General features: G+C 53.2%; 2 protein-coding genes across 3 annotated transcripts in view; one reads left to right on the top strand and one right to left on the bottom strand.

The window, feature by feature from the left end:
* Positions 1 to 7,512, top strand: part of TMPRSS2 (transmembrane serine protease 2) — a 35,028-nt gene extending 27,516 nt beyond the window's left edge. For both annotated transcript variants that reach the window (XM_039228826.1, XM_039228819.1), the window contains exons 9-14: positions 421 to 592; positions 1,724 to 1,899; positions 2,940 to 3,035; positions 4,964 to 5,106; positions 5,574 to 5,726; positions 6,144 to 7,512. In XM_039228826.1, coding sequence (XP_039084757.1) covers positions 421 to 592; positions 1,724 to 1,899; positions 2,940 to 3,035; positions 4,964 to 5,106; positions 5,574 to 5,726; positions 6,144 to 6,155 — 752 coding nt within the window. In that variant the 3' untranslated portion in view covers positions 6,156 to 7,512. The remainder of the gene's footprint in view (positions 1 to 420; positions 593 to 1,723; positions 1,900 to 2,939; positions 3,036 to 4,963; positions 5,107 to 5,573; positions 5,727 to 6,143) is intronic.
* Positions 7,513 to 11,887: 4,375 nt separating this feature from the next.
* MX1 (MX dynamin like GTPase 1) lies at positions 11,888 to 34,871 on the bottom strand. Its single transcript, XM_039229496.1, has 15 exons — positions 34,821 to 34,871; positions 31,429 to 31,526; positions 30,391 to 30,510; positions 27,862 to 28,054; positions 26,419 to 26,556; positions 24,056 to 24,210; positions 23,301 to 23,439; positions 22,580 to 22,778; positions 21,092 to 21,170; positions 19,500 to 19,622; positions 19,005 to 19,146; positions 18,522 to 18,680; positions 17,389 to 17,465; positions 15,757 to 16,005; positions 11,888 to 12,551 (listed from the first exon to the last, which is right to left on the bottom strand). Exons 3-15 carry the CDS (start codon positions 30,487 to 30,489, stop codon positions 12,321 to 12,323), a joined length of 1,983 nt encoding a protein of 660 aa, XP_039085427.1. The 5' UTR covers positions 30,490 to 30,510; positions 31,429 to 31,526; positions 34,821 to 34,871; the 3' UTR covers positions 11,888 to 12,320.
* Between the last annotated feature and the right edge of the window lie 32,703 nt (positions 34,872 to 67,574).

Raw genomic sequence — 67,574 nt, 5'->3', positions numbered from 1 at the left:
CCCCTCCCCCTCCTCCCTTCCCCTCCCCCTCCTCCCTTCTTCCCTCTCCTTCCTCCTCCCTTTTCCTCGTCCTTCTCCCTCTTCCCTCCCTATCCCCCCTCCTCCCTCTTCCCCCCTTTCCCTCCTCCCTTCCCCTCATCCCTCCCTCTTTTTCCTCCCCCTCCTCCCTCCTCCCTCCTTCCCGCAATGTTCAGGAATCTTGGGGCCCCTGAGCATCGTCCCCCCACCCCGAGGGGGCTGGGGGCTGGGGGGCGTCCTGCCCCCCGGAAACAGACCAGGGTGCACTGTCTCGGATTCAGGCCCCAGATGAACGGGGTGGTCCCCAGCCTGGCGGACTCCGGGTGGAGGGGCCGGGCCCACCCCGCGGGGGCATCAGGGGCAGCCCACCCGCGCTCACCCGCGCCCGCTGGTGGCTTTCAGAGTGCGGGGTCAGCGCCAGGACGCGCCGCCAGAGCCGCATCGTGGGCGGGGCGGGCGCCGCCCCCGGGGACTGGCCGTGGCAGGTCAGTCTGCACGTCCAGGGCGTCCACGTCTGCGGCGGCTCCATCATCACCCCGGAGTGGATCGTGACAGCCGCCCACTGCGTGGAGGAGTGAGTCCGGGGGGGGGGGGGCTCGGGGGCGCGGGTTTGGAGGTGGCTCTGGGGCCGGGCGACCCGCAGGGCGGCGTTCCGTGGGGTCCCACGGGCCGGAGCAGGGGAAGCGGGAAGCCCAGTGCAGCCCTCAGCAGCCAGCTGGGCGCCGGCTGAGAGCGGGACCCCTTCCAGAAGCTCTGGAGGAAACGCCCCTCGGCACAACTGCCTCTCCGGCTTAGCGTGGCCTTGCACCTGGCCCTGCCCTCCCTGGCCGCGTGGCCTCGGACCGCTGGCGCCAGGGGCCTGCCCGCAGCGCGCCCCCTGTGCACCTTAGGACAGGTGCACCCGCTCCTCCCAAAGGCCGTCGGGGGGGTAGAAGGAGCGGTATTTATGAGTGGTGCTCCCTTCCTTCCTCCCTCCTTCCCTTCCTCCCTCCCTTCTTCTTCCTTCCTTCCTTCCTTCCTTCCTTCCACCGGCTTCTGATAGCTCCTGGGGTCTGGGATTCTCCTAAAAGGGAAACATTTAGATAAAGCTAATGCCCTAATGGCTACTAGATCTGCAATCTAGTCATCCGTATGCACTTATTAAGCACATATTGAATGTCAGGAGATGCCCTCAGGCATGAATAAGTAAGTAAGACCCGGTCCTGCGAGAAATGAGGTTTGACACTTTGGGAGGCGTTCAGGCCAAGAAAAAGCGCTCTTGAATTTCCTGAGGGTTTACAGGCTGGTGCAGAAGTACTGAAAGGGGGCGCCAGTTAGATGTCCCGCTCTTGGTTTCGGCTCAGGTTACGATCTCACGGTCTGTGAGTTCGAGCCCCACATCGGGCTCTGCACTGACAGTGCAGAACTTGCTTGGGATTCTCTCTCTGCTGCCGCCCCCCACCCCCGCTCGCTCCCTCTCTCTCTCTCTCAAAATAAATAAAAACATTTAAAAGAGAGGGAGAGAGAAGCCCAGGGGGAATGGGACTCATTGGCGAGGTGGGGGGGTGGGGGGGGCCACGGCACGGCACGGAGGCACGGAGGGACCAGAGCCCAAGACATCCGCGCCTCGCCTCGTCCCCTCTGGGTCGTCCGCCTCGGCCTGTGACTCCTGACTGTCCCCGAAGGAGCATGTCACGTTCATGCTGTCTTCGGCTTGATCTTGCAGACCGCTGAACAACCCGCGGCACTGGACGGTCTTCGCGGGGATTTTGAGACAGGCTTTCATGTTCTACGGGCTCGGGCGCCGAGTGGACAAGGTGATTTCCCACCCACACTATGACTCCAAGACCAAGAACAACGACATCGCTCTCATGAAGCTGCAGACGCCTCTGACTTTCAACGGTGTGTGGCCGTGGCCGTGGCCGTGGGGCTCGGGGCGCGGACGACTTTGACCACATCTTCGGAAGGACGGAGCCAGAGGGAGGGGCTTGCATTGGGTGTGGGGGCCATGCCCCCACAGTCGTGCCCCCCTCATGGGGGGGGTGGGTGGGCGTAAGCAGCTTTGTCTCCATGGCCAGAGTCAGGATTAAATCAACACACATGGACGTCGGGACTGGCTTTCCAACCGCAGCGTTGCTGATGGTCGGGGTCGGTCGGCTTCTCGGGCATCCTGGCCCGGCCTCCACCCACTAGATGCCATCAGCGCCCTTCATTTGTGACACGGGTGTGTCCAGATGCCGAGAGACCTCCCCCAGGGGTGAAATCGCCTCTAAAATTTGTCAGGACTCTACTTTTTCACATAAATCCTGCAAATAAGAAACTTGAGTTTCCAACAATGGAAAACAAACGTGGGTTCCCCTAGCTTCGCCCCTCATTCTAGTCCATCCAAGGGTCCGTCCGGAATGTTCCAGCCCACATGGGTAGAGACAGAGCAGAGCCTTATCCCCTGGGTCAAGGTGTTTGCATTCAAGGTGGGACACAATTTGGACCTAAAAGAACCGGTCCGTGGGGCGGGTTCCAGCAGGCCCCCGGGCACAGGCCGGGAGCGTCCGCCAGCCTCTCGTACCACACGTGTGTCTGCCTCCGTCACCTGCAGACAGTCTACGTTTTTACATTTCTGTTCCTTGAAGATTTCAGTTTGAACAAAGCTTCGTAGTTCTGTTTCTTGAAGGTTTCATCATGAAGTTTTAGAAGCAGAGCTCGCCAACAATTCTATGTCTAAGCAGCGTGACTTCCAGAGAGGGGAGCACCTTGCCTGTGAGCAGGAGGGGCCCGACAGGGCCAGAACGTGGGAGGGCCAGGACACGGCAGAGTCTGGAATCTTCCTTGGTGGCGGTAGCGGCCCCTGCAGCGTACAGATGGGGCCGGTCCAGGGGGAGACGGTCCCTGAAAGCCTTCAGTTAGACCAGACGGGCTCACACTGTTTTCTCTTCTTGGAACAGACAAGGTGAAAGCGGTGTGTCTGCCCAACCCAGGCATGATGCTCGAGCCGGAGCAGCCGTGTTGGATTTCCGGGTGGGGGGCCACCCACGAGAAAGGTGAGGGGCTCCTGGGCATGCAGGTCCCACAGACCCAGCACTGGGCTTGGAAGTGGGAGGTCTGGGGGGTGGGGGTTAATCCCACACGATTAGATCACTCGGGGCAGTTTGCTCCGTCTCCGTGCCTCGGTTTCCCCATCTGCTAAATGGGACAAGAACTGCACCTGCCCTACCTGGCACAGTGTCCTTATCGTGTGTGGACACTGCTTTTTGAAGTGTAAAGGCCACAGCAGCGTGACAGGTGTACAAGCTGTGTGGTCTCATCCCAGTGTAGCTAACTGCTTGTCCCGGGAACCGGCCGTGCCCTCCAAGGGCTGAGTGACAGCGGGCTCGGTGAGGATGGGCTTGCGTGACCCGTGACGGCCAGCCACGGGCTGCTGGACCTGCGCCCTTCTGCCCTGACACCCCGGAGGGGGGGGGCGGGGGGACACTGCACTGTCCTGGTGCAGACCCGCTCAGCTGGGCTTTGTGTGATCTACTTTCACCTCCGAGGATACTTCTCAGATGAGGGAAGCTTAGCGGTTTCACTTTGACGAAGTGTGAGAAGTGCTTAGTGGCGCAAAGAAGCCTTACGCACCGTCTGCGTCCTTCTGAAAAGAGTTTAAGGCAGCACATGACAAACCCTTTAGAACAAGGTGAAAAGTTCAAGGGCAGCTGGGTGACGTGGGGGGCGGATCAGGGCGACGGCGGCCTTGCCGGACGTCCAGGCATCTGGTCTAAAGAAAGTTCCCGCAGTTGAGCCTTACAGTTTCAGGGCAGCCAAAGCAAGTGGGGAAATCAACACGTGCTTGCGGCGCGCCTCCTATGGGCTGGAAATGCGTCACTGCACAAAATAAGACGAGAAACATCTGTCCTCAGGAATGTCGCATTTCCTCGTGGATGTGGGGGCTGGGGGGACATGATCAACCAGGAAACAGAGAACTGAAGTCGGTGCTTTCAAACACCAGAAAGTTGTGACAGCAGGGGCCTGGCTGCTTTGAAGGGGTAGTCAGGGAAGGCTTCTTGTAAGAGGTGACATTTGAGATCCGAATGACAAGGCTGTTTAAGGAACAGAAGGGTCAGTGTGGCTGGGGAGTGTCGAGCCAGGGGTGAGGCTGTAGGCTCACAGGCTTTGGGGGGCGGATGCTGGCTTGTATCCTGCGTGAGACAGGGAGCCATCGGGAGGTTCGAAGGAGAATGATGTGAGCTGGCGGCCTTTGGGGGAGACACAGAAAGGATGCAGGCAGGAGGGGGCTGAACCCAAGTGTCAGGGAATCATCTCTGTGACGGGTTGGCGGCTCGGCTGTGGGTGCTGGGCCTGGAGGTGGGGACATCAAGCATGTCAGAGCCGCCACCACCTTGCAGATGGAGTGAACGCCAGCAGGGGGCGCCGTGAGAGATCCAGGGACAGCATCTTCTTGCTTCAGGACCTGAGCCCCCGAGCGGGGGGCTGGAGGGGGGGACGGGGCGGTGAGGACTGGGGGAGGAGGGGTGCGGTGAGGGGCTCTGTTTCGGCACGTGAAGCCCGCAGCTCCTGGAAGACACTCGTGTGGTGGCAGCGAGATGGGAGGGAAGAGGTAGACAGCACACGGGTCTACACTGCTTTGGAGAAGGTTTCACAGGCAGGGGGGCCGAGAAGTGGGACCGCAGGTGGGGCCCCGTGGGGTTGTTCCAGGTGGATACATGGGAGCCTCCAGCGAGGAGAAGCAGGGCGCTGGGTGGGGAGAGAGGATGATTCTAGAACACAGTGTTCCATAGCTCCAGGTCCGGGAAGGCCTCCCTGATTGGGAAGAGCTGCCTCCAGGAGGAGGAGGAGGAGGGGGAGGAGGGGGAGGGCAGGGAGGGGCGTGGCCATCGGTCTCGCGTCTGCAGCGCGTCTCCAGGAGGGAGGCCACCGATCCCCGGGAGCCGCCGGCCACTTGGCAGCTTGATGGTGTCCTCTGTCTCAGGGAAAACCTCGGACGAGCTGAACGCCGTCATGGTGCCCCTCATCGAGCCGTCGCGCTGTAACAGCAAGTATGTCTATAACAACCTGATCACGCCGGCCATGATCTGCGCGGGCTACCTGCAGGGGACCATCGACTCCTGCCAGGTGACTGCAGGCTGTCCCCGTGGCCCCACCGACATGGGGTCCCTGTCCCTGGCTCTCGGGGCCAGCTCCGGGGTGGCCGTGGCCAGCCGCCGTGGCCCTGGCGATGTAAAAGTGCACACGTGGCCACCAACATGGCGCCTCTGCTCCCCCCCCAACCCCCCAAGGGTTTCATTTTGCAGGCTTGTGAGTGGAACCGGAATAAGTTTTGTAACTGGATGAAAATCCGGCCAACAATTTACTTAGTAACTAACTCCTACCTGATGCAGACTAAAAGTCATCACTGATACTGTCTCTTTGGGGGATTATATTTCTGTCCCTCATGGGGGGGGGACACGAAACCCGCACACTGGGCCCTAACTGCCACCGGGACGCCCACTCCAACCTCCGCCCTGACCCCATCCCTCCGGGCATGGCCAGTTGCGTGTGCGGGATGTGGTTGAAGCTTCTGCTCTTGCTGTGTCCCCCAGGGAGACAGCGGAGGCCCCCTGGTCACTCTGAAGAGCCACATCTGGTGGCTGATTGGGGACACGAGCTGGGGATCCGGCTGTGCCAAGGCAAACAGACCAGGGGTGTACGGAAACGTGACAGTGTTTACGGACTGGATTTATCGACAGATGAGGGTAACTTTCCTGTCCCCTCCTCCCCGGGTCTTTCACTCTTGTCCCAAAGCCCAGAAGTCTGCGAGGTGTGGTGTGGCTGCCTGAGGCTCAGCCTGGCCAGGGCGCGGAGGGACAGGGCCCGGGGGCAGGGCAGACGCCGTGGGAAGCCGGCACTGAATAAGCACTTGCACTTGCACTTCAGGGGCTGAGGTCGACCTTGAGCTTCCCAGGTGAGGCCACTGTCCACCCGGAGCCTCTTGCTGACTTTGTCGGCCCAAGTCCTTGACCTTCGCGCTGTAGGAATAAAGTCTTCGGCCCCACTCACTGAGCTTGCTGCTTGGGTTATTGGTCAACCTAGGAGACAAGACTAATTTGCTACATTTTCATGTTTTGAGAAAATAAAGTCGTTTCTTTTTTTTTTTTTTCCTTTTTGAACAGGCCAACAGCTAATCCGTGTGCCCTCTGTCTTTGACGCCATTCCACAAGAAAACGAAGGGGCTGATTTTTAATTCCCTGTGCGTCATGTACTTTTAGAAATGATTCAAAGGTCCTTTCTTTGTTATTAAATAGTGTATTTTTCTGTCTTTGGCACTCTCCACAGTTCTGTGCAGGCCACAGGCCCGTGCTCCCGGACCCCTGGTCTGAAAGGGGTGCCCAGGCCCAGTGGGGGGTGGGCGCCCAGAGCCAATTCGGGGCAGAGAGATGGACATTGCCCAGTGGGGTCTTCTTCTAAGCCCACTCCGGGGGGCCGCTTTTGGACGTGCCTGGGGCTGGTGACTTCTCAGCTGCTGGACGGCTTGAGATAGAAAGGGAAGACAGCCGCGTGGGAACTTCAGGGCCAGCCTTGTGGTCACTGCTAGGGAGGGTACCCCGGGGCCAGTCTCCCCACGGGGGTCTTCGCTGATCATTTTTAGTGCCTTCTTAGCAGCCCTGGATGGTGGCTGGAAATAAAGGGACCAGCCCTTCTTGGGTCAGGATGTTAAAGGCATCAAGAACTTTCTCTCCTGCTCGACAGGGTGAGAGTGTAGACAGAGCCGTCGGGGCAAGGCAAGTCATTGCAAACCCACCCCCTACCTGCGCACCGCTGGGCCGGCACCACTGGGCTGGGCGCCCCCGGGGAGACCCAGCCTCACTCCCGCACCCTCTTCCCTGGAGATTGTGGGATGCGGCCGAGTGGGGTGCCGTGCTGACCCTCCTGGGGCCTGCTGATCACATGGAAATTGAGGTCACCCCCCCAACCTGGGTGGGGGGGAATCAGGGATGTGTGATTCAAGAGACACTGTTTCCATGCAAAGTTTCTACCTGTTACTACCTCAGTGCTCACGGAATCTTGGCTGTGATGTCTCTACGTAGTTGCTACATTTGGCTCTTTGAAACTAACGCCCTTGCCAAGTGGGACAGGCGGGCGACCAGAAGCGCTTTCCAAAGTGTTCCGTACTGCTCACGGCAGCCCTGCGCTCCAACAGAGAAGAGAGAGGCGTGTTTTGGATTCCCCGCGGCCCCTTCCAGCCCCTCAGGCTTCCCCTGGAGGGAAGGGCCGGGGTTGAATTGCCAACTCCCAGGGGCGCTGCCTCCTCTCCGGCACTGGTTTCCAAGAAGGAAACGATCCATTCTACCACTTAGGACCTAACTCCGAAGGGCTAGGGCTTAACCTTGAAATGGGGGGCGGCGGAGGCCCCACTGGCCACCCCTAGGGGCCTTACAGAGATGCCGCGCCCCGGGGTGCCCACTCCCCGAGCCAGATTTTAAAAAGCATCGTCGTGGCGAGAACTCGTTCCCTCCTTGGCTTCTTTTCATGTGACCACTGTTTGTCCTCTGTTTTGTATCTTTTTTAAACTGTAAAATTCAATTGTGAAATATTGTACAAATAAATTATACTTTTTTTTTTTTTTTTCCAAATATTGATTGAGCCTCTGCGGACGGGCATGGTGAGAACCAGTGTGCGTCTCCTCGAGGGGCGGCTGCGAGGCAGGGCAGGGGCGAGGGGGCTGGGCTGAGGACTGAGGTGAGGCGCAGGGGGGCGGGGGGCTGGCAGATGCGGTCCCGTCCGAGGTGACCCGCGGTAACTCCTGCATGGCCGTCACCCGTGGCTCCCACTTTCCCTGACTCAGACCTCGAGACCCAAGTGTCTTGCAGATTTCTGCCCACTAAGTATCCACACATCCTGAATGGTCCCAAACGCCCAGCATCTCGTCCCTGAAGTGTCTTCCCCAAATCCCTGTTGTTTCTTGGTGACAGAGCCGCCGTCTCGGCTCTCATGGGGGCCAGTCCCAGGGAGCCGGGGCTGTGGGCAGGAGAGAAACTAGATGGGATTTTTCTCTGCCCGAGAACAGAAATCCACTGGGACCCTTTGCATCCCCCAAATCCTGCATATGCGACAGATGATGGTCTTCATTATGTGTTGAAATGATGGAAAGGTACGTGGGACGCCTGGGTGGCTCAGTCGGTTAAGCCTCCAATTCTTGATTGCGGTTCAGGTCATGATCTCAAGATTCGTGAGGTCGAGCCCCGAGTCGAGCTCAGAGCTGGCAGTGCTGAGGCTGCGTGGGGTTCTCTCTCTCCTTCTCTCTCCCTGCTTCCTCCCCCCCCCCTCCCCCCCCCCCCCCCCCCCCCGCAATTCACACTTTCTCCCTCAAAATAAATAAGCTTTGAAAAATTCATGGAAAGATATGTTAAAATGATGGAAAAGAGTCCATAAAAACAGGTTAAGCATACATTTTTGTTAGACTATACCCTTAAATACAGTGGGTTCTCACTCATGGTAATTATGGTCCACAAATCCGTCATGAACACTGAATTAGTGAATGGTGGGTGAATCGCTGCTTCTAGGGGACAGTAAAGGTCAGGTGTCCACGAGCCTCCGGTCCTGGCCAACCAATCGATTCATGACCTTGTTTTGTGGGTGTTTCTGCTAAAAGGCACCTAATTGGATGTACAGTTGATGCACCAACACTGAGCCCGTGCTGACAGCACCATCACTCCTGAACTTGCTTATCTGCCGCGTGTTTTCTCGGTGAGGCACTTCACAGAGGAGACACTTCTCCATTCCACCTGGGGCCGCGTCAAACCCCGAGGTCCCCTGCAAAAAGTACAAAAATACTGGAAACCTGGCACCAGCCAGAACACAAGAGCACCCTGTTCACAGTGAGAGCTGAAACGAGAAGGTGGGCTTCACCTTGTGGGTGCTTGGCGAGGCTCGTGCGCGGGGCACCTCCCTTTTTTTGCCGCCCCACACACCTGTCCGCTATAGCTATAGAGCTCGTTGTGGGATTAGAAATAAACGTTAGCAAGTAGGGAGACTCAGGAATAAAGGCTCTGCAAAGAGCAGCGAACCGCGTGCCCATCAACCCACGTGGGCAAGGCAGTTGACAACCTTCAGTTGTGTTTTTCATGCTAGGGTTGCCTCGTGGGTTGTTGTACTTTTGGGTGAGGCTGGTTGCCTTCAAAGATCCAGCCAGGATGCTGGAGCTGGGGAAATACTGATATTTTTGTGTTAAAACCTTTATAAAAGACGTAAGTTAATTTGCTTGATGTAAAGGAACCCAAGATACTCATAATTAAAGGGAAAACACAAGTATTAATAAAAGTGAATAATTTGTGCCGATGTGTGTTGTTTCTTGCCGCTGGATCAGTGGGTGGGTTTCCAGCAGTGAAATGTGGGCCCACCAGGGGCGCCTGGGTGGCTCAGTCAGTTAAGCATCTGACTTCAGCTCAGGCCATGATCTCACAGTTTGTGAGTTCAAGCCCTGTGTCGGGCTCCACGCTGACAGCTCAGAGCCTGGAGCTGCTTCAGATTCTGTGTCTCCCTCTCTCTCTGCTGCTCCTGACTCGTGCTCTGACTCTCTCTCTCAAAAATAAATGAACATTAAAATAAATTTTAGAAACATGTACCCACCTCGATTTGCATCTGGCTGAGTTGTTAATGGGGGACAGTCCTGCCTTGAACCCAAGCTCTGGGTCTGGTCCCAGCTCTTCCTCTCTGTTCTTCAACTCCGATTTCAGGGCCTCTTCCCCTTCTGATCAAGGCCCCCCGTTGAGCCTGGCTTTGTAAAGAGCCCCACACACCCCTGGCTGGAGTCAAACCCCATGGCCCCGTCCTTTGCCGCACTGGACCCAGGGAAGAGATGCGGGGTGAGAAACACACCAGAGTCCCTTCTCCCAGTAAACGCAGTGTTTTAAGAAAAGTGCTAGAATAAAGTGACTTTTAAAAATTCACTAATGTACCAGCTGCTCCATTTTTTACGAACCAACCCAATAAATGCTGTTTGTTAGACGCTTGCTCTGACTACAGAGACCGAACTTAAAACCCACCGAAACCCTGCGAACCGCCTGGACCTTTCTTCCCGGGAGAAAAAGAAGTCTGATGGGAAGGGTGCCATGTGCCGTGTTCACTGCTACCTGGTGGAAGGTTTGCTCCCTGGATTCCTTTCCTCTGAAACAAAAACTGACATTTGGGGGAATCCTCTGGGTGCCGGACGGTTTTGTCTGCCTTTCCCCGAGAAGGGTAGTTCGGTTGGTTAAGCGTCTGACTCTTGATTTCGGCCTGGGTCGTGATCTTGAGTGGGGAAGCGTCAACATTAGGCAGGGAGAGACAACGGGGAGGCTCAGGCAGCAGCGGGGGGTTGGAGAAGGAAGAAAAACAAAGGATAAAGGTATTCCAGGCCCGCTGGAGCCTCACAGACTTTCTGATGAGGTCCCCGTAAAAAGTCAGGGACAGAAATCCTCGGTGGCTCCCCAGTCGGGACCCTTGAGAGCTTTATACTTTCTCTCAATAAACTCTGTCGCTCTGCTCACTCTCTGTTGTCCGTGAGGTCATTCTTCGACTCCGTGAGGCCAGGACTGGGGCCTCCCACATCCCACAACGACCTCACAGCTCTGGAGTTTGGGGCCCTGCGCTGGGCTCTGTGCCGACAGCGGGGAGCCTGCTGGGGATCCTCTCTCCTCTCTCTATCCCTCCCCCGCTTAGGAGCCCACACGCGGGTGCTCGCTCTCTCCCTTTCTCTCTCAAAATAAGTAAACTTAAAATCAAACAAGCAGATGCTCTGAAGCATCTTAGAAGACACTCACGGATCCAGAAAGTCATGTGAACAAATGGCCAGTGTGTCCCATGCCCCACCCCCTCTCGCAGCATTTATGAAGCGCCTACGGCCTGTCAGACCCTGCGTTCTGGAAAACCGAAGCTCTCCTCTGTTCTCTCTGTGCCGTTCTCTGTGCCCCCCTCCCCTTGCTGGGCCCCAGACCCAGTTCCAACCTGTGGGCTCAGCGGGGCCCAGACTTACTGAACACAAGGTCTTCACGAGTGGGCATCATGGATATTCTAGCATATTCTTCACAAAGAGATGGGCCTTCCTGCTGGTGGTATCGGGTGGGCAGCGGAACCTGGAGACGTGGGCTCTGACCCTGGCGGTGTCCCTCATGGGTGGGGGCAGGGATGGTGGATGGGCGCGGGGGGGGCACTTGAACCCCTTGTGAGAGCCTGGCTGCCCCTGAGCGAACAAGTCACCCAAAGCAGACCCCAGGGCGCTCTCTCCCCGAGGCCTGAACACACGGGAGAAGGGACCCTGCCCTCCCCCTTATGGGTGGTGGCTCAGGACAAGCCTGGGGGAGCCCTGGACACCTGCTGCTTGGGGCCGAGTGAAAGTGATTGCAAGCACCTTGTCAGCCCCCAGCAGGTGGGCTCCCCGGGCAAGTCCCATTCCTTGGAGCACAGACTCAGCCTTCTTCCTCTGCCCTCTCCTTCAGCCTCCAGGAAGACTGGAACCACAGCAAAGAAGACCCCTTTGCAACTCGGACACCTGTGGCCGTCCCCAGTCCCGGCAGAATCTTCCTGTGGGAGGCGGGGCCGCCTGGTGCTGGAGAAGTCACCCAGGCCAGGCCTGCGGGGGTGCCGGCCCCAGCCGGGGATTGCTCCGGGGGCACCCAGCACCCCGGTGAGAAGCCAGCCTGCATCTAATCTGCTAAAGGGGCACATGGCTCGTACTGGGGTAGGGGGGCCCGTACCACGCACCTGCCTTTGCTTACAAACGCCTGCGCGTATGGCTATAGCGTCTCCGCTCGGCACCAGTGAAACTGACCCCGGCAAGTGCTGGGAGGGACCCCGCTGAATGCCCGTCATTCTCCCGACGTCCCCTCTTGTATGCAGATTCCTAGACGGTCCCAAAAAATACGGGCTCAGAGCCATGTCCGGTAGAAACGAGTTTATTACAAATCAGGGAAATACAGCGTCTCAGCACACCCACGCGGGGCGCCAGCGCGCCAGAGACGGCAGGTGCATGATGGAAGCTGCACTAAGCGGGAGCTAAGCCTACGGTGTTTCACATGCACTGATCTCCGGGGGGAGGCGGAGAGGGCTCCGGAGGAACAGTCCCGAGGTGGAAAATCGTTTCTCCTACCCAGGGAGGCGGAGGCGTCCATCCGGCTTAAGTCTCATTCTCCTTAATCCCGACCGAAGTCTCCGCACTCGGTCCCTGCCCTTGAGGGACTAGCACAGATGGCGACTAGAAAGACTGGCGACTAATCCCTCGAGCATCTGTGAAATGGGTTGGAGGGGACAGGGCGGGTCCCGCTCCCCGCAGACGCGCCCAGGAGAGGCGGGCGGGACAGGCGGCCGCGGGCTTAACCGGGGAACTTGGCCAGGCGGCGCCGAGCCTGGGCCAGCCGCGAGAGCCGCTCCTTCAGGAACTTGCGCTTGTCGCTGGTGTCGCTGCGCTCCTTGAGGAGCCAGCCGTACGCCTCCTTGTCCTGCAGCAGCTGCAGCATGCCCTTCTGCAGGCTCTGGCCGTACGTTTGCAGGATGAAGTACTGGATGATCAGCGGGATGTGGCTGGAGATGCGGTTGGTGGCCTCCTGGCGGGAAGGACAGTGCGCAGAGTTGAGGAGCACGCGGGGCTGGGGCGGGGGCAGGGCTGGCGGGTGCACGTCCCCGCCTGGGTCCCGAGCCCAGCAGTGACCTCCGGGCCAGAGGCAGCGAGGAAGCCGCCGGGCAGCCTGACCCCACCTCCCCACAGGGACACTCGGGTACCTTCTGATCGGAGAGGGTTAAATGGCCTTTAAAAAGGCAAATGGACAGACGGAGTACACAAACTCCACTTTCAAATTATTTACAACTTTGCAGGAAAGATTTTACGGCCTTTTTTTTTTTTTTAATCCATGCTAAATATTTCGCAGGAAAGAGGCGAGGCCATCGAAAGCCACAGAGCGGAGGGAGCCCTCTGCGGTGTGTGCGAGGCCGGGGTTAGTTCCAAGCCTCTCTTCGCCCTCCCCGGGCCCTGCCTGCTCCTCAAGAGCTCCTTCCTGAGACAGGCTGGTCCCTGTCCATAAAATCGGGATAACATTAGCACCTGGCCTCGTGAGATGGCTGAAAAGATCAAACAAGCTGAAAGATAAAACGTGTAAAAAAGATGCAAGTGTCTGGGGGCGCCTGGGTGCCTCTGTCGGTTGAGCGTCCAACTTCAACTCAGGTCATGATCTCACGGTTTGTGAGTTCGAGCCCCCCATCGGGCTCTGTGCTGACAGCTCAGAGCCCGGAGCCTGTTTCAGATTCTGTGTCTCCCTCTCTCTCTGCCCCTCCCCTGCTCACACTCTATCCCTCTTTCTCTCAAAATAAACATTAAAAACTTTTTTAAAAAGAATAAACGTTAAAAAAATTAAAAATGAAAGAAAAATAGGGGCACCTGAGTGGCTCAGTCAGTTAAGCATCCAACTCTTGATTTCAGCTCAGGTCATGATCTCATGGTTTATGAGATTGAGCCCTGCATCGGACTCCGCACTGACAGCACAGAGCCTGCTTGGAATTCCCTCTCTCTTTCTCTCTCTCTCTCTCAAAATAAATAAACATTTTTTACAAAAAGGAAAATGTCAGGTCATAAAGGCGTTAACGCTCCCTGTGCAGACTGACAGATGCATAGAATCGCAGCAAGAATGCCCACAGCTCTTTTTGCATTACCGCTGGGACAGGCTGATTCTAAACTCACAGGGAAACCAAAGTAAGACAAGGTGGAAAATTCTGCACGACAAAGAAGGGGGGCACAGGCAGAGGCATAACCGTGTCCACGGCAGTGTCAGAGAGTGGCCAAACGGTGCAAATACCCCAGACGCACAAAGAGGAGCGTATGAACGGAATGTGGTCTCTCTGTACCACGAAGCATCACGCTGCTTTTAGAGGGAAGGGCAGCCCAACACAGGTCTCGGCCAAGGTGAATCTAGAGGACATTATGCTAAGTGAAGTCAGCTTCCCTACGTGAGCTCCTGGGAATCAGAAAGTCCACAGGTTCAGAAGATAGAAGGCAGGGGGGCGCCAGGGCCGGGGACAGGGCTGGGGAGGCTGTGTTTCAGGGTGGCTGAGTGTGTTTGGGAGATGAAGGGCGGGGACGGCTGAGCCACCATGTGAATGTGCTTCATGCCACTGAGCTGTGCACTTAGGGATGGTTAAGGTGGTACCTTTAATGTGATACGTATTTTACCACAATGTAGAAAAGAAAAAACAGAAGAGCAGTGGGGAGCATGACGGGGCAGTTCTGGCTGCACTAGGCACTTAAACCTTGTGTAAAAATCTGCTACTGTAAAACAAGATGACGTAATCACGTTGATGCTGACATCTAAAAAGTGAACCAAAAGAAACAGCACCCAGTTTCTCCCGGGCCCCGGTTTAGAGGCTTGCTCTCCCAAGGAGGGTCTCTGTCCGGTGGTGCGGGCACGTCCTCGGAGCCCGTTAGAAATGCAAGATCGTGGCCCCACCTCACACCTGCAATCCACGTCTGCCCTGCCACCGGATCCCAGGAGACCTGTGTGCGGGGCCGAGTTCTAGAAGCGCTGCCTTACAACAGGCGTTGGCGAGGATGCGGGTGGGAACGCAAGCTGGGACGGCCGCTCCGGAAAACAGTGTGGAGGGTCCGCAAAAAGCTAAAAACAGAACTACCGTTCGACCCAGCAACTGCGCTACTAGGTATTTATCGAAGGGACACAGGTGGGCTGTTTCAAAGGCTCACACGCACCCCGATGCTTATAGCAGCGCTATCGACAACAGCCTAAGTATGGAGAGCGCCCAAATGTGCATCGACGGATGAATGGATAAAGAAGATGTGGTACAAACGTACAATGGAGTACTACTCAGCGATCAAAAAGAATGAAATCTTGCCATTTGCAGCTACGTGGATGGAACTAGAGAGTATTATGTTAAGTGAAATTAGTCAGAGAAAGACAAATATATAATTCCACTCATATGAGAAATTTAAAATACAAAACAGATGAACATAAGGGAAGGGAAGCAAAAAGAATATGAAAACAGAGAGGGAGATAAACCCTAAGAGACTCTTAAATACAGAGAACAAACTGAGGGTTGCTGGAGGGAAGGTGGTCGGGGGTTGGGCTAAATGGGTGAGGGGCGCTAAGGAGGGCACTTGTTGGGATGAGCCCTGGGTGCTCTATGTAAGTGGTGAATCATGAAATTCTATTCCTGCGATCATTATTACACGACATGTTAACTTGGATTTAAATTTAAAAAAGAAAAAGAAAAAAAAAAACCACTGCCTTAAAGCATCCAAACAGTGACCTGATGGAGGCACCTGATAAACCAGGAGCTGCCTATTGGCTTTATCTGTACAGATTTTGACCTGGAAGCTTCCCCAGCATGAATCAGACCGCTTGTCACGTGCTGGGAAACGTACAGTAGCCATGAAAGCATGTGCCTCTGGGGGCAGCTCGTCGCTGCGTCCCAACCCTGAGGCGAGGGCTGCACCCACAGTGGTTCCCCTGAGTATTCACAAGAAGCCGGTGAGGAGATACTGCTCTCCAGAGAACACAAAGCTGAGGCTCAGAGAGGTCAAATAACTTGGCCAGGGCCACACAGCCCGTCAAAAGCAGACATGAGTGGCTCTCTGAGTCATAGCCTCTGCTCATCTATCCGGGGCTCGAGGCTTCCACAGAGGCTCACAGAGGCCAGGCACACGGAGCTGGCTGGTGGTCACCCCCAGACACCCGGAGACTTTAGAGAGAGAGTCACTGACAAGAAAAAGGAACGAAAGCCGCCTTTCTGAGGCACCTGCAGACTTACCTGGCGGTAAGCCAGCAGATGCTCAAAGATTTCGGACAAGGAGATGTTCAGCGGAGAAGCTTCTTCAGGGGACCTGCTGTGCGTATTTTTGCTGTTCTTCTCGTCTCCCGCATCCTTCTGTCTGACCCTCTGCAGCGCACTCTGGTAGATCTGGTCCTGACAGTACACAATCTGCTCCATTTGGAAGTGAAGCCGGATCGACTTCTCCGCTTCCTTTTCGAGTTCAAACTTAATGTCTTCGATTTTGGACTACGGCAAAAGAGAAGTGTAACGAAGTTCGCTCAGGAATGGATCGCCGGGCTGAGGAAGGGGAGGTCCCTCCCTGAAGCCTGCAGCCAGCCGGCCCCTACTGGAATGAAGACCACATCTTCCTCCCACACCCCACGCTGCCTTATCTAGGACGGGGCTCCCTCCTTGGCAGGGGGTGGGGGTGGAGCGGTCAGCCTGCCCAGACCCCCACCCCCCTGCCCTGAGCCTGGGCTCCCGCACGGGCTCTGCTTGGGGGCCCGATGTCTCAGGTTCTTCCTCTTTTGTGGACTTTCTCGTCTCATCAGGAGTATATATGCCCATTACCAAGATCGTGGGGGTAAAGATGGGGCCAATTGGATATCTGTTCAATTCCGCAGGGTTCACATTCTTACAATTTAGAGAAACTGGCTTCCAGAAGGCCAGGGAATAGATCTCTCACACAGAAAATGCCTGCACTTCCCAGAGCCCGATGGGAGCCAGCGAGTGGGATGCATCCCAAACATTTTCTTCCGCATTCATGAACACCTTCCACGCGAGACATTCTTAGAGGTATTTTGTGGGTGCAGAGCCCGAGGTCCAGGCAGCTGAAGGCCCCTCTGGTCTGTGAAAGGCCAAGCCAGTCTTCCCAGCGGTGCTGGGTGCCAGGGACCCAATGTGTGTGTCTCCTCAAATTCAAAAGTTGAAAGCTTAATCCCCAAAGCAGTGGTGCTGGGGTGGGGGCCTGGGGGGTCCAGGCCATGAGAGGGATGGTGTCAGACCCCTTGTAAGAAGAGACACTAGAGTGCTTTCCCCCTCCTTCTGCCTCTCTCTCTCTGTCTTGTGAGGATCTGAAGAGAAGGCAGCGACCACACAAGCCAGGCATTGGGCCCTCGGCAGAAGCCAGGTCCGCCAGCATCTTGATCTGGGATTTCTAGCCTCTGGAAGGTGGGAAATAAGGGGCTGTCATGTAAGCCACCCGGCCGCGCTCTGTGTTATGGCGGCCTGAGCTGACCAAGCGCACGGAGCCCCTCACTGTGTCTCTCAGCTGCTGAAGTTGGGGGGGTCTTACTTCCTCCTGACTCTTCACTCTTGGAAGACGCCACTTGTATATTGGCTTATCCTCAGTGAGTTTCAGGGCTCGGGCCATTTGCTTCAGATGAGGCAATTCAACACTAACCCTGGCTCTCTTTTGTGATTTTAAATGTTTTATTTCTAGAGTCTGTCACCCTCCCTCCCTCTGCTTACTGCTTCTCACTCGACGTCATCACTAAAGTTCACCAATGAGCCTCACTATCTGCTTCTCTACATGCACAATCAAGCTGAGATGGTTTTCACACAAGAAATCTACCTTCTGGCATCAGGCTGACTTTTTTTTTTTTTTTAATCGCACGTGGTCAGTTTTACCTTTGTTGTTCTGTAGAGGTTGAAAAATTCAGTAAAATTTTCTTTCGAAATATCTGCAAAGGCAAGCTGGACCATATCTGAAGAAAGAAAAGCAAGATTCATTCAAAATCATAGATTGATGGGGCGCCTGGGGGCTCAGTCGGTTGAGCGTACGACTTCGGCTCAAGTCATGATCTCAGTGTTCGTGGGTTTGAGCCCCGCACTGGGCTCTGTGCTGACAGCTCAGAGCCTGGAGCCTGTTTCGGATTCTGTGTCTCCCTCTCTCTCTGACCCTCCCTCACTCACCCTCTGTCTGTCTCTCTCTCTCTCCCTCAAAATAAATAAACATTTAAAAAAAAGATTCAAATAAATGGAGTATTTTGAAACTGAAAATACACAGCTGTGGAGCCGGCCGGAGGTGTGGACAATGAGAAAGGTGTATTTGGTGTGTCCTCCCGGCTCCTGACACCAAGTTCCTAAATCCCTTAGAACCTCCCGGGTGACGGCAGCATCTCTGGTTCTAAGGAGAGGACCCCTGGTGGGCGCCGGACAGCTTCAGGGTGAGGGCTGGTCCCCAGAACGATCAAGCCTGGATTAGAAGCCTGGAGCCTTCCGCCCCACCTTCACCTCGCCACCTCTGCGTAGACTGAGTCAGGAACTAATGATGTCGTGTGCCGCGCCCCCCACCCCCAACTCCGTGAGACAGAAGCAGTAGCGACCCACCCAATCCTCACTCTCCATACGTTCATTCACGTCCTTTATCATAACCTGGCAAAGGGAAGTACCTCCTTTAAAATAAACCAGCAGAGGTAAGCAAAGTGCCCCTGAGCTCTGGGAGCTGTTCTCGCAAAGTATAGAATCTCGTCAGGAGGAGGTTGTGGGGAGTCCTGAGAGACCGTCTGTCATTAGCACAGTCTGACGTGAAGGGCCATCCCTAAGGGCTGAGCCTTTCCCATCAGTGCTAACCCAGTTAGTGGCAGAGCTGAGTCCAAATGCTGAACACCCAGCTGGTGTCCTGGAGAATCAGAGGATTCATTGGGTCCTTGGATACTGGAAACACCCCAGGAGTCGTCTCTGGGATTTAGCACTGGTTTTGGTTCAAGCCTTTCCCGGCCCTAGAAATAAAACGTCTAAAAGCAAAACCAAGAACTCACCAGTTACCGTGTGTAACATATCGACGGCTGGCTCTTCAAGCTCTTTGATTTGCTGTTTTATAATAATCTCAAACGTCTTGTAATTTACAAATCCTGGCAGCTCTCTGCCACGATACCGATTTTCAAACTTCTCCATTTGTTTATAAATAGTTTTGTAACCTGGAAACGAACGGTTCGGAATTATTTTACAGAAATAACCTCGTGGGCTTGTCTTCTCCTTTTTCCAATTTATTTGGAGAGAGAGCGAAAACAGAGAGAGAGAGAGAGGGAAGAGACAGAATCCCAAGCAGACAGATTCCCCTGCATGCTCGCTCTAGGGCCCCCCGGAGTCGCCGGCCAGAGTTCAGTGATTTGGGGCGCAGCAAAGGTGGCCTCCACATCACACAGCCCCTCCCCCTCCTGGCCATCCTCGCCTCCACCGCCTGCCTCCCCGGCCTCGACTCGACCCCCCTCGCCAGGCCCACGGCAGAGCCTGGCGCTCACCTCTCTGGAACTTCTTTTCGATCACGGTACTCCATTTGTGGAACTCGTTCCTGATTTTGGTGAACAGCCGACTCTCATCCTCCCCCACAGACTCCTCCCCTTGTATTAAAGAGCTGATGTCGTGATTAAATGCATTGATTTTCTGTCAAGGAGGAAAACACCAGTATAAGAGGAGGTGGGGGGGTGAGGTGGTCTGGGGGCCGTGCGTAGGCCGAGGGTGGGCAAGTCGCCCCTCACCACCTGACGGGGTAACAGACCCTCCCACCCCCTAGCTGCCCTCGGGGTCTCGGGCGAGCACGCGTGATAAGCGATCCACGCAGCAAACATGGCCATCCGTCCCTCCCCACCGCCCCCCCCGGCCCCGGTTTGGTGTGAAGTGGGCACCGTGAGCCTGGGTTGGCTTCCGGGGAATAAGAGAAAAGTGCGCGAGGCACACAGTCCCTTTCCGGACACTGACGTGTGAATCTCCGACTCGATGCCACGGCCAGTACTCACATCTATGAGAAAAAGCATTTTTTCGTGTTCGTCTTCCGGTACATCTGAGCCGTACTTTTGTAATTCCTCTGTTATTTTCTCATGATTCTCCTTTATTTGATTCTCTAACAGGGGCAGAGATTTCTGAGGAAAACAGAAAATAACAGAAAATAATGCCTGCGCGGCACACCTGACCCCCTGGCTTCCTCTAGAGCGAAGATGGAGAGGGGGGCACGTTAGCGGGTACGGCCTCCACCCAGGCCTCCCCACTTCCCACTCCCGGGGGGCGGGGCACAGCCTCAGGGATGCCCCGAGGCGGCCACTCCGCATGGCTCTTGCATCCTGTCCAAGCAACGCCAGGGACAGTCCCTTCTGTGACTTGTGGGGACGTTAGAAAAGGCCACTTGTCTCGTGGGTTCTGAAGAAGCTGCCGTTGGGACAGTTTAAGATGCAACAACTTTCATGCCGTTAACAGATTACAAGTTTTCAGGGACTTCCGTCTCCGTGGCGCAGTTGACGGCGTGTGCTAGCGCCCTCTTCCACCACACACGGAAAAATGCTGGCCGGCACCTCAAAAGCATCCCTTAGACTGCATCCACGGGCTGGAAGGTACTCAGGGGCACGGCCAGGTGACCTGAGCGCCCAGGGGCGGATGGGGAGAGCAGGAATAGAGCCAAATTTGGCCTCATGGGGCATTTATAGGAAAGAAAAATTGAGCTGACGTTTCAGAGCCTCACTTGGTGCTGGGGCAAAGGCTAAATCCCGGTGGGCTTGCTGGATGCAGGGAATCTAATGAGCGAGCATCTTCTTACTATACGGTGGGACTCGAAAGAGCTAGGAACAACCGTGCCCTCTCTCCCCATTCCTGGGGACTGAACTCGGTGCTGAGTGGAGGGACATAAAATCTCTGCCGAAAACCTGTAACCACAAGCCAGCCCCCAGACAGGTCTGCTGCTCAAATTCAGACTCCCTGAGGGGGGCCCCCAAACCTCAGGCTGAGAATCTAAGATGATTCAGGCCGGAGGCTGCCCCTCCCCAGAGAAGCTGATTTTGAGCCTGGGCTTTCATGAATCCCCACAGATCAAGTTCCGGAAAAGACAGGCCCAGAGTCAAAACCCTAATGCAGGTCACGGTGGGTGACGGCTGGCACACCCAGACTCCAGGCACCAGACTCCTCGAGCGCAACATACAACAGAAATACGTGCAACGGAATCTTTCTAAGGGATCGCAAATGTGAAAAAGCGAGGGATTCTGTCCAGACAAACTTGACAAGGAACCACAGAGAGATTTAAAATATGAAATCTCTGATGGTGAGCATCGCGGAGACATCACGGTAGCGGCCGGCAGCGAGAAAGGGAAAAGTTGGGGCGGGGCTCGTAAGATTTTAGGCCCAGTGGCTACAGTCATCCAGGCCCAGTGGCTACACGCCATCCAGGAGCATGAGCTGGAAACGGAGAATCCCAAGATGGGCTCCGGACCCGCCGCCCCCCAGCCTGCACCCCAATGAGATCCCCACAGATCGGTGCACGCGTGCGGATGGTTAGCGAGCCCACGCGGGTTAGCTCTGGGCTTGTGGATGGAGTCAGAAAACGGACGGCTCTGTGCGTGCTTACACAGATGTGCGTGATGAGTTCGGTGGTCAGTTTGTCCGCCAGGCAGGGGACGGTGGCCCTTCCCTCCTCCAGAAGAACCCTGCAGACAGAAAAGAGAACATGACATATGACCACCCTGGCATGGCCAGAAAATGCAAGTGCGCTTTCTGCTGCAGGGACAGTGAAGGCAAATCCAGTTACCCTCCCCACCCCCGGCGGAGGGAGCGCCCTGCCACTGGTGCTCAACTGATGTGCGGAACTGCCCTGAGTGGAACGAGGGCAGAATTTTCATTATTTCAGATACTTCAGAATGGCATGGAGTTGTAGAGAATTGCCGAATCATGGTATTGTACGTCTCAAGCTAATACAACTGTATGTCACCTAGCCGGAATTAAAATAAAAAGCTTACTTTAAGGAATGGTATAGCTCATCTCTTCCAGCTGAGACATCAAATATGTCACATGACATCTGGGGCGCCTGGGGGGCTCAGTCGATTAAGCATCTGACTTCAGCTCAGGTAGTGATCTCCTGGTTTGTGGGTTCAAGCATCCTGTGGGGCTCTGTGCTGACAGCCCAGAGCCTGGAGCCTGTTCCAGATTCTGTGTCTCCCCCCTCTCTGCCCTTCCCCGCTCATGCTCTGTCTCTCTCTCTCAAAAATAAATATTAAAAAAACTTTTTTTAAAAATATGTCTCATGACATCTGACTATAGAATTGTCTTTATAAAAATACACGTGGTCACCTATGGATATGTTTTCATAACATACACACACTCTTCTTCACGTAGATAATATGCACATAAGTCTATGTAATGCAGGCATAGGGCCCCACAAAAATACCCTGACATGTACCTACATAGGTGTATGGGTGACACTGAACTACGGTATTCACCCATCCCCAAGAGAAGAACTTAAACCAAGGGCTGCTTGCAGGAAGGAAGGCCTATCCTTGCTCTATCCAAATCTGTGTTTGCCGATTATTAAAGGATTCTTTATATTTTAAATAAATTTTTAGAATAAAGCGCATGCCTGTTTGTGAAAGAACACTCACAGCTAAGCTTTGGTCTCCACATTTGTCAATTTTTTTTTAATTGTGATAAAATGTCAGTAACAAAAAATTTAAATGTCCCCCAGTGCCACTGACTGATCGTCAAACTGATATGGCCCACGACTGGAAAGGCCACATTCATCATATAGCAAATATACGTATCTGGGTCCATTTCTGAGCTTTCCGATTTTTTCCCATCCTGAGGTATTTATGTTTTTATTCTGGTCGTGGCATAGCATTTAAATGATTGCAGCCAATTCCCTCCTTATCTGATCGTTTATTTTTTTGCTGTACTTGGTCAATGCCTCTTTCGTTCTTCCGGACAAATCCCATGGGCACTGGCAATGCACAGACACACCCCCACATCCACTCCCAACGTCTGCTTCTGCATGGTCGCCACTTTCCCCAGGAGAGGAGGAGATCCTAAGTTTAGGCTTGCCCTTGCAGAAACACGGCCCGGGTACCTGAAATGTGGGTGGTCCTCAAAGAAGACTCTCTCTCTCTCCAGAGCCTCGGCCAAGCTCAGCTGGTCTTGGATGTCCTGCTGGCCCCGGCACTTGACGACCGTGTAGCCCTTCTTCAGGTGACACACGAGGTTTTGTGCAACGTCAATCACCTTGCCTTCGGTGCCTCTGTCCACCAGGTCAGGCTTCGTCAGGATCCCTGCAAGCCGGAGCCTTTCGATCAGAGAATGCCCTCAGCTTCCCCTCAACCTTGCTTGGGGGGACAAGACAGCACCCCCCACCCCCAACCAAGGCCACGGTTTGAGGCGGAGTCCCCAGCCAGTGACAGAACTGTAGCTTCAGGCCCCACGAAGATGGCAAGCCGTGGGAGGCTTGATGCACCCAGGTCTTGGCCCTAATGCCTGAGAGACAGCAGCGCGTAATGGCCCTTTAATTTTCCTTCTACCCAGAGGAAGAGTTCATGCTCTATTGCACTGGCGCTCTGACCTCCCCGCAAGGCACGTCTCAGGGTCTCAGGCCCTGCCCCATAGATTCCGACTCAGGAGGTCTGGGCGCGCCGAGGGATTTGCCCTTCTCAACGTCGGCCAGTCATTTCTGGTGCAGATGGGGCTTGGCCCGCACTTAGAGAAACACAGGTCCTGCCAAGACCAACGGCATCATTTGCTGAGCCCACTGGCAAGCAAAACCCTCCTACGGCTTCTAGATTCTTCCGTCCTCTTACCTATGGTCCTGTCTCCATCGGGGTCCACCTCCTGAGCCATGCTCAGCGCCTCTGTGGTGGCAATGTCCACGTTGCAAGGGACCACCACCAAGTTGATGGTCTCCTGCTTAACGATGTACTTCCTGATGAGTTGCTTGGTCTGTGAGAAGATGAGAGCGGGGGCGGGTCCTGACCTTGCCCTTGCTTTGGGAAAACCTCAGAGTCCCAGGGTACCTCCCCAAAAGAAATGAGCCCACAGCACTTCTCAAGCTGGAATTATGAGAAACCAAGTTCCCCGTGGCAGAAACGGAGCGCTAGGGTCTGGGGAAAACCACCGGATCTTAGCTCATTATCTCCTAAGAGTCCCCAGTGGAGACCCACAGGGAAAACAGGACGCCAAGAAGTGCATGACGGTGCCCTAGATCCTTAATTTCTTGGGTAACATGCGCCAATATGGAAACGTCATTATATCCGTTTCTGATGCTTTCTCTCCCCACGTAAAACCCCTTCCTGTACATTCCGCCTTAGATATGCCACAAAATGCAACTAGAACCAAAAATGGGCCACCATATAAAACCCAGACATGTGTGAAATGGATTTCCAGTTCTGCCTGCTTGCCTCATCTCCCCAGAACGTCTCCATCTGACTTGGCGGAGGCCACAGAGTCTGCCACGCTCTCCCAATCCCCCTCACCCCTCCTGACACCCACTCTCCCAACTCAGCCCAGGACTCGCTGCTGTCCAGGGCAAGGCCCTGCCCCCAGACCGAGGCTTTACCTGGCGTCCAATGTCGGCCGGCTGATTGCCCACAGCCACCCTGGTGATGCCAGGGAGGTCTATCAGGGTCAGATCCGGGACGTGAGGGGAGCTGACCTCCAGGTTGATCAGCTCATGACTGATCCCCAGTCCTTCCCCAGCAATGGCATTCTGGGCTAGGGAGGGAGGAAACGAGAAAAACTCAACAGAGCATACAGTGGAAGCATCTGCCGTCTACAGCAAATCCTCTGAAAGTACTTTCTTCTACCGTCCGTGCTTGGATAAGGCATATCGAGCAGGTTCACTTTTCTGGAGCTAGAAGGAAGCTCAAAGGGGCTAATTCAGGGATTTCCTTGCCAGTGGCCAGGACTGTTTGAGACCAAGTGGAAACATCCTCTAAAGATTATGGCCACCTGCACCAGGCCAGAGCCTGGCCGGCCTGAGCTCTTCCTGGCTTTGCACCTACATCTTCCCCCGATGTCATTAGGAAATAAACAACAAAGGAAAATGAAAGCAAATAAGAACACGTGGGAACATCTGAAACAGGATTTGGGAAATTATGGAGTGGAATGTGCTAATTTTGAGCAAAACAAGCCCTGGTACTGACATCCCATTAAGGGACTTCATTTTGCTCCTTCCTCTGTAATGATGCAAATCTCAAGATCTGAATTTACTGCATCAAACTGTTAACTAATACCACGTTATTCCTGTCTACATCCAGAATGCCTTTTAGACTTGTTTTATACCAGCCAAGGACTCAGAATGGAAATAATAACAATGGCCAACTGTGAGCTCCGCAATGTCGATTTACCAAACAATGTGGTCATGCGATTAAGTCTGGCCCGTGGGGTACATGTCACATTTGCAACTTCAGGACAATGTGATGAAAAGGCAGGGGAAGCCCTTGGCCAGTGCCCAGCTGGCTGGGACAAGGGCTTTCTGACTAAATCATGCAGCCTTGGGCGCGGAGGCCACACACACGACAGAGTAACAATATAGGAACCCAGTTCCCAGCACAGGACTTTCCAAACCAGCTCTTTGTGAGAGAGAACTAAAATGGGCACATTGCTTACACCACCCTGTTAGCTGCCCGCTCACACAAATGGCCTGGAATTCCCTTCCCTCACTCCACTCACGCTCCTCTACAGGGCGACCTTCTCCCAACCAGAGTCTGTCCCTCGACATCGGGCTTGCCTGTGGCTGACGGCACATGACAGAATGGACCCAGTAGAAATGGAGAACTTGCGCCGGGGACTCCTCTTTCCTTCCTGTAAGGAACCCATCCACCACCGTGCAAAGAGCCCAGCCTGGCCTCCTGGAGGAGGACGGCCACCACGTGGGGAGAAGACCTGATCATTGCAGCCCAGAGCCTGGGCATGTGACCGAGGCCATCCTCGACTGCTGGCCCGAACCGAGCCAGCCAGAGCGAATCACGAGGGTCAACAGTTCCAAGCCATTAGGCTTTGAGATTGCGCTGTTACACAGGAAGGGCGATGGGTTCACACGGCAGTTGTGAGTGTTCTGCCCCAGGAGCCCATCGAAGCCCAACAATCACACTGTAACGTTCTGACCGTAAAACATCCTTCAACTTCTGTAAACCAGTCTGCAAATGCAACTTAGTGCTTCTCCTTTCTTTAAAAGCCAAGCTCATTCTTTGCCACTTTTGCATCTTCCCCAAATGACTGACGCTAGGTTGTGACACGCGAGGAAGAAGTGAAGGTCGATGCGGAAATGGTTATTTATCCGTCTCGCTCACTCTCAGCAGCAGCAGACCCTGCTGCGACTTGCCCTCGTGTCCTTCAAGTCTTATTTCTCCTTCTGGATGACGCTTCCTGTGGACAGAGTGCTCTCCGTCTCTGTGGTCTGCATTCCCTGAGACTCCTCGTAGGTCAGCCTGAGCTGGGATGATGCAAACACATGCATCTCGTTCTTAAAGGAAAAGGCCCATGAGATGCTTCCGGGGACGGTTCGGAGATGGCCCAGGATGCCTTTTTACGAGGTTAATGGGGAAAGGGGTTCCCTGGCCCCACGCCCCCTTCTTATTCCATCAGATCTGTGGAGTGGGAAAGCTTTGAATAAGGGACAGATACTCCTCGTTTGAATTTTAAAATTCACATTACTCTCAGATTCTTATTTACATACTAAACAGTTACTTGCTGAGGTCAGATTCTGTCCAAAGCGCTGGTCTTCATGAGGGTCAAAGAAGAGAAAATACACTGGAGCTGGGGCCTGATGCAGATGAGGGCAGGAGGGAGGGTCCCCAGGCGAGCAGGACAGGCCCAGAAAGGGAAGAGTGGGCACAGTGACAGATAGACCCCCTTCCCCCTTCACACAGGTGGCCAGATGTCCAAATAGGCGATGACGAACAAATGTGGGGCACTTACCTTTATTGATTTCCTCCTCCACCTCGGCGGGGTCTGAAATCTCCACCTCACGGTCCTGGTAGCTGACTTTGCCTCTCCATTCATCCTCATTCACGAGCTTCTTCAGCTTCAGCACCAGAGGACATCTTGTAACAATACCTGGGGACCACATCCACATCAGTCCCGTGTGCTGCTCTTAAAGGGTCCTAGACGGTGGCCTTAGGTCAGTGCTGCGCAAACTTGTCTATAATCATCTGGGCAGACCGCTAAAACATTCTGGTCCCCATCTCCAATACTCAGATGCACATGTCTGGGGTGGCCTTAGAAATATATATTTTGAGGGGCACGTAGGGGGCTCAGTTGGTTGAGCATCTGACTCTTGACTTCAGCTCAGGTCATGGTCTCACGGTTGGTGGCATCGAGCCCCGTATCAGGCTCCCCGATGACAGTGTGGAGTCTGCTTGGGATCCTCTCTCTCCCTCTGCCCTCCCCTGCTCATGCTGTCTCTCTCTCTCTCTTTCTCTCTCTCAAAATAAATAAATAAACTCTAAAAAAGGAATATGCATTTTGGTATGCCTTACAGGTCATTTTTTGCTCACTAATGCTCAAAAGCCACCACATTAGGCTTCTGGCTTCACCTCAATGTTTTGCCATCAGCTCGGGCGGCACACTAGAGTAGGAAACTGCCAAACACAGGCGAATGCTCTCCCCTAACCCCCCAGGAGACATCCATACCATCAGGAACACATCCTGCTCTCACCAGGCCCGCTTACCACAGTCCCCCGGCCGTAAACTTCCAGGTCCCACCCTCTTCTACGTCTGACCTGTATTTCAAGGCCCATCTCAGGTCTGCCCTCCTCTCTTGGAGCTTCACCGATCCCTTGGCCTTGGTGCTCAAACAGCACCACCAATCAGAGCACCAATCTTTGCCACCCATGTGGAAGGTCACCTCTTGAGAAGGGGCTCAGGAAAGACACCCTCGTGCACATGGTTCTGAGCTGGGGGCACAAGTAGATGTACTCAGTCTTGCCATAATGGGCACGTTATACACGATCCACACAAAAATGTGCAACAAGAGGGTACTGTGGGCTGAGTCATGTCACTCCCCCCCATTCATATGTTAGAGCCCCAGCTCCCGGTGTGACCACTGGGGCCATTCCTCAAAGGGGTAATCAAGGTTAAATGAGGTCAGAAGAGTGGGGCCCCAAGTGACTGGCATCCATGCGAAAAAAGGAAGAGACACCAGGCACGTGTGCACACAGAGGAAAGGCCACCCGAGGACACAACGAGATGGTCATCTGCACACGGCGAGAGGCCGCGGGAGAGACCAACCATCCCAGCACCTGATCTTGCACTTCCAGCCCCCAGAGCTGTGAGAAATAAATTTCTGTGGGTTTAGCCACCCAGCGGGTGGCATTTTGTTATGGCTGCCTGAACTCACTAAAACAGAGAGCGAGTCCTTACCAGTGCCCCTGGGAAGGGCGACCCCTGACAGAGCCTCCAGCACGGAGCTCTTGCCCGAGCTCTGGTCCCCGATCACCGCGATGGCGGGCAGGGCCAGGTCCTGCTCCACGCCCAGGGCCCGCAGGGAGTCGATGAGGTCGATGCAGGGGCGCACTTTCTCCTCATACTGGCTACCCAGGCTCTTCTCAGGCCCCTGAAGAAAGCAGCATCAAAGAATCCTGTCATGGCCTGCAGGCCATGTTCCATCAGAGAGAGACAACTTCAATCAGCCTATCACAATAGGTTAGAGGGGATCCCAAAAGAGAGTGGGAAAGGAACACGAAGAAATATTTAAAGAAACGAGAGATAAAAATGTCCCAGACTTGAAAACGATGAACTCAAAGACCCAAGAAGCTCAATGGACCCCAAACATAAGATACATAAACTACATCAAGGCATGTTATAGTCACATTGCTCAAAATCCGCAACGGAGGGAAAATGTTTCAAGCAGCCAGAGAACATGTTACACATTGAGAGGCAAAGATGAAATCACTGCAGATTTCTCCACAGAAACAATAAAAATAAAGATAGTGGAGTAGCCTTTTTAAAATACTGGGGGAGGTAGGAATCCATTAACCTAGAATTCTATACCCAGCCGAAATATCTTTTTGAAAAATGAAGGCAAATGAAGATTTTTTTCAAACATAAAAAGTGAATGAATTCAGCACCAGCATTGGCACTATAAGAAATGTTAAAGAAGCCCTCTGCCAGAAGGAAAATGATACTGAATGAAAATCTGAATCCACGCAAAGGAATCTACACCTGAAATGGTAACTACTACATTAAAAAAAATAACAACATATCCTTAAAAGACATATGACTGAACAAAAATAATAACAATACATTGTGGGGCTTATGATATAAGTCAAGTTAAGATTCATGACAAAATCAGCATGAAGGCTAGGAGGAGATAAATGAAAGCATACAATTGTAAGGTTCTTAAACATTAAGTTATTTACTATCACTTAAGGTTACATTTGTTAAGTTAAATATGCAAAATATAAACCCTAAAATAGATATACTTAGTAAATCAACAAAGGAAATAAAATGAAATCATAAAAAATATAGTTGATTAATTCAAAAGAAGTAGAAACAGAGGAAAGGGGAAATAAAGTACAGACAGAGAAAATAGAAAGTAAATAGCAAAATGATCTTCTCCAACTTAATTAACAATCACAATAAATATAAATGGTCTAAACATTTTTTTAGAATAGTCAAACTGACTTTGAAAAAGAACAAAGTTGGAGGGCTAACATTACTGGTTTCAGTGTTTATTAAAAAGCTGCAGTGAGCAAAACAATGTGATATTTGGATAAAATTGAGAAAGAGATCAAAGGAACAGAATATATGTTCCAGAAATAAACTGACATTATGTATGGACAACTGATTTTGACAAAACTGCATGGGAAGTGCAGTGGAAGAATAAGCTTTTTGACAAATGGTGCTGGGATATACCCCCCCAAAACAACCTTGTATCTATATTTCATATTATCTACATTAAAAAATAACTCACAATGGATCATAGCCCTAAATGCAAAACCTAAAACTACAGAACGTCTAGAAGAAAACAGGAGAAAAGTCTTTACGACTGTGAGTTAAGCAATGTTTTCTTAGATAGGACCCCCAAAGCACAGTTCATAAAATCACTTCATCAAAATTGAAAACATCCGGTCTCTAAAAAAGACAAAGAGAATGAAAACAAGCCACAATCTGGGAGAAAATACTCACAAAACATATGTTTGACAAAGGAGTTGTACCCTGCATACATAAAGAACTGCCAAAGACTTTATTGACAATAAGAAAACAAACCACCTGATTAAGAAGAGAATATGAGAATATGCTTTATGATATACATAAGTGTTACTAGATAGTTCCTTTATCTCATGGTGAGAAGCTATTTATATTTGTGCCAGGTCAGCTTCTGTTGTTGGGGGCTGTCCTATGCAGGAGATTTAGCAGAATCCCCGACCTCCATTTGTCATTCACCCTGAGTTGTGACAATCAAAATGTCTCGACTTTGCCACATGTTCACCAGGGGTGAACAGACATCTTATAAACAAGATCATAGACCTGAAGTGTCCCCATGGGGATAAAAATCAGATCAGACTGATTTCAGAGGCCAACCTGGGTTCCCATCAAAAACATTCTTGATTCTGGGGGAACAAAGGCACCAGATGGCTTCCCCGTGCAGGAATGGAACTGTGTGGTGGGCACAGGATAGCGCAGTGGTTGTTGAGCTCAGAGCGGGACGGGTTCCTACAGGGGCCAATCGCCCGGCTTCGCAGGCTGAAACGGCACCCCAACCATCCAGTATCAGCTGTGGCGAAGCATCTACACTATACTTGGTGGCCAGCTGGGCCCCAGCTGAATGAGGAGGGGATCACACAGCAACCTCAGCCTGAGAGATCAGGAAGCAGGCATCTCGGGTCAAGAGCATTGCCGTCTACATGGACGGCCCTCAAATGCAGATATTTTCAGGCGGCCACTTACGGTTTTCTGATTTTTCTCTGCCTTATCAGCAAGTCCATTTAGTAGCAGATGATCGAATACAGGATCTGATTCGGTGATCTTCTCTTTAGTATTAACCATCTTCGACTTTTATCAGTTCAGCTGAAAACCAAGCACAAGATTAACAAGATTGATTCAGAAGCAAGGTTCGAGGTTAGAGGTTTGTTCAGTCACAGAACCACACCCACCACTAGATACCCGGAGACACAGTGTGGGCTCCTTAACTCTTTAGGGACTGGAAACGGAGCAACAAGGAGCCGAATGATGGATGGAGGCAAATGTTGCCTCACAGCTCAGCCACCTTCAGGAATGGGCTCCCAGACCGCAAAAGAGTCTTTGAAACTCGGCATTTCCTGTTACAATTTTAGGTTGAATGGCAAACATTTTTTGACCATCAATTGAAAGAGTGGCAAAGAATGAAATTTCTGTGAATTTTTAAAATTCACATGTGAAAGTAAACTTATTACAGAGCCACTCCCACTGCTGCTGCAGGAATCTAAATATAATGGAACCTTGAGACCGAAGCTTATAATTGAAAAAAAAAAATCCCTGAACTTTAAATTCTTTCACTCTGTTCTTTTTGCTCCTGACTTCATATTTTTATTCCATTTTCCTGCATATGAGTGTATCTTAATGTCCTTCACTTTATTCTGTTTTATCCAGTTTGATGGATTTGATGGACTGACATCCATCACTGTGTAAGTTTGAGGCACACAGCATGATGGTCTGAGGTACATATTTTGTGAAATGATCACCACGATAGGTTCGGCTAACATTCGTCTTCTCATAAAGATACGATATCATTTTATTTTGAAAGACGCTAATCGTCCACGTCACCAAACTTGACAGTATCCCCCCCCAAATCCATACATATATGTTTGAAATTCATTTTTAAGAATTTCTGGGACCCTTGCCTCTAAATATTAAATGTTACACATCTAATAACCCTGAGTAAAAGTAAGCGGGAATTTTTCTATAACTTGAAACAAGTGTTATGAGAAATGTAAAGCAGCTACTTACTTCCAATACACCTTCCTTTTCCCCTGACGACGTGAGGTTGACTAGTCGGACAGAAACACAAGGCTCTTTTCCCACGCCTCCTTGAAATGACGCAAAACCTACAAATTAGACCAAAACCTGGATGAATATATGTGACTACTCATCAAGGTAAGGTCCCATTATTGAGAAAGATGCACAGGGGGCTTCACGTTGAATCAAGTTAACGGTTCTTGAATCTTGAATATTTTAATACTTTGGATAAATCTTGGATATTTTACTACTAAGAGAGACGGATAAGGCACAAATCCTTACTGTCACTTTACTGCCTGAATCAATTTTTTTTTTTCTTTTACAAGACCTTCTCCTAAGAGCTATGCAATCTTCCTTTAATATTGGGGCAGTTGAAAGGGACAGGTTAAAAAAAACAAAAAGGAGGGGGCGCCTGGGTGGCTCAGTCGGTTAAGCATCCACCTTCAGTTCAGCTCATGATCTCACAGTCTGTGGGTTCGTGCCCCACATCAGGCTCTGTGCTGACAGCACAGATTTTATGCTGACAGCTTCGGATTTTATGTCTCTCCCTCTCTCTGCCCCTCCCCCACTTGTGCTCTGTTTCTCAAAAATAAATCAATGTTTAAAAAAATTGAAAATTGAAACAAAACAGAACGGAGAAATGTATTCCTTTTACGAGAAAGTGGGAGAAAAGTAAGATGGAAAGGCAATCAATTAGGCAGAGTATGAAAATCTGGAAAATGTATTTCCTAACCTCCCCTGGACCACCCATGCCTTTGGAAATGCTTCGTGCGCTCAGGGAGTCCCAGCCCGGGGCCCCACTTTGAAGATGACCTTAGTGCGCCCAATCAGGTGGCATCACTGGTCCCCAGGGCCAGCACCCCCATGACCATGGGTCATGTTTGCTTCATATAATGACATTCCTTGAACACAAAATCTTATCTGTACACCTTAAATATTTGTACCTTTCACAGATGATCTTTGAAGATCGGTTTGGATTCCAGGGGCAGGGTGATCTCAGTAATTAAAGCTTGCTTCTCACTTATCTGTTACACTGGGCACCGCGCTGTCAAACGGAACTGAATACTGTCACCAATTGTGCCTGTGGCTTCCCACACCCAGACCCGTGAGCAGCGCCCCTGCAGAGTCTCCGCAGCAGAGGGTGGGAGTGTCATCCAAGGGCCTTCCAGTGGGTCGCTATCCTTGTGAAAAAGCCTCCTCAACCCAGGCTTCATAGAGGTCTCCTGACCTCTAATAAGAATCCCCTACCTAGTACTTCCTGCTGAACGCCTGGTTCAGGGGGTCTGCCACTTGCCCAACAACTTTCAGTCCAGCTTTTAAAATAATCCTCGTAGGGGCGCCTGGGTGGCTTAGTTGGTTAAGCGTCCGACTTTCGCTTAGGTCATGATCTCGCGGTTCGTGGGTTCGAGTCCCGCGTCGGGCTCTGTGCTGACTGCCAGCTCAGAGCCTGGAGCCTGTTTCAGTCTGTGACTCCCTCTCTCTCTGACCCTCCCCTGCTCATGCTGTCTCTCTCTCTCTCCTAGAAATAAATAAAAAATATTTAAAAAAAAATAAAAATAAAAATAAAATAATCCTCGTAGGGGCACCTGGGGGGCTCAGTCGGTTGAGCTTCCAACTTCAGCTCAGGTCATGATCTTGCAGTTCTTGAGTTCGAGCCCCGCATCAGGCTCTGTGCTGACAGCTCAGAGCCTGGAGCTGCTTTGGATTCTGTCTCCCTCTCTCTCTTCACCACCCCCGCTCACACTCTGTCTCTCTCAAAAATAAAACATTTAAAAACTAAATAAAATAATAATCCTCATAGAACTTACATTTGCTTTTTCTCCCGGGAATGTTTTGCCTTCCAAAACCCCACTGACATGTAAATGCTTTATGATGGAAGGGGAGAACATTTTGCCCTTTAGACCTCATGCTCTTCACCAAACCACCCCAAGCCCGGTGCCGGGAGGTGGGGAGAGGGAAGTCAAGAAGGAAATAGGGGGAGCTGGTCCACATGACGGGGGTTCCTGGCCAGCAGCTCTGTTCCGAAGCGGAAAAATGACACAGTTAGACATTCGAGGAGCCGTTGGGGACTGACTGATGGGGGTGAGCATCGCTTGACCCTGCTTCTGACAAAAACCTGATTTAAGTTTGACCAAATATTCTAAGAACCCCCCACCCCCACCCCCTGCACAGCTCACTAGAGGTGGAGAGTGCATGTCTCAGTCTGGCTCCCTCTGTCAGCCCCCAGGATGGTCTTCCCTCCCTCCATCCCTCGAAATTTGCATGTCCCCTGCTCAGTCCCACCCCGCTGCACTAGCAGTGGGGAAGCGGGCCCCAGGGCAGCCATCCATGCCCTGGCCTGGGGGTACATTGGGCGGGGCACTTCCCCAGATGCCGGGTCCCTCCCTCCCAGCTGCACTTCCTTCCAACCCGGCAGCTCGGCTACTCAGAACACCCCCTGGCGGGGACCCTCTACCCTGACCTCCCAGAATTCTGCAGGGTGGTGCAGACCCTCCTGGTGTGCCCACTCCCACTGGGGACCTGTCTGGCTTTCACTTCCCAGCAATGTGGACATCAATACAATTATTAAAGGAGTGGGGAGGCCAGAAGGGGGCGCCTGTACCATTTCTCCTTCATCATAGGAAGAATTGTCCATGACAGACCCCAGCCAGAGACCACCGTGAATGACAGCCCCCAACAGGGAGGGCTGCGCACTCCTTTCCGGGAAACTGCCACCCTTGCCGCTCGGCTGACGGGAAACTGCCATCACCCTGAACTCCTGCATTTACCCAATGGACTCAGGTTCAAAACAACCCCTCCCAACCCCCTTCCAGAAAATACTGTTCCTGCCCTTTGTTTGTTGGATTTACCTACGGTCCTGCCATAGCTTGTACGACCCCCGGATTGCAGATCTCTGCCACTCCCGAAGAAACCCACTTCTGCTGATAAAATAACTCACTGTTTTATTTTTAAGGTCGACAGCAGGAAATCTAAAATGGTACAAGCCATGGTCCACCTTCGGGGTGGGCTTGGAGGGTGCGCAGCACTGAATGTGAAACTTTCTCGGTGCACCCCCCTTGACGGGCCCCCTGGGAGACCCCCTGGGCCCCCTCCCGTCCACCTGCCCACCTCCTCAACAGAAAAGTCCGCAGGGTGCGGGGTGGGGGGATGTTTCTGATGAGTCACCCAGGAGCCTTAGCAGCTTGTTGGTCACAAGTGGAATCAAGTGCGCTCTGAGCCCGGCCGATGTTTCCATCATCACCGTCTTCGCCGTCACCACCATCATCACCACCATCATCACCATCATCACCGTCACCACCATCATCACCACCATCATTACTATGACCAGCTTCTGCAATCCCCCGTGCCTCCAGAGAGCTTGCGACCCAGCTTGCGACACTCACCTGTCCCCACGACCTGTCCCCGCGCAGCCGCGAGTGCCCCCGCCGCCGCCGCCGCTCCGCTTTTATTTAGCGCTGGCCCCGCCCCCCGCTCCCGCCGCCCCCACCGCCGACGCCGGGAAACGAAACTCCAGGCACGCCTGGGACGCCGGCCCGCCTGGCGCGGAAACAAAACCGACCGCCGCTTCCTCCCTCCCCCACCCCCCGCCCGGCGCCCCCGCCTCTCCGGGGAGGGGGGCTGCGGGCGTGCTCGGCTCCCCGACCACCCCCCCCCAGGCCGGCGTGCACCTGTCGCCGCGAGCTGGAGGGAAACGCAGATTCTGGGGCCCGGACCTGCTGACTCAGAAACTCAAGTTCACGGCCCGGGAAGCCCGCCCGCTCCTCGAGCGGTCCGAGAGCCGCTGCTCCGCCGGCCTTGAACCTAGACGCTCCCGCTGCCTTATCGCCGGCCTGACAGCTGGCGCTGACGACTGGGCGTCTGAAATTCCCGCGAGCGGTTCACAGGGAGCGGTCCCGCACCGGCCAGGACTCTCCGTCAATGGCCCACCCTTCGTTCCCCACGCGGCCCCCCCCATCCAGCTTCCCCCTCCCCATGCAGACAGTCATTACCCTTATAAAGACAACAGTTGTTTCACCACCGAAATACGCCTTTATTTGGGAACAGTAGAGAATTGCAAATTGGGACCCGCAGGCTGTGGCAAAACCACCTGCAAGTCATTTTATGGAGAAGGTGGAGGAAGCTGGGAGGGTTTTTTAAAGATGTTTATTTATTTATTTGAAGTTTATTTATTTTGACAGAGCCAGAGAGCACAGAGGAAGGGCAGAGAGAGGGAGAGAGAATCTCAAGCAGGCTCTTCTGCTGTGAGCACAGAGCCCTGCGTGGGGCTTGAATCCCGAGTTGTGAGATCATGACCTGAGCTGAAATCAACGTCTGACGCTCAACCACTGAGCCACCCAGGCGCCCAGGGAGGAGATGTTTTGAACAAAAGACTGTTGGAGAAAAGCAGGCATTGGGGTGATGGCAGTTTCTCATCGGCTGAGGTGCAGGGGTGGCGGCTTTGTGGTGGGAGACGTTGGACACGGGTTTCCCTGCTGGGGCCCGGAACTGATGGCCCTCTCCTGCTGGGGGTCTTCCGCTGGGTGATTGGTGACCAGTCCTGTAATTGACCCAGAGTGACGGCCCCCCTCCCAGCCTCCCCAGCGAGCAGCCGGGTCTACATCCCTGAGCTCCCCTTTGTTCATTTGCGCCAGACCCACACCATCTTCCTCCCTGTCCGCACCGAGCCCTCTCTGGAATCGGGCTCACCTGACTTCTCCAGGTTAGAAACGGGTGGCAAGTGGAGGCTGAGGCCAAGCGGCTCCAGAGTGGCCCTCTGTAGGTGGGGAGGGACATTTCCTTATGGAAGGGGCTGGCCACCTACCTCCATTCTCCTTTGCTCAGCTCAGAGGCCCAGACCACAGGCTCCCCAAAGACTGTGATTAGGAAGGGTCTCCCCACTCCATTCAAAGACTCAGAACCCACCCTGGATGGCGCTGCCCAGACCCAACAAGGGACCCTGCAGCACAAGCGACAAGAGTCCACCATTCCCTGATGGGCAGGATGGAGCGAACAGCCACCGGTATATGGGAAGGCGTGAGCCGGCAAGGAGAGACGCCAGACATAACTGCGAGCAATGATGCAACTTTTTCAAACCACAGGAGGCTCTCTTATTGAGAATCGCCAGCCCCTCTTATTGAGGAATAAAATCAGAAAGCGCCAGGGCGAAAGCAAAAACCGGGTGGCACGCGCCAACGCCGGGGTCAGGGCCAGGGGAGGGGGAGCGTCGGGTCTGGAGTGCCAAATTTAAGGAGCCGCTCCCCCGCTCACTCTCAGTGATGCCCAGACACTCCAGGAGCCTCCCTGGTGACTCCTGGTCTGAGATTTTGGTACCTCGCTCTTTCTAATTGGCTCCTTACATGAACTTCCCTGAAGAGCCCAGGGGCTTGTTAGGGGTGTCATTCAGAAATAAGAAAATTATAACGCATATGCACCGTGTAAGTATGTGCCATGTGGCAGCCTGTGAGAATACGTCACCTTCACAACCATCCTATGAGAGGAGTGAGATTATCACTCCCATTTTACACACGAGAAGACAGAGACATAGGAAGTAGGCCACTGTTGGGTCCCCTAAGTCGGAAGTGGCCAGGACGTGGGAGAGCTAAGACCACAGTCTAGCGTTTTCTTCCCTGTGTCTGGCATCTTCCCCTCTCAGGCTTAAATCAACACGATCCAGCTTCTGTCCTGCAGAAGCTCGCAGCCTTCCATTCCACCCGGATTGCTGACAAGTCCTTTTCTACTAAAGAAACACTGATTATGTTCTACCAGCTAAGTGTCAAACCCTCGGCCTTTGAGAATTATCCTTCAGGACCAGCACCCGACTCAGACATCCCTAAACGCAGCCTGGAATTCTGCTGGCCTGTCCTTCCTGCTAAGCTCCCGGAGACATTCTCCTGCCCCGCCAAGTCCCAGCTGTGATGCTCTCTGTCTATGCAGCTGCCCCTGGGAGCTCCTTTCAAGCCTGGGTCATTCAGCCCTGCTCTTCCACGGTCAGCCCCCTATCTTAGCTCAGGCTGAGAAGCTCTTGCATCTCGGGTGGACGATACGGATAGCGGGAAGGCGCAGTGGCACCGCGAGGGGGTTGTCACGTGACCAAGGCAAGCCTGCATCCCTCCAATGCCCCCCGCCCCAGCAGTAGGTGCTTAGTAAGCATGGGCCGGATTTAACGGGAATGAGGTGCCCAGCCCCCTCAGCTCCTGGGGCTCCCACCGTGGCTCAGCTGGCCCTGCCCTCTCACTACTGTCTCGCTTGGTCCAAGGACATCTGGCAAAAGCAGGGCAACCACAAGGAAGCGTAGGAGGAGGCAAACGTCACACTGACCCCACGCCCTCTGCCGGCGCAGCCGCGGGCGCCCAGGGCGCTCCAGATCGCTCCGGTCCCTGTCCAGCCCCCTCTCCCCCGCCAGCCTGGCCCGGGCCTGCGGAGTGGGCAGCGGTGCCGAGCAGGCTTCCAAGCATCACTCTCTACCTCCAGTCCAGTGCGCGTCCTCAACTCCCTGCGGGGACTGGACAGCACCCTGCTTAAATGCTGCAGGGTGCCCCACTGCAGGAGTGGGGGTGGGTGGGGAATCCCAGCTGCTTAGCCTGGTGTGCCAGACCTGGCCCTGCCCAGCCTCACCTGGCTCGGCCCACTCCCACCCACTGCCGAGTGTGACACCTTGCTCACCGCGCAGAACTCCTGCAGCTCACGGTGCTCCTCCTCCCCCCCCTGCACGCCGGGCTGCTTTCCTTCCCGGGACCGCGTGGCCTAGCGTCCTGGGCGCCCCCCGGTTCTCTCTCACCCCCACCCCCCTAGCACAGTCTCATCACACTGCCGTGACCTCTGTGAACGCCCATTCTGCCACCAGCTTGTCCACAGGGCTGTTGCTGTTGCACTTGGGATCTAGCGGAGTTCGCGGCACATAGTATTGTCATGGATGTTTCTAGAATGGACTGATGAATCAATGAATGGTGAGTCTGAGAACTGGCTCTGATCCTGCAGACCGGGCCCTCGGGAGTCCTCCGGCCAATTGCCTTAAGCATCTCCTCCCTGATCTTGCGTTTCCCAGTCAACTCAGGTTCGGTTTCAGTTTCTTTTCTCCTTTTTCTTGGTTCACAAAAAGGAAAGTCAAAAAGGAAGACTAAGATTACAGGAAGTAGAGCGGAAGAAAGGGCGGAGCCGGAGGCGGGGCGGAGGCGGGGTCGGGGGCGGAGCCGGAGGGGGCGGTGAGGGAGGCTGAGGCCAGCGCGCCGGAGGCCGATTGGCGGAGGGGCGGAGGCGGGGCGCTGGGGCGCAGGGGCCGAGGGGCTGGCACCCGTGGGGACTGGCTGGAGTGCCTCGGGGTGCCTCTCGGAGGTCCAGCGCAGCCTGGACACGGTACCGTCGGTGCCGGGGAAAGGGGATGGGGAGGGGGCGGTGACCGAGAGGAGGCTGGGGTTGGGGACCGGGCACGTGGGGCAGCCCCCGAACCGCAGAGGCCGCCACGCCCACGCCTGACGCAGTCCGAGCCCGGGGCAGAGCTGCGCCCCGTGCAGCGTCCTTTCTGCGCGGCCTGGGGCGTGGCTCCGGAGTGCGTTGTCATTGGCCCGGATCTTTGTTTTCTGCGTAGACCCGCGCCACGGATTGGTGCCTCTCAAAGGCGGGGTCGGCATCGCTGGATTCACCTGGAAGCTTGTCAGACCTGCGGGGTCCAGGGCCACCTCGGACGCTGCACCCATCTGCGTTTCCAGAGGAGTCTCCAGGTGGTTAGTTTGCAGTTCAGGCGTGAGAGCCTGGAGCCTGCAAGATTGCTGTTTATTTGGTACTTAAGGGCAGGGCCCGATTTTGCCTTCTCCGCCCCCGACGCCCTGTGTGCCAGAGGAGATAGGAACTGAAAAGTCTGGTGAAGCTGAGCCGGTGGGTTTGCCCCTGGCCCTGGCTTGGTGTCGTGTGGCCCACCCAGCCTGCAGCCACGGAAGGCTGGTGGCCTCTCGTTTTCCTGGGATAGGGCCATCTGTCTTCTCGGGTCCTCCCTGGTGATCAGCGCCTTGTGGAAGGTATTTTTCAGGTAAGAAAGGCGGTGCCGCTGTCACCTGCGCGCGCCCCTCCCTCCCCCCAGGAGCTTTCCCAAGGAGCTTATGGGAATTGGTACAACCATTGGAGAATTCCCCTAGTTCTCAAATCCCAACCCAGGCCGCCTCCTTCCTCTTCTGCCTACAACCAGCCTCAGTATTTCATAGTCTAGAAAGTGAGGTGCTTGCTTCCGCGGCCATATGTGGTATAGGAAGTGGAGAGATCCCAACACAGTAGCTCTGTTAAAAATGCCATCTCGTGGCTGTGGACCATTCACCTGATATTGACACCCCCCCCCATAAGATACTGGGCCACTGTCTTTACACATATGATCTATAGCGAACATCAGTCAGCTGGGAAAATCACACAGCTAGTGAGAACTGGAAATTCCTTTCCACGCTTTCATGGGCCACCTTGTTTGTGTTGCTACTGCAGTTACCTGCCCGCCATCACTCACTGCTTCAAAACACATTTCTAGAACGCCCTCTGTTTGCCAGGTACCTCAGGCACCGTGACAGGAACAGGGGTGTGCATGAATCATTTCCACCCTGATCCGGATAATCCTTTAGACCCTCCATGTGAGCTCCCATGTTGTGGTAAAGTCCCAACATGCGACATGGCAAAGAACCGATGTCTTTGGCCAGGGGCCACCGAGGACCCGAGGCCTGTCCACAGACAGACAGGAGAGCTTGGAGCCCGGATCAGTTTGCTGCAGCTGCATTAACAAATTGCCACAAACTCAGTGGCTTAAAACAACAGAAACTTCCTCTCCTACAATTCCGAGGCCGCAAGTCCAAGGTCAGTTTCACAGGGCTACAGTCACGGTGTGGACGGGGCCATGCTCCCTCAAGAGACTCTGGACAGAATCCTTCTGCTTGCCTTGTCCCTCTTCGAGAGCTGGGTTCCTTGCTCTCCTTGGCTCCCGGCCCCTTCCTCTACCTCCACAGCCGGCAGCGTGGTCCCTTCCCATCTGCTCCTTCTTTACTTGGCCTCCTCTGTAGTCACAGCAACCCCTCTGCCTCCCTCTAGTGGGGACACCTGTGATGGCATCTGGGGCCCGCGGGGATTACCCAGGGTCACCTTCCCGGCTCAGTCTTTGGCATCCCCAGACCTACAAAGACCCCTTTCTCCATTTAAATTATCTGCCGCCCGAGGAAGGGGGGTGACGCTAAGACAAAACAAGGGCCTTCATTTGGGGTCTCAGAATGGCACCTCTGGGAGCACCGATCGCAGAGTAGCCAGAAAAGTGTCCGGCTTGGGTAGGGAAGGCAAGGGGGTTTGAAGAGAAAGAGGAAGAAAGTCATCACGTGATTTAAATAAACAAGAAAAGAGAGAGAACCTGTTAATTCGGGACTACCGGGCTGAGCCGCTTTCAGTCACCATCCGATGGATTCTTCTATTCGTGCCGTCAACACAAACTTCCTGGTCCGCATTAGTTGACTCTTTGCTCTTCATAAAGTTCCCATCAGCAGTTTTATGGTCGAACGCCAGTCATTCTGTAGGATTTTATGAACGACTGTTTGTAAAACAATTATGGATGCCGGCCCAGTTCAGGAGCTCATTGGTTAAAAAATGAAATGGAACCTCAACATAGAGTCAGGGATTTTGTACAGGTGCCCGTCACTTTCACAGGCGCGGGGATTAGAGCCTGGCTGTTTGGGGGGCCGTTAATGCCGCCCACCGCAGAAGCGGACCCTCCCCCAGCTGACCCCTGTGCTGGGAGTGCAGTTGCCTGACCTGTGGCTGGACCAGCTCCGTGAGACGTTGGAGCGCCCCCCAGGGGTAGAAAGAAGATGGGAACTCCAACTTTGTCCCACCTGGGGACACCTTTTCATGAATACCTTTCGGCCTCATCACTGCACCGCTGGTGGAAGGGACCCCCACACCCCACTGCCGCCCGTGTGAGAAACATCAGAGGGGTGTAATGACGCGGGCATGGGTCCACGCATGGGCAGCCCGGACTGTGGTCACGGCACGTGTCACCTGCAGGGGCATTTCTGCAGCACCAGGGCCAGCGAAGGGAAAAGTCTGGGAGACGGAACATACCCAACACAGCGGCCAGACCGTCCGTAAAGACAGAGCTCCTATAGCGAGCGGAACCCAGCCTGTCCTCTGTCGAAACCAGCCCGGGAGCCAGACTGTTTTCTACCCACAGTCCCAAAAGTTAAGCAATAACCTCTAAGCAGTTAGCTCCAAATGACCAGGGTTTGCTTCATAACTGACAGATTCTCTCATGTTTTGTCCCTACTTTTTTTTTTAATTTTTTAATGTTTATTTGTTCTTGAGAGGACAGACAGAGACAGAGCGTGAGCAGGGGAGGGGCAGAGAGGGAGACACAGAATCCGAAGCAGCTCCAGGCTCCGAGCTGTCAGCACAGAGCCCGACGCGAGGCTCGAACCCACGAACCGGGAGATCGTGACCTGAGTCGAAGTTGATGCTTAACCGACTGAGCCCCCCCAGGCGCCCCTTTTGTCCCTATTTCTGATTCAGGACTCCCCAGAGAAAGCCGAATATGTACGCCTAGCCAGTCACAGGGGACGTCTGCTTCTCGTTCACTGTTCCCAGCCTCCAGCCAGGGCTCCCATGGAGCCTTCTCCCTGCCTGTGAGGCTCTGGCCAAACCCCGGCAGTCGTCAGCTCCCGCTAAATAACTTTGGGGGGTCTTCCTTTATTTCCTCACTCGTTAGGAACAAAACCCCAGCCCGCAGCAGGACTGCAGGAAAAAACATACGTGTGCGCACCCGGGTGCCTGGGTGTGTGAGCGAGTGAAGGACCCCGGGGTAAGACGGAAGAGCAGAGAACACATCTGTCCTATACTCCCGTGTTTTGTGCAGGGAATGTTCCCCGTAGATGTAGGGGTGGGTGTGACAACAGGCAAATCCGGTCTCTCCCCTGGCTTCTGTCTGCTCAGCCAGACTTCATTTCCCAGCCTTCCTTGCAGTCCGGCGAGGCCCCAGGCCTGAGGCCTGCCTCTGGAATGTGGGAGGAAGTGAGCTACACAGTTCCCCAGCCTGGCTCCTGGAACCTTCCAGAAAGCCCTCTACACTCTCCCGTTCCTCACCTGGCAGTCAGATGCAGAGGGTCTGGTGGGGGCTCAAAAGCGCCGGCGATGGGGGTGCCATGAGGCAGCAGGATGCTGGGGGCCCAGGGACGGGGTGGCTCAGGACCCTGCCAGTCGGCCGAGGGCATCCATGATGGGAGCAAGGGGCGCAGCTGGGCCGTGATAAGCCGCGGAGGTCCGGAGGCCCTTGCGGCAGCCATCGGCTTATTCTGATGAGAACATGGGCCGCACACTCAGTCCCAAGCTCCGACCCGCTGGGAAGCCAAGTGTGATGGGCTGCCTTGTGTTGCGCCAGATGTCACGTTCAAGTGCTCGCCCCCGGAGCCTCTACGGACCTAGAGAGTATGGAAGAGAGCAGTGTCTGATGGGCGGGAGGGGTTGCTGGATTTTTAAACACTTGCTTTGGGACAAGTAGTTTGTAGAAATGGTTTCACTTAATCTTCCTAAAATCCCTCTGAAGTTAAGTATTGCTTAGAGTGATGGAGAAAATAAATTAGCTGCAATTCTCCAATCTAAAGATGACCACTGGTATGAAGCTCGACATGTAAAAAATATGTATATATTTCTCGGCACCTGGGTGGCTCAGTCAGTTGAGCGTCCGACTTTGGCTCAGGTCATGATCTCACGTTTCGTGGGTTCGAGCTCCGCGTCGGGCTCTGTGCTGACAGCTCAGAGCCTGGAGCTGCTTCAGAATCTGTGTCTCCCTCTCTCTGCCCCTCCCCTGCTCACATTCTGTCTGTCTGTCTCTCAAAAATAAACATTAAAATTTTTTAAAATATACTTTTTCATATTAAACTTCTTTTTGAGACTTACCGTAGCAATGGGAACTCGTCGCAGCCAGAGAAACAGAGTACAGTCAGTATCGCTCAGGCTCGTTTCTCCTCGGGGGCTGGAAACACGACGATGGTCAACAATGGGAAGCTGGTGGCATGGCTGAATTCCTCTGACAGTGACCAGCTCAGGGACACCACCTCAAACGATCAAAGTCTGGATGTAAGCCATAGCACCAGGTAATCGCCATCATTCATTTGTTCTAGAAGATAATCGTTTATTAAGTAGCTACTAGGTACCAGGTACCATGTAAGATTCTGGAAATACCAAAGAAGAATATGATACTGACTTCCCCACTCTGGGGTCTTATAGTCTAATGGCGGAAGAGATAAATCCACAAAGAAAGGCAGCAGGATTTAGGGAGACCATAACTGGGAGATTGTGGCACCCAAGGCCTGGGGAGCCATCCCTCCCGGCAGAGGGGACCCCTTGGGCGTACGTGGGTATCAGGCACAAACTCTGGGGCTGCGTGGACACAGAGGCGACAGAGCGTGGTCCCAGAGACGAAGCCACCTCATGAGCCACCTTACAGAGAATGCGCAGCAGAAGACACCCTGAAGCACTGCTGCCCTCCCGTGTACCCGACCCTCCCACCGGAGCATTTCCAGAGAGTGCGCCGTGCTGAGCAGGCCGGTCCGTTTTCTCCTCCAGGAGGCTCCTCTCCGGGAGGCGCCGTCGCTGGGTTCTTGAAGCAGCCAGGAGGAGCAGTCCCTCTCCGGTGGTATCTGCGTCGTGGCTTTCTGGAAGCAAGTGCCCTTCTGTTGCAGCATGGAATATTGAATTATGAATGAGGCCTGCTTGGCGAGATGTTTGCTGGCTTCCTGGAAGAGGGGGAGAAGGGTCAGCCGGAGGGGGTCTCGGCCTGCACTTGCAGAGAAGCCTTGGGATTCTCGGATGAGTGGATGGTTGCCTTGAGAGGTGCCGGTGGTCAGTCCCAGAGCCTGGGGAGGCTCTCTCTGGGCTCTCTCTGGGCACTCCCTCTGGCACTAAGAACCCACACTGTAAGCTGGCAAACCCATAGCATATTCTGGAAATCCCAGCCTTCACAGGAGCTCCTCCCCCTCCCCACTCCACCTCCCAGAGAGACCTCTTGGCCCCCTGGCCCCTCCTGGGAGCTGATGGAGACCTGCTTCAGGGTGCCCTGTGTTCCCTCTCTTCATAGGGGTGCCCCGTTTGCCTGGCAGCGGGCCCCGCATCTGGGCAACTACTTTCTGTTCTGCTTGAGAAAAGGCTTCAGAGGTTGGGCTTCTTTATGGGTTAAAAGCTCCCTTCATTCCTATGGACCCGGCGTGGACGGAGGGTTGGAAACCCTGGAGGTGACAGGGTCACAGGATCCAGGGAAAGATCTGGGTCTTGTGGACCCAGCGAGTTCGAGGCCCTCCAGACCTGAGTGCCTTCTGAGCCTCAAGGAAAAAGCCAAAGTATAGCGAGTAACATTAATATTGGTTGTATTTTTTCCGTATGCCAATAATAGCAGCTTTGTATTTGATGTGTAGCATAAAACGTGAAGAACTTTGTGGTTGGAACGGCTTTCGAGTCCACGCTTTCCCACACCCAAAACCCGATTCCGGGGCACCTGGGCGGCTCCGTCAGTGAGGCTTCAGATTTCAGCTCAGGTCACCGTCTCACGGGTCGTGAATTCAGTCCTCTCTGCGATGACAGTGCAAAGCCTGCTTGGGATTCTCTCTCTTTCCCTCTCTCTCTCTGCCCCTCTCCTGCTCTCTCTCTTGCTCTCTCGTTCTCTCTCTCCCTCTCTCTCTCTCAAAAATAGATAAATAAACTTAAAAAAATTTTTTAATAAAACCTGATTCCCAAATTAATTAAAAGTTCCTTGACAGGGTTACTGTAAAACTATAACTGAGATAATATGTGCATATTGGTCACTGCAGAAGGGACTTCGTACACAGTAGGGGCCCCTCCCTCCTTCGCTCAGTGACGAAACTGTCGATCACGATGCCAGCCTCTGCTGGGCAAACACCCTCCGCACCCCCAGCTCTGACCTACATGCTCGCCGAGAACTACACACTCACGTGCACCCCAGCCTCAGTGACGGGCGACATCAAAGACGGATCATTTGGGAAAGATGGTTTCTACTCAAGGTCCCGCATAGGATTTCCCACTGGGTTCAAACCCTCTTCCCGGACTCTGTTCGGAACCAGGCGGTAAATCTGGTTCCAGCTGTTCCGTACTCCACACTGCAGTCCGACCCGACTTTTCTGCTGCCTCTACTTGCCTCGTTTGTATGTCCTCCATCTTGTCCTGGTTTGATAAGAAAGAGGAACACGTTACTTCTAGTCTTGCCCTTGTTGCTTGAACATCGTAGGATGCAGGGTCGTGTTGAGATGCAGTTAAGCACAGCTTGAGCTGGAGAAGGCCTGGATTTTACCTGGTGACTAAGAAGGCCCTCAGCACCCCGCGCTGCTGTCCGCACCTGTACTGTCCCTCCGTCCCCTATGCCCCCCCCCTCGCTCCTCTGCCGTGGGGCCTCCTCTGGGTCCTGACCGCCCCTCCCTCCCACATCACCATCTGCCTGCTTCCTCCATGGTGGTCTGCTCTACATTTTTACATCCCTCATTCTAGAAGGACTCTGCACTGATGAACACAGGAGGATCAGCTTGACATCTGTGTTTCCCAGAAATCTCATGACTCCTGTTTCCCAACCCCCTCCTCCCCCCACACCCCCACTCCCCACCGGCTCAGTTAGAGCCATCCTGGGAAGGGAAGGGATGACTTGGAGAAGAGCCAGTTCTTGCTGTCAGGAGCATGGGGGAGGGGGGCAGAGGTCCCAACGCCGATGCCTGGGAAGGACGGGCTGCTCTGGGGAGGCCCCCCGGGGGCTCAGATACAGCCCCTGGGAACGGTGGAGACGTCATACGTTATACGTTGGATATCATTTTTACCAACTGGCCAAAGAGGTAAAAGGAGTCTCATTCAGTTGTTACGGGAAATGAATGAGATTCAGACCCACCGGCCCAGGCCTGGGCAGAAGAGGGTTTTTATCTAGAGCCCAGAAGGAAGCCAGACATCTCCTTACTGAGGCGGGGTGGGGGGAGGGAGATCAGAGTTGTTTACGTGGAAACCCACATCGCAGTGGCAACATTTTTAGGTCCAACTTGTAAAGACTTGGGACGGGGCCTAGTGCACAATCCTGTCTTTGTGGCAGATAAAGATTCAGAGAACATCCGGGTCAGTCACCGGCACAGTCGTGGGCTCAGAGCATCAGCACCGAGCCCACATCCTTCTGTGATGCAGTAGACAATGCAGAGATGACGGCCCGGCCGGCGCTTCCTTCCACCCCTCCCAGGGAGCACGCACTAACTTCTGAGCCGTGGCAGGGAGCAGGAGCTCCTGGAGCTGCCAGCTCAGCAAGCCCGCGCTCATAACCTTGGCCTTGAGTTCCTAAACGACACTAAATGTCCTACTTCTTTGAAAGGTTGGACCCAGATAAACACAGCCAGCGGTAAACCACGTGGGTGCTTATCTGGGTCGTTTGATTAAGGCTGGAAAATTCACCAAAATGTTTGCTGTGTCAACAAACGTTTACCAGGCAATTTCTGCCCGAAAAAAAAAAAAGAACAAAGCTCTTGATAAACCGCAAGCAGGAATAAAATGGGTGCGGGGCACAGGGAGGATAAATCACGATACGCTGACCCTGTCCCAAGCCTGAGCTTCCCAGATCTACAGACAAGAGAGGAGGGGACAGTACAGCATCTCAGACCGACACAAAATCCACCCCCACCCCAAACTGTGAGCAGGTCCAACAATTTCCTGTCCCTCCAGGGAGTGAGTGCTCTCTCCCCCTCCAGGACGGCATCGGACTAGCCTCAGTAGCTGTGTGGAGGGTGAGGAATGGCTGGACAATCCTGCACGCGCGCGTCTTCCCCCCCAAACGGGCAAAGAAGATCTGCAGGCTTTGGTAGTTACATCCCGGTCTCCCCTCCAGGGCATTGACCCCTATGGGAGGTAGTGGCTGATCACGATCACGTGGAAGGTGCTCATGAGAATTCGTCCCCAAGAGCCTTCGAGAGCCTGGTGGGCACCAGGTCGACCAGCTGTTCGATGTCCTGCTGGACTATGGTCTCCAGTTCACAAACCCAAGAAATCCTTCGCCATGATACTGCTTTTCATATACTGAGACTTCTTCGTGGATAACATTTTTAACTGCAATACAAAACAGACCACCATGGTGAATTCTAATAATTCCCCAGACATTTTTAAAATAGGAACTTTTTAAAACATTTAAGCCTTGCTTACCCACGGTACCCTAAGGCAATGTTTCTAAATGGAGCTTTTTTCTTTTTTAATTTTTTTAAACTTTTATTTATTTTTGAGAGAGACAGCATGAGTGGGGTAAGGCAGAGAGAGAGAGGGAGACACAGAATCTGAAACAGGCTCCAGGCACTGAGCTGTCAACACAGAGCCCGACGCGGGGCTCAAACCCACAAACCACGAGATCATGACCTTAGCCGAAGTCGGGCTCTTAACCGACTGAGCCACCCAGGCGCCCCAAGGAAAACTGACTTTTAGGAAACAAAATTGTTATTCTATGAAAATGTGTTTCGGTTGAAAGTATTCACCCTGAGAGAGAAGCCTAGTGTTTGTAACTGGTAGAAAGCACCGGATTCGTTCAATGGAAACAGAAACTTAACTATTTTTATAGCACCTACAGATCTCCCCAGAACATATCCAGACACGAAGAGTGCTGGTTTTATTAAGTGCTAAAATGAACAAAGATACAACACACACACACACACACACACACACACACACACACACACACCCTCCTGGCAGCCGGGCTATGGAAGAGCGGAAGTTGGAAGGTCCCCAGGCAAAGCTAGGAGACTTCTCAGACCACCGACCTCTGTGCTCGCTTCGGCAGCTCCCATGCCAACCGCTGCCCCCTCGGCCGTGCGTTAGGGAGGAAGACAAGAAGGGAAGTGAGGGAGTAGGACCGTCCAGCCACGAAACAAAGAAGCCAGAGAAAGTCGGAGGTGCCGGAATTGTCTCCTGGCGAGGGCGGACACGTGTTGATGGCTGGTAGGTTGCCGAGGGGCCCCGTGGTCTCTTGTGGGCACGTTCGGCTGCTTGCACACTTCCCATGTTCCAGAAGTAGCTTCTGGTCGTGGTAAGTGTGGCACCGTGTTTAGGCGAAGCCTCATGCCAGGACTTACCTCTGTGGGTAGTGGCTGTGAGTATGAGAGCCCAGTTTTTAATCTCCTCCCTGATTTTGCTATATAAGCGGGTCTCCTGCCTTATGACTTCCTCTCCTTCTGTTAACTTTCCAATGTCCTGATTAAACACGTTAATTTTCCGAAATCAGACAGAGCCATCAATCGGAGCCGTGAGCACATTAAGAGCCAGGACCTGCCTGGGGCAGCAGCGTGGGCGTTGGGCTGAGGGCTGCCCGAGGACCCGATCAGCCACCGCACAGCCCCATCTCCCAGGCGAGACAAATGGAGGCCAGCATGCCACAGGCAGGGACGCGAGGAGGGCCACCTCAGGATGTGCTGGGCCACCAGGAAGGATGCGGCCATCTAAAGGGATCCGGTGACAGAGAAGCCAGTTTCTGATCCTGAGTGTCACGTGGAGTCGCTGGCAATCCTCACCTGCCTACTGTGCAGCCTCTCTGTTGCCCTCTGGTGGCTCCCCCGTATTTGCTTTTCTTTCTTTCTTTCTTTCTTTCTTTCTTTCTTTCTTTCTTTCTTTCTTTCTTTCTTTCTTTCTTTCTTTCTTTCTTTCTTTCTTTCTTTCTTTCTTTTTCTTTCTTTCTTTTTCTTCCTTCCTTCCTTCCTTCCTTCCTTCCTTCCTTTCTTTTTTAATATTTTTATTTATTTCTAGGAAAGAGAGAGACAGTGTGAACAGGGGAGGGTCAGAGAGAGAGGGAGTCACAGACTCTGAAACAGGCTCCAGGCTCTGAGCTGGCAGTCAGCACAGAGCCCGACGCGGGGCTCGAACCCACAAACCGTGATATCATGACCTTAGCGAAAGTCGGACGCTTAACCGACTAAGCCACCCAGGCGCCCCACGTATTTGCTTTTCTAACAATGGGAGTGATCGCTGAGCAAAATAATGGTAAACAAAGACACTCGGCAGATTGATGGAATTGGCTGGCAGATTTCTTAGATACAGGGGGCGAATCCCGGGTGAAAGCATTCAAGGGCATCTGGATTTCTATTTTGGTGCAAAGCTTGTTAAATGGACACCTCTGTGGCGCCGGGGTGGCTCGGCTGGTTAGGTGTCCAAATCTTGATACTGGCTCAGGTTATGACCTCACAGTTCATGAGATCGAGCCCCACGTTGGTCTCTGCACTGACAGCGTGGAGCCTGCGCGGGGTTCTCTTTCTCCCTCTCTCTCTACCCCTCCCCACCTTCTAGCAAATTGCTAGATGCCGCCAGGGAGCGGGTTAGCGGGGGAGTTCCAGGGCACACCCAGCTCACCACGGCCCGAGCAGGTGGACACAGATGCCTGAGTGACCAGCGGGCCCGATTTCTGCCTCACTGAATGGGGTCGCTGCAGCCAGCCAGGCCGGACGAGTGTGTTGGGGTTTAGAGGCGGTTTGTGGATTAGCGTTCCAAGGCCGTGTACAATGATGGGCGGGTGGGGGTGCTGGGTGGCTCTGGCAGTTGGGTGTCTGACTTTGGCTCAGGTCATGATCTCACAATTCATGGGTTCGAGCCCCACGTCCGGCTCTGTGCTGACAGCTCAGAGCCTGGAGCCTGTTTCAGATTCTGTGTCTCCCTCTCTCTCTGCCCCTGTACTGCTCACACTCTGTCTCTGTCTCTCTCAAAAATAAACATTAAAAAAAATGATGATGAAGGTGGATGACACCAGGAAGTAATAAGGTCTCACAGGTGCTGTGTGGGAAGCAGTTTGAACCCATAGACAGAAATGTATTAAATTGTTTCCTGATCCTTCAAAGCATCATTATCATAATTGTTATGAATTTTACAAATTAACTTAAAATATTACAAATATAAAATTAAAGTCTGAATGTAAAATATTTAGGGTCATCTGGGTGGCTGAGTCAGTTAAACATCTAATTCAGCTCAGCTCAGGTCATGATCTCGCAGTTCATGAGTTCGAGGCCCACGTCGGGCTCTGTGCTGAGCCTGGAGCCTGTTTTAGATTCTGTGTCTCCTTCTCTCTCTGCCCCTCCCCCGCTCACGCTCTCTCAAATATAAATAGACATTAAAAAATGTTTTCTGAATGTAAAATATTTAAATATTGAGAAATGTTTAATGAAAAACAGTTATCAAAATGCAATGTTTTTTTGCAAAAAAACCCAGAAGTTTTTGTTAGTTAGACAAGGTTGTGTCCTTTAGACAGGGTACGTCTTTCGAAGCCCTCTTCTGTGAACTGAGGGGAATCCCACTAGAATCAGGGCTCCTCAAAGTATGTTCCCTGGATCACCTGGGAAGTTAGAAGTGCAAAGTCATTGCCCCCTTCCCCTCCATTTATTGACTCGGTAACTTGGATTGGGACTCAGGAATCTGAATTTAAATAAACTTTCCAGGTGATTCTTTCTTCTTAATTTTTTAATGTTTATTAATTTTTGAGAGACAGAGAGAAACAGAGTGCAAGCAGGGAAGGAGCAGAGAGAGAGGGAGACACAGAACCCAAAACAGGCTCCAGGCTCCGAGCTGTCAGCACAGAGCCCAACTCAGGGCTCGAACTCCAGCTGGGAGATGAGATGATGACCTGAGAGTAAGCTGGTGCTTAACCGACTGAGCCCCTGGGCGCCCCCAGGTGGTTGTTTTGTGCATTGCAGTTTGAGAACCAGTGGCTTCTTTCTTCCAACACCATGTTCTTGGAGTATGTGTTTCCGGGCTCAGAAGAATTCGTTGCGTTTGTCTGACACGCTGATAAAATAACTGGCTGTTTCACTTTCAAGGTCGTCAAAGTGTTAACCTACTGCAAAAGGATACCTTTGCGAAGTCGGTGTTCATTCCTTTCACTCTTCAAAATGGTTTCCTCCCTCCTGTGTTGCTGTGCCCAGATTGGCTGATTCAGCTCTTTGTTTGGACATTAGGCAGTTGTTACTTCCCGGTTTCGGAGCCCTTCCTGAGCACCCTTGGCCATGAGCGATTTGGTTTTCAGAATGTGCTTGTTTCTTGGCTTGTGAGAGCAGCTAAGTGGAGCGTCTCACCCACCTCAGGATGGAGTGACTTGGGTAGGCTGTAACGTTTACAACTTGCAACCCAACCCGTTGACTCACACTGACATTCAACATGAGCCCATGGTTAAGTCTTTCCTCCAGACGGGGTGCCGTGGCCTTTCCTTCCTCCCGGGAGAGCTCTGAAACAAGACAGGACGCAAGGGCATCGGGGAAGGACCCTGGTGTTAGTGCTCAGGGTAACCTTGCTGAAATGGAGGCGGGAAGCCAGGAGGGGAGCTCTCCCACCATACCACTGTCCAAGAAGTGTCCCTTTCAGACATGGCACGTGACTCCTCAACAGGAATCATCAGCTGTAGGCTCCAAGACTAAGAGATGTGCACAGCCTCCCTTACAGGCTATCACCCACCCTTGCAGCTCAGCCAGGGAACCCCCGTCAGCACCCTGAACGTGTGCTTTTCTCCAGTGGACTGGGTTCAAAACAGCCCAGCCTCCTGCTTCTTCATAAAATAAAATTCTTTTCCGTTGTTTGTGGGACTTGCCTATGTTTTTGCCATGGCATCTTTACCCCCAAATTGCAATTCTCTGCTATTCCCAAATAAATTGCTGGAAAAATAACTCACTATTTTATTTCTAAGGTCAACGACCTATATGATCATCTTTCCAGTTCTGGGCTTTGTAAGTGGGTGGGTAAGCTCAGAACAGCGGGGTGACCTATGCCGTCAGAAAAAACAGGTACTGCATTAGAAAGACAGTTGCTAATTACGGAATGAGCCCAAACCTAAGCAAGAGTGGTGTTAGAAAAGCCAAATTTATTTTCTCTCCATCATCCCAATAAATTCATGAGATATGTCACCTTTTTATCTAGAGGAAAACAAAACAAACTTAACTTCATAGAGGTGGCGTGACTTGCCCAAACTAGGATTTTATTTCTTGTAATACATAATTATCTCTGAATAATCAAATCAATCTAACCAATCTTGATGAAGAAGAATAAAGCTGAAGTCATTATAGTTCTTGATTTCAAATAGACATGACAAATCTACAGTAATTAAAATAATATGGTGCTATATAAAGATGGACATACAGACCAATGGATCCGAACAGTGAGCCCAGAAATAAGTCGACAGACATACAGTTAACTGGTTTTTGACGGGGGTAGGAGGGACAGTGTCCAAGAATATACAATGGGGAAACGATAGTCTCCTCACCAAATGATGGAAAACTGGAGATCCACATGCAAAAGAATGCACCTTATACTACACACAAAAGTCAGCTGAGGATTGATGAAAGACTTGAATGTAAGACCTGAGATTGTAAAACTCCTAGAAGAAAACGTAGGGAGAAATCTTCATGACATTGGTCTTGGAAATTATTTCATGGTTATGAGACCCAAAGCACTGGCAACCAAAGCAAAAATAAAGAAGCTAGACTACATCAAATGAAAAAGCTTCTCCATAGCACTGGAGACAACCAACAAAAGAAAAAACGACTTGCAGAATGGGAGAAGACACATACCAACCACACAACTGACAAGGGGCTAATTTCAAAAATACATAAAGAGCTCCCACAATTTAACAATGACAACAATAAAATCCTAAAAGCCCAATCAAAACTGGTCCCAATACTTGAACAGAAATTTCTTCGAAGAAGACATACACATGGCCAACAGGTATATGAAAAAATGTTCAACATCACTAGTCATCAGGGGAATGCGGATCAAAAGCACAATGAGAGACCACTTCACATCTGTTAAGATGAATATTATAAAAAAAAAAAACCCCACAAGTGTTGGGGCTCCTGGGTGGCTCAGTCAGTAAAGCATCCGACTTTTGATTTTGGTTCAGGTCACGGTCTCATGGTTCGTGGGATTGAGCCCCCCGTAGGGCTCTGCACTGACAGTGTGGAGCCTGCTTGGGATTCCCTCTCTCCCTCTCTCTGCCTCCGACTATCTCTCAAAAACAAATAAATATAAACATTAAACACACACACACACAAGTGTTAGCAAGGAAGTGGGAAAATTAGAACCCTAGAGGTTCCTCAAAAAAATTAAAATACGGAACTACCATAAGATCCAGCAGCCCCACTTCAGGGTGCTTGTCCAAAATAGTTTAAATCATGATCTCAAAGAGATATTAGCACTCCTGTGAGTATGGTGACGCCATTCACAAGGTGTGAAAACAGCCTACGTGTCCACAGTTGGATGAATGGATAAAGAAAATACGCGCAAAGGGATAGGATTCGGCTTTTAAGAAGGAGATTCTGCAACATGTGACAGCATGGATGGACCTCGAGGACGCCGGGCTGAGTGAAAACAAGCCCGCCGCAGAAGGACGAAGACCGGACGATTCCAGTTACGTGAGCCATCCAAACCAGCTGAACTCAGAGAAGCAGGGAGTGGAATGGCCATTGCCAGGTGTTGGAGGAGGGGACACAGGCAGTTGCCAATCAACAGGTGTAATGTGTCGGTTACGCAAGACGAGTAAGTTCCAGAGGTTGCCGTACAATGTTGTGCCTACGGTTAACATGACTGTATTGTGCACTTAAAAGTTTGTGAAGAGGGTAGATCTCATGGTAAATGTTCTTCCCACAATAAAATTAAATTTAAAAAATGTACATGCAGGGGCGCCTGGGTGGCTCAGTCAGTTAAGCATCCAACTTTGGCTCAGGTCATGATCTCACGGTTCGTGGGTTCGAGCCCCGCATCGGGCTCTGTGCTGACAGCTCGGAGCCTGGAGCCTGTTTCGGATTCTGTGTCTCCCTCTCTCTCTGACCTTCCCTGCTCATGCTGCCTCTCTCTGTCTCTCTCTGTCTCTCTCTCTGTCTGTCTCTCAGAAATAAATAAAAAACATTAAAAAAAAGAACATCCCAGGCTCTCAGGACAATGGCTACCCTGAAGGGTGATGGGAAAGGCAGACTGGAAGGGAAGCATGATCAGATAGGCGCATGGAGGATTTATTGTCCAGGAAAGGAGCCTAGGGTTTATGTACGTGGCGTGGACGGCTTAGGGTGAAAGTAGAGGAGACACGTGACTTCATTTGCCTGTTTAAAGGCAGTGGGGGGTGTGCTGGAGGGCAAGGTGGGAGCCGAGAGACCAGTAGGGGTGTTTGAATAGTCCGGGTGAGAGAGGACGGGGGTCTGGCCCGCGTGGTGACTGTGGAGATGGAGAGAAGTGGACACGTGTGCTCTTAGGTTTGGAGGCGGAGTCACCAGGACTCCAGATGGCTTAGAAATGGAAGCAGGTGGAGGAGGAATCAGGAGAGACTCCTAGATTTGGCCCCAGAACTGGGCAGGCAGGCCTGGTGCTGGGAAGAAGTGGGGGAGAAGCCTTGGGAGGGAGGAGAACGCAGGCAGGGCGGCGTATCGGGAACTCTGTTTTGGTCACACTGAATTGGAGACCTTTAACAGACATCCAAGAGGAGATGTCAGGTCTAGGGGAAGGGAAAGGTCACAAACTCAGAGCTGGGAGTCGCCAGCAGACAGAGACCAGCCCGCCTGGTCAGCTTGCCTGAAGAGCATGCATGGACACAGGGAGGCTCTCAGAACCAAGCTTTGGGTTTCCGGCATTTAGGGGTCAGAGAATTGAAGAAGCAACCAGACAAGAAGACTGGGAATGTGGCCTCCAGTGGCCAGTGGAGGAGACCGAGGGAGAACGGTGACCAGAAGCCAGCAGGCTGTGTGATACAGCAAAGGAAGGAAAGATTTCAAGAAGGAGGGGATGGTCAGCCATGTTGGCTGAGGTCGAGAAAGATGGCGACAGAGAAGTGACCCCATGTTTGTCAGCATGGAGGGCACCGGTGATCCCAACAAGTGCCATCTCTGTCCCATGGTGGTGACAGGAACCCAGCTGGAGCTGGCTGTGTAGACAGTGTGCATTTAGTAATGGATGGTCCAATGGAGAGTCTGCAAATATACTGACTCGCAGCTCTTTTTGAAAGTTGGTACTACATAAACCACTACTCTATTAGTCACCGAATTTGTTCGTTTTCACCCTTTGGAAGTAGGGTATAGATGTTCATTTAGCTTCCTATTAAACATTGTGGTAAGGGGCGCCTGGGTGGCTTAGTCGGTTAAGCGTCCAACTTTCTCTTAGGTCATGATCTCGCGGTTCGTGGGTTCGAGCCCCGCGTCGGGCTCTGTGCTGACTGCCAGCTCAGAGCCTGGAGCCTGTTTCAGTCTGTGACTCCCTCTCTCTCTGACCCTCCCCTGCTCACGCTGTCTCTCTCTCTCTCTCTCCTAGAAATAAATAAAAAACATTAAAAAACAAACAAAAAACATTGTGGTAAAATACACATAACTCACGTGCACAAGAGAACCATTCAGCTACTGAAAATAGGATTCTCCTTCCTTCATTCCACCGTCAGCTACCCTGTTTTTAAACATTATGTGTTTTTTTTAAAAATCATCGTCAAATATACATAACATAAAAGTTACCAGTGTAGCCACTATAAAGTGTACCCTCATTGATATGTGGCCATCCCACCAGAATTTTTTTCACCTTGCAGAACTAAAACTCTGTACTTGTCCATCAATTCCCAAGCCCCCCCCCACCCTCACTTCTATAATAGAGATTTCGATATCCAGATAGATCTCCATACCAGACAGATGATATTCCGGACTGTGGCCATCAGTGAGACATCCTCCACGACTTGGGATGGAGACGGGGGAAAGAAAGTTGACCTACAATGACTTGATGACCCAAAGCCTGAGTGTTCTCTCTGGCTCAGTGTGTTTGCGATGCTCGGAGAATTCAACAGCTAACAGGGCACTAGCATGGTCCAGCACCCGGTAAAACATGATACTTGAGGTGTATTCCCCTAATACTTATTTCTATCCTTACTGGAAAATCAGGCATCTATTTGGGAAGATACGGGAAAGGGAATTACATGCTGAGGGTGCATTTCGTCAAGGGAAATGACTTGCAAAGTTTCAGGAAGGTCAGCTCAATGGGTAGGTGGAATGGTTGGTGAAGAAGGGATGTTGAGTAATAATATTACAAATAAAAAGCATAGCAGCAACCATTTGCTGAGAAAATACTATGTGCACAGACCTAAGTACCCTCATATACAATATCTCTTCATGGGATTCTCCCAACAAGCCAGCTCATAGGTATGTACTGTGAGTACCATTTCATGGATGTGGAGACTGAGGCCAGGAGAGTTTAAATATATTACCCAAGGCTATGTAGTCAGTGAGAGATAGAACAAGGATTCAAATGAGACAATGTGTGCTCTTAAACCAAGTTCCCTGTAATGCCATCCAGGGTGACTTTTTTTTTTTCATTTTTTTTTAATGTTTATTCAGTGTTGAGAGACAGAGCACCAGTGTGGGGGGTGAGGCTAGAAAGAGGGAGACGCAGAATCCGAAGCAGCCTCCAGGCTCTGAACTGTCAGCACAGAGCCTGATGCAGGGCTTGAACTCAGGAACTGTGAGATCATGTCCTGACCTGAAGTCAGGGGCTTAACCAACTGAACCACCCAGGTGCCCCGACTTTTTTTTTAAAGAAATTTAGGAGAACCCAGCTGCCTACGAATTCTGCTTGAAAAAAATTCTGCAGACCCTCACGCTCCAACACCAGCCCAATAGAATGTTCACTGGGACCTTATAGAGGCACTTTCAATGCACCAATGTGTCCCAAGAACTTTACTTGTAGAAAGGAAGATCTGAAGGGCTAGTCACTTCCTCCTTTCCAGACCATTGTGAGATAGCAGATAACGTACTTCTTGCTCCCCACCCAGAATGGTTTGTGGATGCAAATGAGGGACATGAGGCAGGAGGGTGAAGAACCCCCAAATTCTGGCCACCCATCCAACCCTGCCTGTGAGTGGAGGTACCCATCCACAGTGGGTGAATGCATCCTGAGCCCATGGAGGTTTCTGCTGGGAAGAGCACTTGACTCTAACAGTGCTACATTAAGGGACCTTCCAAATATACAAGAGGTCTCCCCCTTCTTTCCCATTCTCTGGAAGCTTCATTCTTTCTTCTTACCTCTGGCCCTGTCTCCACCGAGACCCACTTCCTGAGCCACGCTCAGCGCCTCTGTGCTGGCGAGGTCCACGTTACAGGCGCCACCACCAAGTTGATGGTCTGTTGCCCCGGATGTACTGTTTGATGAGTGCCTTGATCTGATGCAAAAAAAAAAAAAAAAAAAAAATCCCACAAAGGAAGAGCATACCTCTGGTCATTCAACAATGCAGCCGGACAGGTGTGATGGTGGAAAAACCAATAACCCGAGAGCATGACCCGGTTTTCACACTTCTGGGCGTCGGCTTGGCCAGCCCCCTTCTGCCGGAATGCCTGCCCCGTCTGCCTTCACTATGTTCTCTGTTGATGTCCTACTTTTCTTCAAAACCCACCGCTGGTGGGGCGCCTGGGTGACTCAGTCTGTTAAGCCTCTGACTCTTGATTTCGGCTCAGGTCATGATCTCACGGTTCTTGAGTTTGAGCCTTGGGAAGCCCCTGCACCGAGCCTGCTTCAGGTCCTCTGTCTCCCTCTTTCTGGCTCGCTTGCTCTTTCTGTCTCTCCCAAAAATAAATAAACAGGGGCGCCCGGGTGGCTTAGTCGGTTAAGCGTCTGACTTTCGCTCAGGTCATGATCTCACGGTTCGTGGGTTCGAGCCCCGCGTCGGGCTCTGTGCTGACTGCCAGCTCTGAGCCTGGAGCCTGTTTCTGAGTCTGTTTCTCCCTCTCTCTCTGACCCTCCCCTGCTCACGCTGTCTCTCTCTCTCTCTCTCTCTCCTAGAAATAAATAAAAATATTTATAAAAAAATTAAAAAATTAAAAAAATAAACATTAAAACATTAAAAAAAAAATACCACTGGTATTTCTTCTTTCCTGAGAACTCCCTGCTTCCCAGAGTCAGACGAGCCCTCTCCTTTTCTAAATCTCTCCTGCGATGCTTCTGAGACAAGACCTTCTCTGACAGCGTTTGTGTACATGTTGCGTTTGGCCCAGAGGTCCAGGGCTGCCTCTGTGACGTGTCACATGCCATCTCAGTGTCCCTCACGCAGAGTCCCGCACGGGGCCCCAAGCCACAGGTACTCGGTGCCTGCTGGGATAGGATCTGATGCCAGTAAAGCCCGTGCTCATTCCTAATATCAAAGATTTTTTTCTGGAGTTTGTTCTTGGAAGGGGTCAAATTAGAGAAATCCAATAACATTTCTTGGAATCTGCTGGCAAAAGAGAGATGTGGGCAGATACGCCTTACACACCAAATTTCAATAATATTTTTGCTCATAGAGAATACAAACAAACAAGGAAAGTTTGGCATCTAAGGTCATATTTTTTAAAATAGTTTGCTAGATGGGCCCTGGGGGGCTCAGTCGGTTAAGCGTCAGACTTCAGCTCAGGTCATGATCTCACAGTTCGTGGGTTTAAGTCCCTGCATCAGGCTCTGTGCTGACAGCTCGGAGCCTGGAGCCTGTTTCAGAGGGTGTTTCTGTCTCTCTCTGCCCCTCCCCAACTTGGACTCTCTCTCTCCTTCTCTCTCTCAAATAAAAACAAACAGTAAAAAAGTAAAACAAAAATAATAATGAAATAAAACAGTTGCTACAATTGACACATAATTTAGGTCTTGTGATGTTCCATAAAGTTATTTTAAGCTGCACCCAAAAGATAACACTGCATAGCCAGAAATAGGACATTTGCATCATAGAAGTGCAAGCTAGCATCATATAAACAAGTAAGTGAGGGGTCTGATGAAAACGACGAATATAAACAGGCCCAGTTAGGTCCTAACCATGGGAAAACTTCACTGAGGAAAGTTATAATCGACCTCTGAAATTGAGCTTTAATGTGAACTCTCCTTCAGTTAATTCTTTAATGTTTATTTATTTTTGAGAGACAGAGACAGAGTGTGAGCAGGGGAGGGGCTGAGAGAGAGGGAGACACAGAATCCGAAACAGGATCCAAGCTCTGAGCTGTCAGCACAGAGCCCGACACAGGGCTCAAACCCACGAACTGCGAGATCATGACCTGAGCCGAAGTCAGACACTCAACTGACTGAGCCCCTCAGGTCCCCCAAATGTCCTTCAGTTAAAAGGCATCTTCTTACTGGTCTTTATTCCCTCTGTATCCCCAGGCGTAGCACGTGCTCTGATGTCCGTGAGCCAACAGGCCGTCCGTGTTTTCCCCCTCAGCACTGTGGACGGTTGGGATGGGTGACTCTTCGTTCCGGGGGCCATCGGGTGCCTTATAGAAAAGCTAGCTGCGTCTCTGGTCTCCACCCACCGGATGCCAGTAGCAACCCTTTCTCAGGTTGTGACAACCATACATGTCTCAGATACTGCCGACGTCCCTGGGGGTCAAGTAGGCTGGGGTAGGAACCAGTGTGGAACACGGGGTCTTGGGGACTGATGACTGTTCCCCAGAATGTCTGCCTGCAGAGAGAGAAACCCCACGGAGATCACCTTCCATTCCTGCGACAGTTATGGGCACCCATTGGCATTAGATCCGTTCCAGAACAAGGACCAGGTCCAGCGTATCGGGCATCCCGGAGAAGGTGGCATCTGGGACATCTCTGAAGGAAATAGGAGAATGTGCCATGTCAACGCTGGGCGGGAGGACATTTCAGAGGGAGGGAAGAGAAGGTACAAGGGTGGAGGGTTCCAGGACCACCGAGGATGGGTGTGGCTGGAGTGTGTGAGGAGTGGGGCACGGCGATGGGTGTGGCCAACGAGCGAGTGGGGCCAGAGCACATCAGATGCCGGATGTACCTTGAGAGTGGGGGAGGGGCAGAGGGAGAGGGAGAGAGAGAATCTCAAGCAGGCTCTGTGCTGTCAGCGCAGAGCCCAACGCAGGGCTTGAACTCACCAACCGCAAGATCATGACCTGAGCCCAAATCAAGAGTCAAACGCTTACCTGGCCGGGCCACTCAGGTGCCCCGGACATTGGAAGCTTTAATGACGATGGACATGGAGCCACTGGAGAGTGTTGGGGAGTGACAGCCTCTCACCTGTGCCCTAAGAGCTCTGCCCTGTGCCCGGGCACTGCTACCCCCGTCTCCTCTGCAACCCCTCAGAGCAAGGGTGGGGGAGGCACACCAGAGCCCCTGGGGCTAGAGGTCTCCCAAACTTCAGCCTGGCCCATTCCCAAGTTCTAGAAAGACTCACCTGCAGTCCAATGCCTTGGGGCTGGTTTCCCATGGCCGCCCTGGTGACTCCGGGAAGATCAATGAGGGTCAGATCCCGAACCTCAGGGAGGTGATCTCCAGACTGATGAGCTCATGGCTGATACTAACATACCCAGCTATTGGGTTCTGGGCTGGGGAGGCCCAGAGACGGGAAAGCCAGCATTCAGATTAATGACCCATCCTAGGAAAAGCAGTTGTAGGAGGCTCCTAGCATCCTTGGTGCTTAGAAAACACTTCATGGAAGCCCAGTGAGTGGTCTCTGGGGCCATTGGCATGGCTATTGAACACAAAGGTAGCATCCGCATCCCCTTCCAAAAGCCTGGAAGAAGACATACCGATACGTTCATGGTGGGTTTACGGAGGGGCTCTGTTCTCTTTCTTTATGCTTTTCAGTATTTTCCAGTGACTGCTGCAGTGGCTTAAAATGCTGCGCTGCAGACGGGAGGTGCATGTGCCTGGAGGGGGGGGGGGGCTGTGTTCCCGTCCTACACAGGCCTTCTGCTGATGTGGGGGTGTCTGGCCAGGGGGGAGGTGCCTCTGAGCAGGGAGAGAGGGGTGGCCAGAGGGAGGCCGGGAGCCAGGCCCTGGGCCGCTGAGCAGGGGTGCGGTGGGAGAGGGGCGGGTCAGCAACCGTGGCGTGCTAACAGCGGCTGGGTGGGCTACGCTGGGTCCCGCCGTTCCACCCGCCAGTCTGGGGGACGCGTCACGTGCCCCGCTGTTGTGCGGATGGCGGCGGCGGCTGCTGGAAGAAATTCATTTCTTTTTCTGGACGGCGTCAGGAAAACAGCAGGCGGTGCCTCCGGCCCGGCCCAGAGCTGCGGGCCTCAGGCGTTCGCTGTGACCCCGTCAGAGCTGGGGGGGTGTCCTCCGTCGCTCAGCACCTCCAGTCTCCCTGCCAAGCTCTGCAAAGACACGAGATGGCAGAGAGGCCCGCTGTCCCCAGGCGGTCCCCTCCCCGGCCGGACGTTTGCCAGCCCTGCCTCGCCTAAGCCCACACGACCCACAGGCCCGGGGAGGCCACAGCAAACAGGTGCAGCTGGCGGCTGGGGTCACCGTGGCCGCCGGGGCGTGGGCACAGGGCACTGCTGGTCATGTGTGGGTTTGTTGTGCTTTCAAGCCCACCTGTTCAGGAGTTACGGGAAGCTATTCAGATCGAAGGGTGCGTTTGCTTGCACACAAGTGTTGGGACGTCATCATTTTTATCTGTTGTCACTAAGCAGCCGCTCAGCAGCTGACGGGCGCCGTTGGGGACTTACAGATAAGAACGTAGGGACGGGCGTGCAGAACGTAGCGGACAATGGAAACTTTAAACAGGGAGAGCTCGTGAGGACCCGCCAAGAGTGCTCCGTCTGGGCAAGGCTGCCCTTTGCTGAGCTCGAAAGCCCTCTGCAGGCCTGGGGCGCTGGCTGCTGGCACGGCAGGGCGCCTCACTGCTGGCAGGGGGGAGGCCGAGCAGTGGCCCCTCCGAGGCGGCCGTCTTGCCTGCCACTCCCCGCCCCCCGCGGCATCGCTCCTGGCACTGTGCTCCGGCATCGAGGGACTTCTGCTCAGTGCCAGCGGCTGGACGTCAGCTCCTGGCGGGCTAAGTCGCCTCTTCTAAGAACCAACTTGTACAAAGCACACCTCACTGAATTTGGACTTTATTTCTGTCCCTTTGCTTGGAACAGTAGCGTAATCAGTCTATCGCTGGTCTGGAGCGGGTTATTTCTTTACTGGCTTATTCAGAGATATTGTCCTGGGGCGCCTGGGTGGCTTGGTTAGTTGAGCGGCCGACTTTGGCTCAGGTCATGATCTCACGGTTCGTGGGTTTGAGCCCCATGTCGGGCTGTGTGCTGACAGCTCAGAGCCTGGAGCCTGCTTGGGATTCTGTGTCTTCCTCTCTCTCTGCCTCTCCCCTGCTCGTACTCTGTCTCTCTCAAAAATAAATAATAAACATTAACATTTTTTTTAAAAAGAGAGATTGTCCTGTATGCTGTTGGCTTGGGAAATATTACTATAAACTGCAAGTCCAAAGTTACTGGCAAAGACAGTGTGAGCCTCTGGGCATAATTTGCATCAAACGAAACCCCGCTTTTCCACAGAGGGGGTGGAATGTTCCTCTATGGAGAGGTGGGCCCTGTGTCACCTGTGGCCGACGACCAGACAGGAGACCATCAGGCAAGAAGAAATGGGAGCGGGCAGCTGTCGGGCTGCCGTCACTGCTTCTCACCAGACTCGTCTGGGAGAGGTGGGCGTTCGGTCGCTTGCCCTTCAATGTCCACAGCCTATGGTCACATAAAGTCAGCACTGTTGAAGAGTCGGGGCACTGAATGCCGGCCTCACCGATGTTGCTCCCAGGCTCCTGTCGCCTTCGTACAGCAGCCTCTTGTGTGAGGTCTCGGTCTGAATTTTCCAGGCGAAGAAATTGAAGTGCAGGGGCCCCTGACTGGCCCAGTCAATAGAGGACTCGACTCTCGGTCTTGGGGTCGTGAGTTCAGTCCCACCTTGAGCAGACAGCTTACAGAAAGAAAAGAATAATAGAAGTGTGGGCGGGTCAGCTACTGGTCTAAGTCGGGACTCAGACCCGTGCCAGGCAACTCCCCGTCCCCGCTATGACCTACACAGCCTGTCCCTCCGGGAACAAAGTGGCTGCAATAATTGGTATCCACTAGGAAGAGTGAATATGACCTTATTTGGAGAAAGAGACCTGGGGATGGGGCCTAAACCCAGCGGCAGATCAGAGACAGGCAGAAGGAGACTGGAGACACAGATCCGGGGAGAGGGGAGAGACCAGTGTAGACGGAGGTGGGCCTGGACTGATGTGGCGCCGAGCCGAGCGTGCCGAGGACTGCAAGCAGCCACCGGGAGCTGGGAGAGGCCCGGGTGCCCTCTCAGAACGTCCGGAGGAACCAGCCCCGCTGATGCCTCCTTCTGGACCATCCGGCCTCCGGGCTGTGAGAGAGCACATCTCGGTGGCTTTAAGCCGCCGGGTGTAGGTAATATGTGAAGGCAGCCTGAGAGGCGGCAGAGTGGGGAAGGGCTGGGGGCTGCGGGCTAACTGGCTGTGCTTCGGGGGGTCCGCTCACGCCCCTCGTCCAGCTGGACTCCTTCCACTCAGCCCAGGCCCTGCGTCCTCAAGACACTTGGCCCAAGTGCATGCATTTACTGCACCTGCCTTCTTCCTAACCCCGGTCTCGTCCTGCTGTGCGGCGGCCCGATGCTTATTTACATAGGTAGGGAGAGCAGGTGGCGTGGACAAGGGGCGAGCACGTGATGAGGCGCAGTCGTCACCCAAAGCCAGAGCCCCAGGTTCGGGACTGACGGCCACCAGGCCCGGGACCCGGAACTCTCTCACTTCTAGTGTTCTTCCTCTGTGTCCTGCTGGCAAAGGCACCGATTTTCACATCCTCCCTGTGCCTGTGGGGTTCTGCCATTCACAGACGAGCGAGAGGTAGCAAGGGACGGGTGTGAGGGGGAGACACAGGAGCTGTGTCCCACCACCTGCACTGCCTGGGCTTACCTCGCCCTCCAGCCGCACTTGGGGGCTCTCTGAAGCTGCAGTGGGGCCACCCGCCTGCACCCGCCTGCACCTGCCTGCTCCCAACATGCTCCCAGCATGCACCTGCCTGCTCCCAGCAGGCACCCACCTGCACCTGCCTGCTCCCAGCATGCACCCGCCTGCACCCGCCTGCTCCCAGCACGTACCCACCTGCACCCGCCTGCACCCGCCTGCTCCCAGCATACACCCACCTGCACCCGCCTGCACCCGCCTGCTCCCAGCAGGCACCCGCCTGCACCCGCCTGCTCCCAGCATGCACCCGCCTGCACCCGCCTGCTCCCAGCAGGCACCCGCCTGCACCCGCCTGCTCCCAGCATGCACCTGCCTGCTCCCAAGCAGACACAACCTGGGGGGAGCACAGAGTTAAGCCCCCTAGACAACCTGTGACACACGCGGGCTGTGACAACCTCTCTCTTCTCTTGATTCCTCTCCGATGTGCACGTTCTTACCCAGCTCCTAAGAGGGCCCCGTGGCCCCCGAGGGGTTGGCTGCACACACCCAGCCCCTACATCTGCTCCCTGGGAACTCCTCCCTGCAAACCTCCGCACAAGTTCCCACCTTAGGCTCCAATTCTGGGAGGGGGCGACTGGGTAAAAGCAAGGAAATCAGAGAACAGCCGGTGACAGAGCTCTCCCTTGAATGACATCATGATCTGATTTGGGGACACAGCATTAGAAACCAGGGTCGGCTTCGGTTCAGATGAGGACCAGACCCCAGGGTGCGAAGGGCTGCTCCGGATGAAGGGCAGGCCCCGGGCTCTGTGCTGCCAGACAGAAGGTTCTCCCAGTCAGTTACCCCTGGGGAGGAGGCTGAGGCTGTCTTTTCTTTTTTAAATTTTTGTTTTAAGCTCTGGAGTTCAGAGAAGCAAGGTGTGCCTGGAGGCTCGGGCCAGGCTTTCCTGGCTTTCTCCTGACGCTCCCCCCTCCCCCTTTTTCATGCGGGGGGGGGGGGGGGGTGCTCAGAAAGCCAAGCCTGGGGGCAGCTCCTTTAGGAGCGAGGGGGCCTGGCCTTCCCAGCATTGCTGAGGGCAGAATGGACATTTGGGTTTGGGCTGCAAAAAGGCAGAGAAGGCATTCCTATGAGGGGGCAGCCCCACTGACCTGGAGACCTTACGTGAGGAGGGATCCCCAGGGAGGGGCTATATTCGGTGCACCCACAAAGTCACTCTCTCTCTCTTTACTTGATTGTCACCCATCACTACATGACAGAAGGTACCGTGTCTTCTGCGCTGCTGGGTCCTGGCCCAGGCTGCCACCGTGCACGCGGCAAGTGGCAGGTGCCCACTAGACTTTGGCTGCATGAATAAAGGGCAGAGGGACGGGTACTTTCTCTGCGGTGGCTGCGAAAGCTGTTGTTCTAGGGCAGGATTTAGAAACCCCACCCCAGAAATAAAACCAGTATCATGCTCCTTGCCCACCCCGCCCTGTCTTCCCATCCCAATCCAGGCCAATGCCGACATTCCCGCAGCCCCGGCCAAACGCCTCCCTGGCCTCTCTGCCCATCAGCCCCGCAGCCCCATCTCAGCAAACATGTGGACTCTGCCATTGAAACATCCAGCATCTAACCATCTCTCAGCACCTTGACCCAAAGCCGCTGTGGAGTCTCCATCACATGCTCCCCTGGCCACCCAGCCTGGTGGCTTTTTTTTTTTTTTTTACCATAAATGGCAACTGATGCCACAGTCCTGGAATCCCCACTTCTGGGGGCCCCCCGTGAATAAAATACCCCTGCCTCAGTGCTTCCGTCCCCCCCCCCCTCCGCCCGGCCATCTCTCTCCACCAAACCTGCTCGCAGGAGCGCTCGTGAGGGCTCTCGGAGCACCCCTTCCCCTGACTGAGGACCAAAGAAATCCTGGTTATTTAGACAGATTTTTACTTCTTCCGGGTTTCCTGCATTTCTTTTTTTTCTTTCCTTTTTCTTTCTTAAAGTTTTTATGTATTTCAGAGAGAGAGAGAGAACAGGGGAGGCTCTGTCAGCACAGAGCCCGAGGCGGGGCTTGAACCCACGAACCGTGAGATCATGACCTGAGCCAAAGTCGGACGCTTAACCGACTGAGCCCCCCAGGCGTCCCCCGGGTTTCCTGCATTTCTCTGAGTTTTAGCCTGTGATAGCGTCAGCATCCTACGGTTTCCTACTTTATCACATTTGCCATCTCACCCCACCCCCCATGCAAGCATTTGTTTTACCTGATGCCACTTCCCGTCGTGCCTGCCCTTCAGCAAGTGTCCAGACACACACACACTGTCAACCCATTCCCAGCGACACCAGCTCCTGGAGGTTCCCGGACCCCGGTCCTGCGTGGGGGACCCCGCACACGACCAAGCAGTTCTCGGACCCCAGCGGGGTTCAGCTCTGACACCGGCCGGGCGGAGACAGCAGGGAACCCCCCAGGATCAGGGCACAGACCCACAGGGCCACCCCATCCCCACTAGAGCCCTGGGCTGTCCTGTGTCCTTGTGAGGATGCTGCAGACTAGAGGCCCCTATGACCTCCTCCTCAGAGTCTTCCTTCTACATGGCCAGCACGGCGCACAGAACCCTGGGAAACCCTCACTGTTTCCGGTTTATTCAAGGACGCCTGGGTGGCTCAGTTGTTAAGCATCCAACAACTCCTGATTTCAGCTCAGGTCATGAGTCACTGCACTGAGCATGGAGCCTGCTTAAGATTCTCTCTCTCCCTCCATCCCTCTAGCCCCTCCTCACTCTCTCTCTCTCTTTCAAAAAAAAAAAAAAAGGACGTGATGAATGATATGAATGAACAGCCAGATGAAAGATCAGAAGGGTAAGGACCCTGGAGGGGGCTTGGACCTTCCCTACTCCCCGACCCGGACACCACTCACCCCACACTCCACCTGTTCACTAACCCAGAAGCTCCCTATTTAGTCCTTTTGGGTTTTATGGAGCCTTTATTACTCAGGCATGACTGACAGAGTGCTTGAGTCCTTGGTCATTGGCTAACCCAACCTCCAGTCCATCCCCCGTCCCCACAGGTAAGGGTGAGGGTGGGAGTGGGGGGTGGGACTGGAAGTTCCAACCCTCTCCCCTAGTGGCTGGTCCTCCCCACACCAGCACCCCCCCAGAGTGGGGCCCAGAAGTCACCTCCATCAATATAACAGAAGATGCCTTTATCACTCAACACTTAGGAAATTCCAATGGCTTTTGGAGTTCTGAGCCAGGGACTGTGGACAAAGACCAAATACATATGAGAGATATATTTCAGTCATCTGAATGGCCAAATATATGTTTCTTACGAATCATAATATCGTACGTGTAAAAGGTCTCTGCCTCTTTTTTTTTTTTTTTTTAAGTAGGCTTCACACCCAGCACCGAGCCCAATGCAGGGCTCAAACTCATGACCCTGAAATCAACACCTGAGATGAAATCAAGAGTCAGACACTCAACCAACTGAGCCACCCAGGTACCTTGCTTTTTTTTTTTTTTTTTTTTTTTTTTTTTTT

Source organism: Hyaena hyaena, unplaced genomic scaffold (assembly GCF_003009895.1).
Source record: "Hyaena hyaena isolate Hyena2069 unplaced genomic scaffold, ASM300989v1 scaffold_2, whole genome shotgun sequence".
In the NCBI taxonomy this organism is placed as follows: Eukaryota; Metazoa; Chordata; class Mammalia; order Carnivora; family Hyaenidae; genus Hyaena; species Hyaena hyaena.
This window is presented reverse-complemented; position numbering and strand designations above follow the sequence as displayed.

Excerpts from the sequence above, each read along its gene's own strand:
- MX1 (XM_039229496.1), bottom strand. The coding sequence starts at position 30,489 with ATGGTTAATACTAAAGAGAAGATCACCGAATCAGATCCTGTATTCGAT. Across the intron at positions 21,171-22,579 it reads GAGGACCACCCACATTTCAG|GGTTCTTCTGGAGGAGGGAA; the intron begins GTACCCGGGCCG and ends TTCTGTCTGCAG. Across the intron at positions 12,552-15,756 it reads ATCTGCTGGCTTACCGCCAG|GAGGCCACCAACCGCATCTC; the intron begins GTAAGTCTGCAG and ends CCTTCCCGCCAG.